This window comes from Eriocheir sinensis, chromosome 25 (genome assembly GCF_024679095.1).
Source record: "Eriocheir sinensis breed Jianghai 21 chromosome 25, ASM2467909v1, whole genome shotgun sequence".
Taxonomy (NCBI): Eukaryota; Metazoa; Arthropoda; class Malacostraca; order Decapoda; family Varunidae; genus Eriocheir; species Eriocheir sinensis.
Window position 1 is genome coordinate 13,938,435 of NC_066533.1, and position 70,000 is coordinate 14,008,434.

Sequence of the window (70,000 nt, forward strand, 5' to 3'; positions counted from 1 at the left end):
CCTTTAACCATTTCCTCCTCCTCTAACTATTTCCTCCTCCTCCTCCTCCTTTGTGCTCCTTTGTGTTCCTTTAACTAAACAAGCCTCTCTACCGTCCAACTAATTACCCCCGCGGGACTCGACCCGACCCCTACCTAACTCCTTCCAGGTGTTCAGTTGAGCTCCTTCCTGGTATTCAGCAAGCCACCCACGCGGTTTTTAAATATATCATAACTAAAGTTTCTTGCTACAGAAAAAAGAAAAGAAAAAAGGAATTGTAACCATGCCCAAATATTTCACTTGCGGTAATTGTTCGCAGAAATTTGCCACGATCCACTTTCAACTCAGCGAGTCTAAATGTAAATATTGTGTCTTGGACTCGCGTATCCAAGCACTTAGCTCGATTAACGATGAGTTGAAACGCTCAAACGTTCTGATATGGGAAGTTGTGACGTCATTCCCCGCCCTTCCAACTCCAGCTTCCTCCACCTCAAACTCATATTCTGACGTTCTGACCCAATCACATACCTCCTCCTCCTCCTCTGCCTCGCCTGAACCCGCCTCCATCCTTACTATTCCTTCCGCCCCATCCACCTCCCTTGCTACCTCATCCACTCCCACTCCCTCTTCTCCCTCCACTACCCTTGACTCCTCCCCTATCCTCATCACCACTCCATCTTCCCCTTCCACCTCCAACACGATCTCCTCTGCCTCGCCTCAACCACCCCACTCCTCTGCAACGCTGGAACCCGCCGCCACCCCTACCATTCCTTCTATCCCATCCACCTCCCTTGCTACCTCATCAACTCCCACTCCCTCTTCTCCCTCCAACACCCTTGACTCCTCCCCTATCCTCATCACCACTCCATCTTCCCCTTCCACCTTCAACACGATCTCCTCTGCCACGCCTGAGCCCGCCGCCACCCTTACCATTCATTCTACTCCATCCACCTCCCTTCCTACCCCATCCACCTCCATCCACAGTACCACTCCCCTTTCTCCCGCTCTCCCTTCCTCTCCCTCCAACACCCTTGACTCCTCCCCTATCCTCATCACCACTCCATCCTCCACTTCCATCTCCAACACGAACTCAACCTCCGCCTCCTCCTCCACTTCTGATACCACATCTCCCTCCACCCACACCTCACCCTCCACCCTTCCCCAATCACCCACTACTATCACCACCACCACTTCCAAACCCACCTTAGCCCGCGCTCCCTCTTGTACCTCGCACCTTCCAGAAGAAATCACAAGACCATTCTACCAGCTGTCACTTGTACGAACCAGACGCTGTTTCCTGGTATGGGCAAACTAACTACTAGAGTCAATTTAGTTGGAGACAGTGTGGTGAGAGGCCAACTTACGGAGTTTTGCGGACGGAATACGTTGACACGGCAGCGTTTCTGTATCCCCGGAGCCAAACTGGACGATATTGAATCAGCTGTCGATGCAGTTTCAGTAAATGCGAAGGACGACACAGTGTATCTGATCCATGCGGGAACCAACGACCTTCAGTCAACTCAAATTCAGGACCTGTTAGCAAAATACCGTCAAGTCATTCGGAAATACAAGACCAAGTCCCCTCACATCATCGTCTCTGGAATTCTACCGAGAGTCAATACGTTCGCCGGATACAACAACAGTAAAGCGTACGGCGTCAACACTAGTCTAAAGCAGTTATGTAACGATGAAGGCGTAGGGTTCATGAACGCATGGCATCACTTCAACCAGCGCCCAGATTTGTTTTGGGAGGACGGACTCCACTTGAACGAGGTTGGTTCGGCGCGGCTAGGAAGGCTCCTGAACGATGCAGTTGAAAGCTTCTCGAAAAGCTATTCAAAAAACTGGAGGCGAGGGCAAGGCAAAGGCAACCCTTGATCAACCGAACCGTAGCGTCGATGCGGCTTGCAAGAAACTGTGTAACCAACGACGCCTCCGACAAGCGAACTCATTCAACACGACGCGGCCAAACCAGTAGTCACATTTCCATTTTGTACACAAATGCACGCAGTCTATTACCCAAAAAGGACGAAATTAGGGCGTATATTGCAACTGAGAAACCAGATGTGGTAGCCATCACAGAGACTTGGGCCAACTCTGCACATCTAGTATCTGAACTGTCATTTCCCGGGTACGAAAGCTTCCAAAAAAATCGAATGCACAAGAAAGGAGGAGTAATTTGCTACGTAAAAAGTACGCTCCCTGCCATAAAAATAGACAAACAGGACGCAGAGAATTACGACTCCGTCTATGTGGAAATAACTGCGAATAATAAGAAACTAACACTTGCGACCGTATACAGGCCTCCAAAACAACAGGCAGCCGATGACACTGCCCTGTACGAAGAGCTTCACTCTTTAACACAAAGTAAAGAAGCAATAATAATTGGGGACTTTAATTGCCCTAACATTGACTGGGGACAATTGACTGGAGATCAAGAGGGTAACAGGCTTATAGAAATGGTGGAGGATTCGTTCCTCACTCAAGTTGTAACTCAACCAACAAGAGAAAACAATCTGCTGGATCTGGTATTAGTAGACCTCATTCGCGACTGTGAAGTTGGTGAAAAAATTAACGGTTGCGATCACCACTTAATCCGTTTCAATGTCAACATAAGTCACAAACTCGTAGACAATCCGTCAGTGATACCCGACTACAAAAAAGCAAATTTCAACCTAGCCCGTGAGCTGCTTCCCTCTGCGACCTGGGACCAACTTCACCTAACCGACAATACAATCGACAACGTGTGGAACAACTTCAAAGATAAGCTTTTGGGAGTAGAAAAGGCTACAGTGCCGACGAAACCCAGGCGAGTAAATGGTGCCGTAGATCCACCGTGGATGACCAGAGAAATAAAAGGGCGGTAAACTTAAAAAAAAGGAATTATAACCTAATGAAAGAGAATGACACGGCCGAAGCCCGTTCTCAGTACCACAACAGCCTCAGAGCTTGTCGCACCCTTATTCGGAGTAGTAAACGCAACTACGAAAAACAAATAGCGCGTGACATCAAGACAAACTCAAAAAAATTCTTCACATACATCAGATCGAAAAAGAAAGTAAAATCCAATATTGGTCCCCTGACAGACGAGACTGGAGCTGCAACTCAGGACAGTAAACAGATGGCCAGAATCCTCAACAGTAACTTCGCATCCGTATTCACAGTCGAAAACATCGAAACCATGCCCGAGAACCCTGACCCGCCGAGGGGAATCACGCCCCTGAAAATTGACTCAATATGCGACCAAGAAGTGAAAGAGTATTTGGATAAACTCGACACAAACAAGTCAACAGGACCTGACGGTTTGTCCCCGCGGTTATTAAAAGAGCTTAAACAACAAATACTTCAGCCACTCACTAACATATTCAACCAGTCTGTTCAATTGAAAAAGGTCCCGGAAGACTGGAAGATGGCGAACGTAACACCAATTTTCAAAAAGGGAGACAAAAGCGTTGCATTAAACTACAGGCCCATAAGTTTGACATCAGTGGCAGGAAAAATACTCGAAAAGATTATTAGAGACAAACTTGTTAAGTTTCTAGAAGACAATAATGTAATCTCCGACACCCAGCATGGCTTCAGAAACAAGCGCTCCTGCCTAACGAATTTATTAGACTTCTTCCAAGGTATATATAAGAACTGGGATGCCCACATCCCCAGTGATGTTATATACCTGGACTTTCAGAAAGCCTTCGACAAAGTACCGCACGAGCGACTCCTTAAGAAACTGCACTCGGCGGGCATTGGAGCCAATCTGATCGCGTGGATAAGAGATTGGCTCACCGACAGAAAACAACGAGTACTACTCAACGGACAGCCTTCCGATTGGCTTCCAGTCACTAGTGGAGTGCCTCAAGGGTCAGTGCTGGGACCCATTCTCTTCATCATATATATCAACGACCTCGAATCAGGACTGAAATCCACAATATCGAAATTTGCTGATGACACTAAGGTGGGGGGAAAGGCCCTCACAAAGACCGACTGCGAAATCATTCAGAAAGACCTCAATCACATTATCGAATGGTCGGAAAATTGGCAAATGTCTTTTAATGTTGACAAATGCAAAGTCATGCACATTGGGTCCAGAAATAGTAACCACACATACATCATGAATGGGAGACCTCTGCAAGCGATGCAGGAGGAAAAGGATCTTGGAGTCACTATCAGCAGTGACCTGAAACACGCGAATCACTGTAAAAAAGCATACAACAAAGCCAACACTATGCTCGGGTTCATAGCGAGGAACTTCGAGTGTAAAACGCCAGACGTGATGCTATCCTTGTATAATTCCATGGTAAGACCGCACCTCGAGTATGCAGTACAGTTCTGGTCTCCTAATTACAGAAAGGACATTGATTTACTGGAAAGGATTCAGCGACGCGCCACGAAAATGATACCAACCTTAAGGGCTCAACCGTACGAGGAACGACTCAAGCGACTCAATCTCTTTACATTAGAGAAAAGACGCCTACGAGGAGATATGATTCAAGTCTTCAAGTATCTGAAAAATTCAATAACGTCGATTACTCCAATTTCTTTGAATTGCAAACCAACCTAAGAACTAGAAATAACGGTTTACCCATTCAGTCTAAGCGATGTAACACAGACATCGGAAGGAGTTTCTTTTCAAACCGAGTCATCCGTCACTGGAACAATCTTCCTTCAGAAGTAGTAAATGCGAATACTATCAACTCCTTCAAATATAGAATCGACCGTCACTTCGCTGCGTCGGGAGTAAACTGAATATTGAGTTGCTTTCATCTGCTCCTCAATATCGAGGTGCTTTCATCTACTCCTCAATGTCGAGGTGCTTTCATCTGCTCCCCAGGCCCCAGGCTGTCGAGCAGATTAAATCACCAAAGCGGGCAACCTCGTAATGAGCCAATAGGCTTTCTGTTGCCTGCGTTTCCATGTTTCCATGTTTCCTCGACCCACTCGCTGGAGGCTCAGCTTGAGAGAGAAAAAAAAATCAATGGGATTCCAACCTCGCGTTTACAGTATAAATTTTCTGACACGCGGAATCAAGCTTCGTGGCATTAGGAGGGGGGCGTGGGGGGGTGGCGGGGGAAGGGGGGACGGGGGAAAGGTGGACGGGGGGCAGGTAAGGGGGGTGGGGTTAGCTAGACATAGGTAAGGTAAGTTAAAGAGGAAGATAGAAAAGAACGAGGAAGGTGAAACAGAGATAAAAAGTAACAAGAGGAAAAGGAAAAAGAGGTAAGAAGCAGGAAGTGAAGGGGAAAAAATAAGAAAAGGAGTAGGGAGGGGAAAGTGGGGAGAGGGATACAGGAGATAAAGAAGAGGGAAAGATGAAAGGGAGGTAGAGAGAGGAGGAAGAAGGATTCGTGATACAGGAAATGGCAGAGCAAGGTAAGATTAGGCAAAGGGGAAGAAAGGGATATGGAAAGAAAGGGGGAGAAGGAAAGGGGGAGGAGGGTAAGGAGTCGTGAGAGGAAGGAGGTTAGGCAAGATTAGATAAAGATGGAGAAAGGGAGAAGAAAAGAAATGGGAGACAACAGAGGTAAGGGAAAGGGAGGAAAATGGAGGAGAAAGCAAGAAGGAAAGGAAGGGGAGACAACAGAGGTAAGGAAAAGGGAGGAAAAGGAAGGGTAAAGGATTAGACAAGGTAAGAGAAACGGGGAGAAGGAAAGAAAAGGGAAGAGGGAGAGGGGGGAGAGCCAGGAAGGGGATGGGAAAGAAGGGGAAGGAAGGAAAAAGAAAGAGGGAATGAGGGGGGGGATAAGAATGGGAGATGGAGAGAGGAGAAGGAGAAGGAAGATGCGTGACAGTGAGGGAGGGAAGAAATGGAAGAGGCAGAAGAGAAGGGAGGAAGAAGGGGTAAGATGAAAGGGGGGAGAGGATGCGTGACAAGGAAGGGGAAGGAAAGGAAGAGGAAGAAGAAGGGGAAAAGGAAGGGGGAGGGGAAGAGCGAGCGGGAGGTAAGAATGCTTGACAAGGACGGAAAGGGAAGGGGAAGGAATGGTAGATGAAGAAGAGGAATGAGGGGAAGGGGAAAGGGGCGGGGGATTGGTGGCAAACGTTCCCTGTGCATCACGTGGCCGTTCTACCTAGCGCTCACGTTCCCGAGGGTCACGCGACGGCAGCATCACCACCACCACCACCACCATCAACACCATCTTGACCTAACGTAAATATCTCCACCATAGCTTTTGTTTTTGTTTTTGTTTTTGTTTAAGCACAGCCAGCATCATCACCATCATCTCAACACCATCATCACCACTACCACCATCACCACCATCACCACCACCTTGACCTAACATGAATATCCCCACCAAAGCTTGTTTTCCCTTCGTTTTAATAATCAACACTGAATCACCACCACTGTCATCACCACCACCACCACCACCACCACCATCTCCACAGCCTTGACCTTCCACAAACATCACCTCCACCTTTTTGAGTTTGTTTCTGGTTCCAATGATCAACAAAACACCACCACCACCACCATCACCATCATCACCACCACCACCACCATCATCACCACCACCACCACCCAACACAAACAACACCTCCACCGCTTGTTTCTCCTTCTGGTTTTATTCACTAACCAACTATCCACCACCACTATCATCACCATCACCACCACCACCATCACCACCACCACAACCATCACCACCACCCAACACAACATCACCTCCACCGCTTTTTTTTGTTGTGTTTTTTTTTGTTATTTTCCTTCTGGTCCCAATATCACCAAAAAAAAGAGGCACCATCATCACCACCACCACCACCACCACCACCACCACACCACCACCATCACAACCACCACCACCATCACACCTCCTCCCTGCTCCTGCTAATACACCACACCGGAACAGCAGGGGAGAGCCACGATCAGGAAGGGGTCACATCGAGGTCACATCGGGGTCACGTCGGGGTCGTATCTGTACGGTCGAATCACATGGCCGTTTGTTTACATGTGTACGTGTGTGTGTATGTATTCCAGGGCCCTTACCTCTTATGGTGCTGGGCATGGTCGCGGTGCGGTGGGCATGTTCCGGGGGGGGGCTTTGAGTGGGCAGGGGCGTCCGGGTAGCTGGCAGGGGGGGGCGAGTGTGGCGTTGGGGGGCGGGGTGGTCCTGCGGGGTGACTGTCACACTAGGGGCCGATGGAACAGTGTAGGGGGTCACGTGACTGCCCGGGAACGCGACGCAACACACACCTGCCTACGAGCTCGGCGCCAAACCCACTGCCTTCCCTGAGCTCGCCGCCGCCGCCGCCGCCGCCACCGCCTCCACCTCCACCACACAACCACCCCTGCGCTCTCAGTTGCCACTCGGTACAGGCGCAGAGAGGGTGTCCGTATCGCCCTCCTCCTCCTCCTCGTGTCTGTCTGCCTATCTGTTTGTCTCCTCCCTCCATGCACACACACACACACACACACACACACACACACACACACACACACACACACACACACACACACACACACACACTTGTCCGCATCCGCTCCTACGCTCTCCATGACGCAAAACAACAGAGGGGAAGTGAGGGGAAAACGTGCCTGCCTTCCTCCTCCTCTTTTCCCCTCCTCCTCCTCCTCCTCCTCCTCCTCCTCTCTTCTCTTTTCTCTTGCTCTGCCTCGTGATCTATTAACTTAAGGTGTGGAAGATGGAGGGGAGGTAAAGGATGGAGGGGTGGATGTGGATGAGGGGAAATGAAGGGGAAGATAGGAGGGGAAGAGAAGGGGAGGTTAGTGGAGGAAAGGGAAAGAGGGGAATATAAGTAAAGGGGAAGCGTAAAGGGGTGATGGAGGGAAAAAAAGAGGGGAAAGATAGGGAAGAAGGGGAAGGGTTGGGGAAGGGAATAGGAAAGGGGAATGGTAAAAGGAAGGGGGAAGGGAAAAAGGGAAGAATGTATGGAAATTTGAGGGAGAAGAGTAGGAGAGGGAGGGAAAGATAATGGGAAGGGGAAATAAAGGGGAGGGGGAGAAGGGAGGGAAGAGGATGGTAGAGGAGGAAGGGAAGGGAGGGGAAGAGGGGAAAGGTAGGAAAATGTTTAAGCGTAGGGAAGAAAGGGAAGGAGAGGAGAAGAGAAATTAGGAAGAGGAGGAGAAGGAAAGGGAAGGGGAGGGACGGGAAAGGGAAGGGAGGGGGAGAGGAAAGGGCAGAAAAATGCTTACGGGTAGTGAATGAAGAGAAGGGGGAGAGGAATGGGAAGAGGAAGAAGGGAAAGGGGAAAGGAAGGGAAGGGGGAGGTGGGGAAGAAGGGAAAGGGTAGAAAATTATTGAAGGGAAGGTAAGAGAGGGGGAGGAAAGGAGGAAGGGGAAGGGGAGGAGGAGGAGGAGGAGGGGAGGAAGAGGAAGGGGAAGAGGGGGAGGGGGAAGGATGGGGTCACACGGCAGGATGCAATTCCCATAACGGCGCAGGTCACGTCGGGGTCAGAGAGAGGGGGGGAGGGGAGGGGAGGGGAGGAGGAGGGGGAGGGAGAAGGGGAAGAAGAGAAAGGGGAGGAAGGGGTCACACACAACAAAAAGCCATTCACCGGTGTGTGTGTGTGTGTGTGTGTGTGTGTGTGTGTGTGTGTGTGTGTGTGTGTGTGTGTGTGTGTGTGTGTGTGTGTGTGTGTGTGTGTGTGTGTGCACCATCGTCGTCATCAACATCAATACGAATCGTTATCAATAAAAAAAGGGGATTATGACGGACGGAGAGGAGGAGGAGGAGGAGGAGGAGGAAGAAGAAGAGGAGGAGGAGGAGGAGGTTATAGCAGAGTAACGGAAGGAAGAGATTGAGGAGGAGGAGGAGGAGGAGAACAGGTAAAGAGGGAAGGGAGGAGGAGGGGGGAGGGGGAGGCAGGAGGGGGGGAGGGGGGGGCGCTCAGGTATCGACAACACTAATCAATTACAGGTGTACATAAGTTTCCTTTCAGAGAGGCATAATTGGGGGGCGAATGCACCTGTCCCTCCCCTCCCTTCCCCTCCTCTCCTCTTCTTTCCCTTCCCTTTTTTTACCCCTCCTCCTTCATTATTACATTTTCTCCTCCCTCCTCTTTCCCCTCTTCCTACCCCCTTCTTTCCCTTCCCCTTACTCCTTCCTCCTCGTTCCCCTCTCTTCCTGTCTTCCTCCCTTCCCTTCCCTTCCCCTCCTCCCTACCCTTTCATTTTCCTTACTCCTCCTCTTTATTCCTTCTCCCCTCCTCTCTTTCCCTTCCCTTTCCCTTTTTCCTTTATCTTTCCCTCCCCTCCCTTCTTCCTCCTCTCTCTCTCTCGGCGTTAAACTCAAAAGCGTTCAATGCGTCAAAGACTTGGGGGTCAAAATCGCGTCAAACCTCAAATTCTCACAGCAATGCATCGATGCAGCAAATAAAGCGAACAGAATGTTGGGCTTCATTAAAAGAAACTTTGTATTCAAGAATAAAGATGTATTACTCCCGCTCTACAACAGTTTAGTCAGACCCCACTTGGAATATGCGGTACAGTTTTGGTCTCCCCACCATGCAAAGGATATTGCTAAATTAGAAGGTGTTCAGCGTCGGGCAACGAAAATGATCCCTTCCTTGCGCAACAAATCCTACGAAGAAAGGCTTTCTACCCTTAACATGTTCTCTCTTGAGAAACGTCGCCTCCGAGGAAAACTGATCGAATGTTTTAAAATACTTGATGGTTTCACGAATGTAGACAGATCAACATTGTTTATGATCGATGACACTTTGCGCACGAGGAACAATGGCGTAAAACTCAGATGTAGACAAGTAAATTCAGACTGCACCAAATTTTCTTCACCAACGTTGTAGTGCGAGAATGGAATAAGCTTCCACCGTCAGTGGTCCAGTGTAACACGATTGACTCCTTCAAAATAAGCTCGACCGTCACTTCCTTCAACTTAATATCAACTAGAGTAGAAATGCAACGTTTTGAGTCTTCTGATTAATGTAAAATCACTTAGGTTTAAGGACAGACCACCAAGTCTGGACCATGGGGTCTGTGGTCTGATTTTCTATGTAAATCTATGTAAATCTCTCTCTCTCTCTCTCTCTCTCTCTCCTCCCTTCCTTTCCTTTTTTCCCTTCTTCCTCCTCCTCTCTCCTCCCTTTTCCCCTCTCTCCATTCCCTTCTCTCTACTTTCCCTATCTCCTCCCTTTCCTTTTTCTTCCTCCTCCCCTCTCTCCCCTCTCCCTACCCTTCCTTTCCCCTCCCTTTTTCCCCTTCCTCCTCCCTTCTCTCCCCCTTTTCCCTTTCCCTTCTCGTGGATAATATGCAATCGTACCCTCTCATTTTGCATCCTCTCTCTCTTATCTATCTACCTATTGTTTTGTTGTGGCTCTTCTTGTTGTTATTGTTTTTGTGGTTATTGATGTTTGAAGTATTGTAATTATTTTTATTCCTATTCATGTTTTCTCTTCTAATTATTCTTATTGTGGTTGTTGTTTTTGTTGATGTTGTTGTTGTTGTTGTTGTTGTTGTTGTTGTTGTTGTTGTTGTTAGTTTCACGCACACAAACACACACGTCAAACATCGATAAAAAAAAACTACAAAACAGAATAAATAAATAAACAAAGAATAAAGAAAGAGAAAAGAAAAGAAGAAAGAAGGAAAGTAGGAAAGAAAAAAGAAAAAGAAAAGAAAGAAAAGAGGAAGAAAAGACAAAAAATTCAAGAAAAGGAAAGAAAAAGAAAGAAAAAAAGAAAGAAAAAAGAAAAAAAAAGAAAAAATCACACCTGTCATCAACCTTACCTTAAAACATGACGAAGACACAGACGAAGAAGAGGAAGACGAAGGTGACGGAGCTGAGCCTGAGGACCACTGAGGCAGGGCGCCGCGTGGAGGGCCAAGTGGGGGTTCAGGCCATCCCCCCTCCCCCCCCTTGGAGTCTCACCCTGGGGTAGACCGGGGGGATGGGGGGGGACGCCATACTTCCGCAAGACCCCACGTGACGCCCCCCGTGTCCCCCGAGGCTCAGCGGCGGTGGCGGGGGGGCGGATTGCTGGGGGACTCATGACGCCAGTTCGAGTCCCCTTCAGTCCAACCTTCCTGCAGGGGGAGATCACGTGACTTCAGTATAGGCAAGAATAATTGGATCCTCTATACACAGATTCCAACTCCAAAAGCATGGAATCTGATCCTCTTTACGCCCCCTCCCAACAGCAGTGAAGAGAAAATATAATAAATCCAAGAATCTAATCCGCAAGACTTTCCAATCCTCTATCCACGCAGTCCAAAGCAGACACAGATTCCAACTCCACAAGCATGGAATCTGATCCTCTTTACTCCTCAATCAACCGAGAAAGAAGGAAAACAAAAATTAAAATCTCCAAGAATCTAATACGCATGAGTGTTTATAATCCTCAATACATGCAATCCTAACCCAGACACAGATTCCAACTCCACAAGTATGCGATCTGATCCTCTTTACTCCTCAACCAACCGAGAAAGAGAGAAAACAAGAATTAATATCTCCAAGAATCCAATACGCATATGTTTCTGATCCTCTATACATGCAATCCTAACCCAGACACAGATTCCAACTCCACAAGCGTGCGACCTGATCCTCTTTACCCCTCAGCCAACCGAGAAAGAGAGAAAATAAAAATTAAAATCAAGAATCTAATATGCATGAGTGTTTTTAATCCTCTATCCACTCAATCCAAACCAGACACAGATTCCAACTCCACAAGCATACGATCTGACTGTCTACCTATCCAAACTCACCTGCTTACCTATCTACCTGGCTACAATCTACCTACTCGTCTACTTACCTTCCTATACCAACGTGCTTACCTTTCATTTTCTGCTTCCTATTTATCTGCATGCCTTCCCTCCTCCTCTTTACCTCCTTACTTTCCTTCCTCCCTAATCTCATCACCTCCCTATATCCTTCCCTTCCTATTCCCTCTCTGTCTTCCTTCCTAATCCCCTTTCTACGTATTCCCTTCCTACCTACCTACCTACCTCACTCCCTTCCTGCCTACCCACCTAACTCCCTTTCTCCCTTCCTGCCTACCCACCTAACTCCCTTCCTCCCTTCCTGCCTACCTGCTTGGAAAATCAATAGATGCACGCGTGGTAGGCCTATTGCAAAGTCAACTACAACAACAACAACAACTATAATAATAATAATAATAATAATAATAATAATAATATGCGCGCACGTCACGTATTATCAAACGGAGCAAATTCTGGATCGTCTATAACATTGATTCATAAACTTATCAATGCCACGCCCTCTCTTTTAATGGGTCTCACGATCTTAATATTAAACAAATACTCCAACAGAATCTCCAACATTTCCCCCTAAGGCTCGACCCCCCCCTCCCCCCCTTGGAAATTACTAACGCCCCCCCCCCCCCCTCTTACCCCCCGAGTTAAAGAACCACTGGTCTATACCGCAGGACTGTTTGTAGCCCAGGGACCGTCTCTATCGCAGGACCGTCACCAGAGCAGGACCGTCAGTATTCCAACGCCACACCCGACGGTCCATCTCGCCTCGGGGGCACACACAAACACCCGTTACCTCACCCCGACACCCTCCTTCAGTGCTCACCCCCGCGCGCCCTCCCCCAGCACCCCGGCACCCACACCTCCCCAGCCACGCCTCACCTCCCTCTCCCCATCTCATCCCCTCCCTTCGCCCCATAGCCACGAGTATAGAATTTGTATGAAAGGAAATAAAGAGAAAAAGGAAAATGAGGAGGAAGCGTAGGAGGATTGGATACGCCACGGGTTAGTCTGCGTCCCCTCTCTCTCTCTCTCTCTCCCTCCCGACCGCTCCAAACAGCTGACTGGAGATCAATAACCTTGCACACTTGCCTCGGATGTCATGTGTAGAGTTTTACCTCCGTCCGCGGGGTCTCCACACACACACACACACACACACACAGAGTTCACTTAGCTTCATCTTGTTTTCATAGAACTTCGTGTTTTTTGAAGGATTATATGAATGTTTTTATTTTTTTTGGTAATTTTGTTGATGGTTTATTTTGAGTGTGTGTTATTTATTAAAGAGGAGGAGGAGAAGGAGGAAGATGCCAAGGAAATGTATGGAGTGTGTTTTCTCTCTCTCTCTCTCTCTCTCTCTCTCTCTCTCTCTCTCTCTCTCTCTCTCTCTCTCTCTCTCCGGTCAGGTATACGCAACCCTTCCCGCGTCACCATTACGTCATCACCTTCTCCACCAATCACGAGCCTCGAAGCCCGCCAGTTTGGGACTTCATAGCGGTTGGGAATGTTGACCGCACACACACACACACACACACACACACACACACACACACACACAAGAAGATCTGAAGTGTGGTGGTTAGCATACTCGCCTCACAACCAAGAGTTCCCAGGTTCGATTCCCGTTGACTTCTTTCGTACCCAAAGATCCGTCACCCAAGATCAACGTTGCCAGATTGTGTTACTCAGCCTCTTATATTTACCGACTTCCGACCCAAAAACTGTCTCGTGGACCCCAATAAGGAGATTCACTTATAATTATCGTTAAAATAGTTAATTCCTGATGTTTCTTGGATATAGTTAGGCGTCAGAAACCGGTAAATACTATGCTCTGAGTACGACAATCTGGCAACGGTGCCCGAGATACACACTCATTCGGAGGGGAGGGGTGGGGGATGGGGGAGATGGCAAGTCCAGCGCGTGATCAGTCCATGGTGAATGAAAGTCGGTTCCCGTTTTCTTTAAAGTCACCAGCAGGCACCCCGCAACGTTACGTATTCACCGCTAAAAGAAAAATAGTGCCTTGTCATGCGCGCGCCCACACACACACACACACACACACACACGGAGTACAATAATAAATGACTTTGCAACTAAATAACCAAATAGCTCAATAACTAACTAACTAATGAGCGATACTAACTAACTAGCTACAGATAAGTAAATAATGAATGAATGAATATATGAATAGCAATAATTATCGTTAACCGTGCAGAGAAATATTTAAAGGTAGACTGAAAAAGATATAAAACTTGCTGAAAACTTGAGGGAGAGAAAAGTTTGAGAATTATTGTGAAACGAAATGTGGCAGCGAAGGATTGACGCCACGAAACTTGACTAAAGGACAGAAAGTTTGACGATAAAGGTTTGTAGTAATTCCCGGCCCACTCGATGACGAACCGCCCCTCCCCCCCGCCCCATCTCTCTCTCTCTCTCTCTCTCTCTCTCTCATTTGATTTAATTTGATTTCACTTAGGGGACCACCTAGTCTGGACCATAGGGTCTGGATATCTATGTAAATCTATGTAAATCTCTCTCTCTCTCTCTCTCTCTCTCTCTCTCTCTCTCTCTCTCTCTCTCTCTCTCTCATTTGATTTAATTAATTTCACTTAGGTTTGAGGATCACCTAGTCTGGACCTTATATTGGGTTATGTAAATTTCTCTCTCTCTCTCTCTCTCTCTCTCTCTCTCTCTCTCTCTCTCTCTCTCTCTCTCTCTCTCTCTCTCTCTCTCTCTCTCTCTCTCTCTCTCTCTCTGTCATTTGATTTAATTAATTTCACTTAGGTTTGAGGATCACCTAGTCTGGACCATATGTTGGGTCTGAATATCTATGTAAATCTATGTAAATCTCTCTCTCTCTCTCTCTCTCTCTCTCTCTCTCTCTCTCTCTCTCTCTCTCTCTCCCCAAAAAAAATCTTGTCAAAATCCCTAAAACTATAAATCAGAGGAAAATGACCGAGGCATAGTTGTAATATCCATTGTGTGTATGACCCACGAGACTCATCTAGATAAGGGTGTTTCCCTCAGGACACTTTTATCATGTTTGGCCTGTAGCGCTGGGAGGCTTTCTTGATGGGGCCGGAGGTCTGCCCCAGCTTGGTAGTGGGGCAGGCGAGTGCTTTTTATAATGGTGCCTTTTTGCTTGCCTCATGCTGGCCCCCAGAGCTTCATTAATTTTGATCCTCTTTGGAGTTTTGATAGATTCTGGGTTGATAAGTGGTCATCAGGACAGCATATGTATACGTAGTCTTAGGACACTCAAGTGATGACTGAAAATTGCCTTGTAGTGGTGGGTGGGACTTGAACCCGGGTCTTCCAGGCACTGTGTCTGAACAATGACTACTTGGTAAATATCTTGAAGGAAATGCAGGCTCACGGTAAACAAGTTATTTGTCAGGGTTAGGAGAAAGGTCAATAAGTCAAGTAAGTTGATTGAGCTAAATGTCTAGGCCGCAGCTTCACCGCCTCCTGCAGCAGAGAACAGACCTGCTTACCGGCACCACCTGGCTGCTGCTCTGTGGTGCTGACGCCACCAACATCCTCCAGGACACAGGCTGCTGCTGGAAGATGCCTGACCACTGGTCCAGACCACGCTGGTGGGGATCCAGCGTGGCTTGGAGTGGGAGGACTCAGTGATCACACAAATGGACTCCAGAGCCACCCTTTAGGCTCTTCAGCAGCCTCAGTCGAGGACGACATGCATCTCATCACCAGCATCCTCCCCCATGTCCAGAGTCTTGCCACACTGGTCACATATAGGCCACTCAACTGGGTGCCCAGCCATGTGGGTCTAGAAAGGGAATAAGGCTGCTGGTGGGCACAAGAATGCTTGCTGTGACCAGCGACATGCTGCCAAGTCTGCAACACACTAAGGCAATGGCCAGGTGTGCCGCTGCCCAAAAGACTGAACACCACCGGGCAGTGAAGACAATCTCGTGCCAGGCAGCGGGTGCACCACAGCCTGCATCCACCTGCTGCTGCAAACCTCCCACCAGCTCCCTACAGCTGACCAGGTCCTGCTGCACCATCTGCTTTTAGGCTACAGGACACTGAATGAGCTGCAGAAAAGATTATGACTGGCAAAACGACCATTGTGTCTCCCAAGCTCATCAACCTCTCGTCCACCACCTGCTGGAATGCCGCAGCAGGGAGTGTTTGAGGCAGCATGCAGCCAGTGACCCACGGCGGGAGGGAACCAGGGCCACTGTGCTGCTCAACAGGTGCAAGACAACCTGCAGCAGCCCCTGGAGGTGATGTGAACCACCCACGCCACAACGACCATTACTGCTACACACCTACGATGGGCGGCACCAAGTGACATGCCTCGCCAGTCAGGTTGGGGAGCCGCTCATCTTTATTTGTTTAGTACTATGCAAGTATTGATGTAAATGAAATATTACTGTTATTATCATTCTCCATCTCTTTGCCTTCTATATGAAATGAAGCCCATTAGTATTCTATAATGAAAATCTGGGTAACACCAATCACCTGTCTGCCCTTCACTGTTCTCTTCCTCCACACTTGCGTACACAGAGCTGCCCCCAGGTACTCAAACTCAATTACTTCCTCCATCCTCTCTTCTCCAAACCAGATCCCACACTCTGTCATGCTCTCTGCACTAACTATGTATCTTTGCAAACTTGATAGTCTGCTCTGATGCCCTCTCAGATACCATAACCTTACTCTTGCCAATATTTACTTTCAGGTTCACTATTACACATCCTGCCAAATTAATCCACACCCCTCTGCAGCATTTCCTCACTTTCTGCCGTCACCACTGTATCATCGCCAAACAGACCTGCCACCAAAGACAGCTCCGTACCCCTTATTTGCAGCCTTGGATCCAACTCCCCTACTCTGGCTTTAATTTCCCTCCTACAGCCATCCATATAAACATCAAACAGTCATGGGAGCATCACACACACACACATACACACACACGCACACCAACACCTCCCCGTTACAAGTACACAAAAACACTCACATCCTTGTAGAAAGACCTGATTCCTTTAAGTAAACGCCCTCCCACACTATATATCTTCAGGACCTCCCGTAAGCCCTTCCCATCTACCTGGTCATAAGGTTCTCCAGGTCCATGAAATCCTTAAAAAGCTTCCTAACCTTCTCAGTGTACTTTTTAACAAACACTGTAAGAGGAAAAATATGATCAACACATCCCCTCCCTTTCCTGAAACCCCTTTGTTTGTTGCCTACACTTTTATCAGTCTTTATCATCCTCCTCTTACTTAACAAGGTAGCAGCGGGGATCATGTTTCTTAATGGTCCCTCTAAGCCAGAAAAATGAGAAAAAATCATCACTCACACAAACCATTTCATAATATATATCAAAGCGTTTGTGATCAGTTTATGTATCATCTATTTGGGGGGGTTTATACCATGGCACAAATTTGGCCCATCGCTGCTACATGGTAAAGCCACAAATTTGGCCTGTCGCTGTTATATGGTAAGGCCACAAATTTGGCCCATCGCTGCTACATGGTAAAGCCACAAATTTGGCCCATCGCTGCTACATGGTAAAGCCACAAATTTGGCCCGTCACTGCTACACGGTGAAGCCACACGGTGAAACCAAAAATTTGGCCCGTCACTGCTACATGGTGAAGCCACAAATTTGGCCCATCACTGCTACACGGTGAAGCCACAAATTTGGCCCGTCACTGCTACATGGTAAAGCCACAAATTTGGCCTGTCGCTGCTACATGGTAAAGCCACAAATTTGGCCCATCGTTGCTACACAGTAAAGCCACAAATTTGGCCCGTTGCTGCTACATGGTAAAGCCACAAATTTGGCCCGTCGCTGCTACCGGGTTAAAACAATTCTGTATACCTTTCCTGGCAGAGTGTAAGCTTATTCCCCTAAAACTGTTCCTGTCATTCCTACTCTCTTTCCCTTTGTATAGGAGCACAGTAATGGCCTTCCAGTCTTCAAGCCCCTTTATATCTATCCCTATCATTTTTTGTTTGCTCTTTATCTACGTTTATTTCCATCTCTTCCATTCATAGGGGTCTTGCTACAGTCACTGGCTCCACACACATTATCTCCATCATATAGCTGACTGGAGGTTATTCATCAGCTCAAACAAAACATTTACCTCCTTATATAGTTTTCCTAACATGTTTAGTCTCAGTATATACTAACTTTGTATTCTATATTTGACTGTTCAGCTCTGTTCTATTCACAATGTTCACCTCATACTTCATTTTCTCCTTGTTCCATAACTTCTTGTAGTGTTTTTCTCATCCTCTTATGTAATACCTTTATCTTACTTTCTACCTTGCATTTTTCCTCTTCTGGCAAACTCTTTCTCATCTAGCATTAAGCCACACCATCGTCTTCACTAATCCCTAAGGCAGCAACACTATAAGAAAATAAGTAAAAACTATCAAGACACAGAACCATCACACGCACTCTTTCTCCTGTGTTTTGTCTCCTTTTGCCTGTCCACCCTCAAGTCTCTATTTCAATTATTTTATGATCGTTTGCTCCCCAGGCAGCTATTCATCGCATGTCTCTCAAGCTGTCAGGATCATTTATAAAGACTCCAAAGCCTCTTGTGGCACCTGATGAGTCTGTGGGCTGGTAATGCAACCTTCCTTACCATGAGTTCAACACCAGTGATGGGCCAACAATAAGCCTGCCTTCTATCATGCAGTAATTCATTAAAGGTAGAAAATCATATCATCAGAGAAAAGATATTAAGTCTAATGATACTCCATCTTCCAGTGATTTCCAGGGAGTAAATAGCTTTAATAATGTGCCCCTAGTAACTTTTAGTCAGTGACAAGGCTCATTTTTTAACATACCAACAATCTGATTTAATATCCGGGCAGCATGTGGGTAATATTCCACCACTCAACAATGGCTGAAAATTGTCAGTGTCCTTCAGTAGGCCTTTAACCTAGGTCCACAGGCTCACCATGCCCACATGCCGACCGCTTGGCCTCTGTTCATAACATCACTATCCTCAAGGTGCCAGACCAACTGCAGCTATTGGCACGAAGGAAAATATTCAATGACATTTCTTTTTTGTGTGTGCATAGCCATAGTACCAGTCCTTGAAGGCTTGGCAGCTGGCCCCAGCCCATTAGTGTCATGGGCAAATTATATTTAAATTGGCTGCTGTGATATATGACTTGCTTGACATATGCTGCCTGTTAGTGCTCCAGACTTAAGTTGCTGAAGGTAGTGTTGATTGATGAGCAGGACAGCTGGTGTGTACTCTTCTGGCACTCAGTGATGGTTGGAAATTGCATGATAGTTGACGCAGGACTCCAAGACGAATGATCAGGATCACCACATCTGCACACAGGGCACTCACCCACAGCCTGCCCAGTAACAACTTCAGCTGTACTTCCCCCCACCCACACCCACACACATGCACTCACACACACACAAAACTATATTGGATTAAAGCAAACATGGAGACTGATCAACCTTTATATCAGTTTAAATCCTGCTTCTGAACTCTAGGTAAAAATAACTATTCAAACAGATGAAGAGTCCCGGTTTGAATCCAAGACTGGGTAAATACAATCAATCAATCAATTGGGGCATACACTGGGAGGTGCATCGCCTCACCCACCCTATGACGCCAAACCCAGGGGTACCTCCGGGTAAGTCTCCATGCATGCGCCCTTCCCATCCCAAGAACCTCCTGGCAGGATCTATGAACTTGCTCAAGCCATGAACACTGGGCATCCCCTTAGCCTCCTCCCCTCAGAAGTAACCCGATGAGCAGGGTCGGCATCTGGGTAGTGTGCCACATGCCCGTATAGCCTGGGTTAGCATCGATGGACTATGAAGGTGATATTTGTTGAAATGCTAATCACTGAAGCATAGTTATTTTTTTTAACCCGGTAGCAGCGATGGGCCAAATTTGTGGCTTTACCGTGTAGCAGCGATGGGCCAAATTTGTGGCTTTACCGTGCAGCAGCGATGGGCCAAATTTGTGGCTTTACCGTGTAGCAGCGATGGGCCAAATTTGTGGCTTTACCGTGTAGCAGCAACGCCAAATTTCAGCGATGGGCCAAATTTGTGGCTTTACCGTGTAGCAGCGATGGGCCAAATTTGTGGCTTTACCGTGTAGCAGCGATGGGCCAAATTTGTGGCTTTACCGTGCAGCAGCGATGGGCCAAATTTGTGGCTTTACCGTGTAGCAGCGACGGGCCAAATTTGTGCCATGATATAAACCCCCCAAAATAGATGACACATAAACTGATCGCAAATGCTTTGATATATATTATGAAATGGATTGTGTGAGTGACGATTTTTTCTCATTTTTCTTGCTTAGAGGGACCATTAAGAGACATGATCCCCGCTGCTACCGGGTTAAGATGCTGTCCATAACGCTGGTTCTCTTGAAGGGCCTCTTTGACAGCCCTAGCCCACCAGTGGCACAGGCGAATTTTATTTACAGTGGGTACCGTGATGTACGCCTCTTGCTTGGCCCATGCTGCCCCCCGCTGCTCCACCTGAATGAAGTCGCTGAAGTTACGGCAGCATGTGGGTAACCTTCCGCCACTCAGCGATCGGGGGTTGAAAATTGTCAGCATCCTTTGGCGGGACTCAAACTTTGGACCTCAGGCTCACCACTCAGCCACCGTCTCCCCAGCGATAAATTATTAACAACCAGGTTTTAATGCAGTTCTGTTATTGGAAGAAAAATTGAAGTGGCAGCACCCGGGTTCATGAATTGGGTGTAGTACTGAAGTTTTACCCTGAGGAATGAGGTGGCTGGGAGACATGTAGAGGGAGGGGAAAACACAAGCCATACCAGTAAAATTAACCCGGTACCAGCAACGGGCCAAATTTGTGGCTTTACCGTGTACCAGCGACGGGCCAAATTTGTGGCTTTACCGTGTACCAGCGACGGGCCAAATTTGTGGCTTTATCATGTACCAGTGACGGGTTGAAGTGACGCTATCGGCTTCAATGCAAGGAGGATAATGATGTGGGTGTTCATTGATCATCCTTTTATATAGACCGGTCAGGAGCACTAGGGTAACATGAAGCCAGGTCACGTCATCAATCTGGTCAAGCTAAGGTCTCCGAAGATAGGTCATGTCATTCAGGTGTCAGGTGAGGAGCCCTCGGGTAACAATACAACATCAGATGAGGTCTCGGGATACAGGTCAGGTCAATCAGGTAACAATACAACATCAGATGAGGTCTCGGGATACAGGTCAGGTCAATCAGGTAACAATACAACATCAGATGAGGTCTCGGGATACAGGTCAGGTCAATCAGGTAACAATACAACATCAGATAAGGTCTCAGGATACAGGTCAGGTCATTCAGGTAACAATACAACATCAGATGAGGTCCCAGGATACAGGTCAGGTCATTCAGGTAACAATACAACATCAGATGAGGTCTCGGGATACAGGTCAGGTCAATCAGGTAACAATACAACATCAGATGAGGTCCCGGGAAACAGGTCAGGTCATTCCAGTAACAATAAAACATCAGATGAGGTCTCGGGATACAGGTCAGGTCAATCAGGTAACAATACAACATCAGATGAGGTCTCGGGAAACAGGTCAGGTCATTCCAGTAACAATAAAACATCAGATGAGGTCCTAGGAAACAGGTCAGGTCATTCAGGTAACAATACAACATCAGATGAGGTCCCGGGAAACAGGTCAGGTCATTCCAGTAACAATAAAACATCAGATGAGGTCCCGGGAGAAAGGTCAGGTCATCCAGGTGTCAGGTCAGGAGCACGCAGGTAACAATACAACATCAGATGAGGTCTTGGGATACAGGTCAGACCGGTAGACCACACTCTGAAGCAACACCACACTTGAGGCACACCGGGGCAGACCACAAATACTGCCGTAGACACCATACTTAAGTCCTTCTCTTCTCGTTCATGACTTGAGGAAATTGCGGTTAATCTACCTAACTAACGCTTCTAATACACCGAAAAAATAGCATGCATAGGATACTTCATTTGCTTCACATTTAAGGTTTTAGTTAACGATTCATACCTATTTACCGCGTCAACGGCTTAAATATGTGGGGATGCCTTGAAAATCTCTAAGTCCCCCCCAAAAACCCCGGTTCCCCACAGGTCCCCAGGCTTGTGTTGGGGGGGAGGGGGGGGCTGGGGTGGTGGGGGGGGGGGGGAAATAGGTGGTTCTGTGGTTTAATTGCAAATGTTAGTGAATGTCTTCCCTCCCTCCCTCCCTCCTTCTCTATTCTTCCTTTCTTCCCTCTCAAGACGCCTCTCCCTCCTTCAACCACGGGAGGAAGGGGCGTGAAAGGAGGAAAGGGTAGACGATCCTTTTAACAGTGACTATGACGACGATAACATCCACACACATGCGGTTTCTTCTTGACAGCATTAAAATAAGTATACATTCGGCTATATGGGTAAGTGGAACATGACCCAGCCTATATAATACCTCAGCAACCCCAACTTCCATTTCTTCCTTTCTCTAAGTAAATACCACATACCTCCCCACGACAATTCCCTACATGAAGCCTTGAGGTCACAGGTATGAGGTGCCGTGATGGGGCCGCGTGTCTCCCCCAGGAAAAGGCGTTACGAGTGTGAAATAACTTGACACTTTCAATGATATTTTTATTTGGGTCCGCCATTGAGCTTGACCTTGATCGTGATGTCACAGGTGGCTTGAGATTTCTCCCGTTCTTTTATTGACCCGGGAGCCGTTGCAAAGGCATATCCCGGGACTACACCGGATCTCTGTAAATCAAGTTCTATACTACATGGTTGAGATGCGTTAGTGAAGAAACAGAAAAGACACATTAGTGAAGAAATATAAAGAAACATTAGTGAAGAAACATTATTTATAGTAAAGAAACATTAGTGAAGGAACATTATTTATAGTAAAGAAACATTAGTGAAGAAATATTAGCAAAAAAACAATTAAGCACTAGTCAAGAAACATAGTGAAGAAGCATGGTGAAGAAATATTAGTAAAGATACATTAGTAAAAAAAAAAAAAAAAAAAGCATGACAAGAAGCATAGTGAAGAAGTATTATCCTACCGCAATTAACAATAAACTATCAATCAATCAACCAAGCTTTTTAATTAAGGCTTTTAGAGAGGCTTATCCCACCCCTTGAGAAGCACCGATAGAAAGACGGAAATTGAAATGTAAACAATGCAGTGGCGGGCGCGGTGACGGCCACAACCCAATGACCTCCTTTTTCTGTTCCCGGGCGAGGTGAAAAAGGGTGAACAGTCTCCCGAACATAAAACAAACTACTATGAACATCCCTTTTATAGAGTTCGGTGATGGCAAGAAAGATAACACATTTGAGGACAGTCAGGACACCACCACACGGGAAATCTTTGGGGGAAATCTTTGGTGTCGAGTAAAAAAAAATGGCCGTTAATTAGGTAAGGAAAATGTGGCTTGTTACAGGAGGTTACAGTGGTAGTGTGTTGGAGTGTGGAAAGATAGGTAATACATTTGAGGACACCACCACACGGGAAATCTCTTATAGGTGTCGAGCAGAAAAAAATTGCCGTTAATTAAGGAAAATGTGGCTTGTTACAGGAGGTTACAGTGGCGTGTGTTGGAGTGTGGAACCGGCCCAGAGTGACGGTTATTCTTTAGTGACCATGGACACGACAGCCGAGGGTGGAAGGGACCGAAGAGTGAAGACGAGGGCGAACCATCGACTGTCAGCGGGGCAGCTTGTGGGAAGGCCCTGCAGGTTAGTTTTTTTTTTTTTTCTTTTTTCTTTTTTTTTGGGGGGGGGGGGGGAGTATATGCTAGCTGGTCAGTTATTTGAAGACCATATTATTATTTCTTTCCCGGTGACTTTTAGAGTGGTGGCTTGCTACGAGTTGGCGGTAATGTTTTTATTAAGTATTCCCAGCAAGAGGAAGGACAAGCGTCCGAGTATCCATATCGTGAGGTCAGCTTGTTACACAGGCTTTCCTGACCAGAATATGAACAGGAGACAAAAGTCGGGCATTATTTTATGATAGCATCGCATTTCCGTTGCAGGTGTTTCTGTAGTGATGGTTGTGGGTGAATTGAATAATTACGATGTATAATTTGTATTCAATCAACTATTATATTGTTGCACATGTTTCGTAATCACCCGGAAAAGTCAACCTTATTCATAAATCTAAATATTAACGAAACTGTCTCTGGTTTCCCCCAATTTAATAAGGTTTTTAACCATGAGTGGCGGAGGCTTTAGTATGTATCATGAGTATCCCAGCACGCCCTGCATCTCCAGCTAGGAAAGGAGGGCTAATAAACTTTGATCTGTTATCCAGTCGTAAGCGAAGGGCACTGAGGCGTACACGCCAGGAATGTCGGGATCGCCGCAGCCGACGCCCCATGCCACCATGCCCACCAGTATATAGCTCTCCCCCTGGCCAATGTCCGCGTACGGGCTCTGGCACACCAAAGCGGAGCCGCCGTCGCCAGTGCAGGTGTCCTTACCCGCCTCCCCGCCAGCACATATGAAGGACTGGTCGAGGCTGAAGTAACGGCCCAGCGAGGTGGTGCGGAGGGTGTTTTGGCAAGTATCATTATCCCAGACCGAAAGTTCCAGCTTCTTCGGCAACTGATGATACTTTCCCTGCTCGCCAAACTTGTCCTTGCCCCAGCCCGCGACGAAGCACGAGTCTTTGATGTAACTAGTGCCCAGGCAGACGGTGTCCACGTTGACAGTCAGGTTTGCGGGGGTTTTGAGGTGGAGAATGGCGTAGTCGTTGTACAGATCGCCTAACTTGTTGTAGTCAGGGTGGATGGTGACGGATGACACTCTTCTATCTTGGTGGGGATATTTCTCGTTGCTACTCTGAATGTCCCACGCCCCGAGACGCACAGTGATGTTGTCGGGATGCATGTCACTGACGCAGTGGGCCACCGTCAGGACTAGAGAGGCGTCGATGAGGGAGCCGCCGCAGATATACTGGTGCCCTGCGTTCGAAAATGTGACGGTCTTTAGGACTGCTGCCATCCACGGGAACTCCGCGAACTGTGCCTGGCCATCCTGCGAGGGGAAGAGTGACGAAGGGGAGCGTGCCAAGAAACTTAGCGTCATGCACATGAATGGTTTGAGATGAGCTCAAACTGATACAGTGAAAGGTGCAGAAGGATAAAAACAACACACACATACACACACAGAAGCATTGAGCTATGGAATAGACTGGAGGAGGAGGTGGTTTGTGCAAGAAACATTCATGATTTTAAGGAAAAGTTGGATAAGAGAGGATACGGAGACGGGACAGCGCGAGCGTAGCTCTTTTCCCGTATGTCACAAGTAGGCAAACACAACTAGGTAAATAAATACACACAGACACGCTCACACACATACACATGTACACACACCTTAAAACCACTTGGTTTGGTATCGATGCGTTGATGGTTCCTGGTGCCGCAGGAGGGGACGTAGGGGGTGACGGGGTCCAGGGACGGGGGCCTCCTGCAGCAGACATGTAATAAATTCTTGCACTCTGAACTGGGGAGTGGCTCGGACGGTGGACCAGTTTTAACCCTGCAAAGGACCAACACGGGCTTAGACATGCACATTCAGGCTCACCATGCAACAGAGTGAAGGTTTCGGCATTCTTGAACTCTTCCCTCTGATGATGTTGTCTCAGTAATGTCCCCATTGGATTTACTGGTTGCCCCTCCCTGTGTGTCTTCCTCGTTGACTTTTTAATACTATAGCAGGTCAATAAAGATCACCGGCACCGGCGTCTTATGTATAAGACTCAGGACGCTCGCAAACTTACTGGATGATCCCTTCGCCGTCGGTAGCGACCGTGCCATTTATACAAAGGATGTAGTGGACGCAGACCCCTTGGCCGTTGCTGCAACTCTGTTCCTGCTGGTCACTGCTGGCCACTGCGGGCTGCTCCTGAGGGGGTACAGAAGGATTAGAAGGAATCTGCTAGGCGTCCTACCCCCCCCCCCCCCACCTCCCCTCAACACACAGGGTGCACGAGGAAGATAGACGATTACAATAGGTCAGTCGTCCTTCATGCCCACAGGAGCTCACCCCTACATCCCTGAACTCGCTGTCTTTCACCGAGCCCCGTACCTGCCGCCGCACCCTGCTGCCGGCGCTGCCCTGCGTCGCCAGGGCCGCCGCCACCAACAGCAGCAGCATCGTGTTCATCCTCCTTTACTCTGAAAAGAACAACATGTATACTTCACTGCCTTTTAGCGACAACATTTTAATCCTCCGTTACACTGAAAAGACACATATGCTTATAACGTATGGAATGTAAGGTAAACATGGATATAAATGCTCTCTCTCTCACTTGCGATGTACACGAGATATGAATACATGCACACGTATGACTTGAATTAATGGCAGATAAATATAAATTGTATGAAGTCTGCATCAGCATCAACAGTGATGACGAGGATGACCTGTTTGTTGATGGTGATGACTTTTGAAGTAACATATGTGGTCAGTTATTTACATTATTAATCCACCCATCATATACTCGCTGTCTATTTTTGTGTGCTATGACTTTTTAACATAGCCGTCTACATGAACACATATCATATAGCAGTCTTTTCCTAATATCAGAAGAAAATTTTCATATATTTCTCCAATTTCGTTTCACGTTTTTACTCTGCAATGAATTCCCGCTTCAATTCCATCCTTATTTCTTTCCGTCTCTTTCGCGATTTCCTATAAATGATCAAGCGTCAGCTACGTGCTTCATCCCATCATACGCTCAACGTAACCTGTGGGAAGGAGGGCCATATACTCGTACAACTTTCAATTGCCGAACAAACCTCATACAGCACTTAGGGCCAGTCTTATAGTCCAGTACAGCACGTTTGTAAGCTCCCCAACCAAACACAAAACACGACGAAAATTCCTTGTATAGTGTTTTTTTCACATTTGTTAACTTTTTATGCCCTTGAACTGACTCCACTGCTGTAAAAAAAAAGAAAAAAAACACTATACAAGGATTTTTCGTCGTGTTTTGTGTTTGGTTGGGGAGCTTACAAACGTGCTGTACTGGACTGTAAGACTGGCCCTTAAGCAACATCCATGGCAGTTACGCTGGAATAGGAATCAGGGTCGTGTGCATAAAACACCCTACCATACTTGGGATATACTTTCGAGTTATCCGCCATTATAGACAAGTCATATGTGTGCAAAGCTTCACATCGCATGTACACTGAGAGACAGAGAGAGAGAGAGAGAGGGGGGGGGGGGGGGGGGGCAGGTATAATAAGAAAGCGGGGGGGGGTAGAGAGTGCGGGGAAGAAGGAGGAGGGTAGGAGGGAGGAAAAGGGAGGGATGGGAGTAGGGGAAGCCAGGGGTGGAGGTAGGTGGTGGATACACGTCACAAATACGTCACGCCTCACCTGTTCGAATGTGTAAGTGGCTCACGCAGGTTTTGCCATCACAGTCAAGAGTAAACGCCATAATTAACCGCATCTGGCATTGCACAATAGCGTCAAAAATTAGCGGAGTGTGTGAAGCAATCTGTGCCAAAGTCCCATGCTGATCCGAGTCTTCGTTTGAAAGATATTTGCGAAAAACGGTATGTCATCGGGTCTGATATGGATAGCAGTTGGGAATAGACTCACCGCAGTGCACCCGTGTTTCCTTTCTCCTCCTCCTCCTCCTCCAATGGTGTAACAGTAATGAGGACAGTTTTCGTTTGTCACTCATGCTTGACGGAGCCTTCTCGCACACCCAAGCCTCTACGTATGTCTGGATCTGTGTTTCTGGGTATCTCTATATATTGAATTTACGAGGCACAACCATCTTCATCGGAAAACAGACAGACAGACAGACAAAGGGAACACAAGGCAAACAAGAGAAAAGAAAGCACCCATGGTTTCCTAATGATGTGTCTTGGTGCCATAAGTAAACACAGAAAGCTATTGGGTGACACTAAAGGCTCTATTACACTGGGCAAATTTTCCGTGGATCTTCAGTCAAACCACGATTTCCGCTTTTCTGACGTGTCCACGATCTTCCAAAGCTACGGTTGATTTCCCCGAAGGACGACGGTATTACTCACCATCATCAGCAGCAGCAATAACAAGAAACAAATGAGAACCACGCTAGCGGAAATGTGGTTTGACTGAAGATCCACGGAAAATTTGCCCAATGTAATAGCCCCTTAACACGTCGGGTACAACTTAACATCCATTCCCGAAATTGACCTCTCTTTCGGCCACCTCCTTAGATTCTTTTTGTGAGCAGCGAGTAGCGGGCTTTTTTTTTTTTTTTTTTTTTGTTTTGTTTTGTTTTGTTTACTTATTTGTGTGCCCTTGAGCTGTCTCCTTTGTTGTAAAAAAAAAAAAAATCCAGGCCCACCACTCACCCGTCCCCGTCTGTAGGTTCCTGCTGACCCAGACGCACCCCAAGACCCTCTCCTCGACACCAATCCTCCAACGCCAGTACTATAACCTTTCAACCACTCCACAACCACTTCACCCTCACTGTTATTGGCAAGGGTGAGTGGGTGATTCTGTCTCCATATGAACAGCCACCAGCACCTCTTTCACCACCATCATCGTCACCATCATCGTCACCATCACCTTCACCATTTTTCTCTCTCAAGGGAAGAGCTAAGAACTGATCACTTTCACTCCTTCAGAACAAGCGTCACCATCACCACCACCACTACAATCATCACCATCCCCACCACCACTACAGTCATCACCACAACAACCATCACCACCACCACCACCATTACCTCGCAAAGATCTGCTGGAGGATGCACTGCCTTGGCTCACTCCCGCCTTTGCTTATAAAACCTTTCCTCCTTCCCCCTTCAGCCAGCATCCTTCCAGCATCTCCTGACCTTCAAATGTCTCTCCGCTCCTCCCCCTTTCACACTCTGCCCACACAGGATTGGCGCACACCAAATTCTTCCCAGAGTCTACTTTTTGTATCCCAACCTCGTATAGGATCCTTCTCCGTCTTCAGTATTGCAGGATCACCGACCTTATGATCCTCCTCAAGCTATCGCGTCACTGGGTTCTGTCTGCGTCTTTCCTCAGTGTCGTATTTTAAAACATTTCGTCGCCCAAGTTCACATATTTGACATGGCTTTCGTAGGAGCTGTAGGCCTTTCCAGGGGTAGTTTCATGACCCTGGTGGTAGTTTGACCCTTCTTCTGTGCCATGAACCTTAAAAAACACTCATGAAAACCCGATTGATCCCCTCTTTGACCTTTAGAAATAGTTGATGTGAGAAGGGATGGTGTCTTAAAATACAACCCTCAGTGTATTGCTCTCTCTCGCTGCACCGTTGTTGTTGTTGGTGGTGGTGGTGATGGTGGTGGTGGTGGTGGTGGTGATGGTGGTGGTGGTGGTGGTATTTCCTGAAGGGTATCCAATTTATTTTATCTCAAGGGAAGGAAAGTGACAGGTAGTTTTATCATCTTGTTTTGAGGGTTATTTATTTTCGTTTTCTCTCGTATGTTATTGGTGGGGAAGGGGGGATGTCATGAGGTCCTGTATGTTGTTTTATGTAGGCCCATGTGGCGTCGCTCGGCCTCATGTGCATGCCGGGCGAAGCGACAACCGTGAAAAGAAGAGGCTGACGGGAATTTCAATGAGACGTAACAAATAATCTTTCTTTTCCTCAGTATCTTCCTCCTTCTCCTTCTTTGGCTGTGAATGCTTCGATTAGGGTGATGGCGTTAGCGGGAGACGGGATATGATAGAAGAAATGAATGTGAGGCCGAATATTTGTGTAGTACCCTTTTATGTGGTAAATACAATATGCAAAACAAAACTACAGTGCAATTATATCAGTACAATAACATCTACGATTACTACTGCTCGACGGAGACTTCTATAATAATGGTACTTTTTTTTTTCTTCATTTTTTCAACTTTGCTCGCTGTGCTGGAGGAGACTCGATGATCCAGTGACGGTATTTATTTATTTGTTTACAGTAAAGGAAGCAGCTCAAGGGCACAAATATAAGAAAACGAAAAAGCCCGCCATGAAAACAAAGAAGCCCGTAAGTAAATTGAGTGGAGTTGGTCAGAGGGTCGCAAAGAAAGACATTTACTGAAATTTTGGCCATATTGCGGTTTTTGTCTTAGGCTTTGGGAGTCATTGTGTTTACTTTCTTAGCTTATACTGTCACTGAACCCTCGAGGACCTCCTGCAGCGAGAGTGGCGAGGGCGGGCGAGTCGCTGGGGCAGGGGCGTGGGGCAGTGCGGCATCACGCCCTAACCCTCCCAGTAGCCGGGGTGGTACCCGTCGGTATTCTTCAGCAGCTTATCGGACTCTGACACAATCCAGTCGTAGCCAAAGGACACGTCGGCGTACACCCCAGGGACGCCGCCGGTGCCGCAGCCGATGCCCCACGCCACGATGCCGGCCTGCACGTAGCTGCTAGTTTCTGGGCTCTTACACATGAGTGGGGAGCCGCCGTCGCCGCTGCATGAGTCCTTCCCCGTCTCGCCGCCGGCACAGAGGAAGGACGGGTGCAGCATGAAGTACTTACTCAGCCTTGTGGTGCGAAGCTTGTTCTGGCATGCCGGGTGGGCAACAAAAGGCAGGTTCACCGTTTTGAGCACGTTCTGAAACACGCCCTCGGCCCCAAACTTGTCCTTGCCCCAGCCGGTGACGACGCAGGTGGTGTTGGAGTTCAGGTAGTTAATCTTCTCGAGGCAGATGAGGCCCACGTTCTTGCCGAGGACAGCAGGCTGGGCGAGGTACAGGAGGGCGAAGTCGTTGGCTAGGTTGCCGGGGTGGAAGCCCGGGTGAATAACCACGGCGGCCACGTCCCGATCCTGGTGTGGGTAAGGCTCATAGGTCCTCTGCGTGTCCCATTCCCCGAGTCGGACGCGGACATGCGACGCGAGACTCTTGAACTTGTTGACGCAGTGGGCCGCCGTCAGCACGATGGACGGGTGGATGAGGGAGCCGCCGCACACGTACAGGTTCACGAGCACGTCTTCCTCGTAGGTCTTATGCAGCACGGCAGCCATCCACGGGAACTCCGCGTACTGGGCCTGGTTGTCCTGTGGGAAGAGCGTCTGTGTTAGCGGCCTGGGCTCTGCGGGTGACCTTGGAACACTTCTGCCGGCACTGTGCCTCAGAAATCATCGCCCTGAGACACAACTGACTTTGCAACACAACTGAGTAAACAAGACATTGAGAATAATAAGAACTGTATGAAATCTGGAATAAAGATAAATCAAAATACAGAAGCAGAACCCACAGTGAAAAATACTGCTGACAGAAGTACCGTTACAAAGGCTATAGTACTTCGCCCCATCAACTGAACTGAACTGAACAGGCGAAATACTACCCAACACCCTATCGTTCCAGAAGAGCCGACTAATAGGTTTGCCCTGGTGAACTCCGTGGCGAAGTGGTTATCATGCTTAGTTACGAATTCACGGACCTGGGTTAGAGCACCGGCGCCAGATTACCGTACTCAGAGCCTCGTATTTACCGGTTTCTGAGCCATAACTTGCCAAAAAAACATCAATAATTAACCATTTTAACGATAACTATAAATGAAGGCAGTTATCGGGGTCGAGGAGGCAGTTTGGGGGTCGGAAATCGGCAAACATGATGCTGAGTGCGACAATCTGGCAACGTTGGGTAGAGGTTGGTATTTTTAGACGACCCTGCCTCTCACATCAACAATTTCCAAAGGCCAAAATGGAGATCAGTCGGGTTATAATGAGTGTTTTTCTAGGTTCAAGGTACAGAAGAAGGGTCAAACTACCACCAGGGTCATTAAACTACCCCTGGAAAGGCCCACAACTCCTGTGAAACCCTCGTCAAATATGTGGGCTTGGGCGAGGAAGTGTTTAACAATCCGGCCAAGAGTCCCAGCCCGGGTAGCCGGCATGCAGTCCACCCAGCTGTTCATCCTCCGCTTGCAGACTGGTCGAGAAATGGGTACCTAGATAAACCTGGGAAAGTAAACTGTGGTCACCCGGATGGCTCACTGTGTCCCGGGGTGATGTGTTCTTCGCACCACAGATTCATGGGTCAATGCGTCGGAGATGAGCACCGAGGCCACGCGCAGCTTCATTCTGTGCCCCCAAATCTACCCGTCCCTCTCGTATGTTAGACGGTGTATGTCCTTAAAAATCGTTCTCTGTGAAAGCGACGGTTGCTGTAGAAAACGATCGTTGCAATGTTTTATGGGAGACTAAATATTTCACAAACGCGCTCGCTCTGCCTTGAATCCTGGATCATGACATACGCTACTAACACACAAACACACACAAACACAAACACAAACACAAACACACACATACCTTAAACCCCTGAATCTTGACATCGATGCCGTTGACGTTCCTCTTGCCGCAGAAGGCCTGGTAGGGGGCGGTGGTGGTGGTGGCGGAGGCCTGGGTGGTGGTGGTGGTGGTCGTGGTGGTGGTGGTGGAGGCCAGCACGGCACCTGGCCCGCAGCACACGTCCAGGTAACTCAAGCACTCCTGGGAGTTTGTCTTCCCGCCAACTCTGGGTAAAGGACAAAGTTAGAGGCCGGTCCTGTCGTGTGTGTGTGTGTGTTTGTGTGTGTGTGTGTGTGTTTTCTTGTTTGTTTGTGTTTTAAGTGCTGCCTATAGTCCTCTTAGATGGCCCCAGTCCGTTAGTGGCGCAGACGAATTTTATTTATAGTGGGTGCTGTGGTGTATGTATGACTCGTGTGTGTGTGTGTGTGTGTGTGTGTGTGTGTGTGTGTGTGTGTGTGTGTGTGTGTGTAGCGACGGGGGATGTTTCCTTCTCATTAAATAAAAGTTAGGCACTGTGAGGGTTAACATAAGAAACAATGGTAATGTCTTTAGTGTTTTAAAGTATCTGTAGTCTTCCCCCTCCTTTCATTAATGCTCTGTTTAAAAACGGTAAGAATATATAAAGCTAGGCCATTTCTATTCCGTCTTGTGTTGTCGTCGGTGCGTCGGGGTTACCAGTTTTGTCTCTCATAGTGTCTTTACTTCTCTAAAACTCCGACTCCACCAATTCCTGTGTCTGACGATGGTAAAATATTTAAGTCTACGCCATTAACTTTGCGTCTTTTGTTCTTGCTTTTTTTATATAGTAAGGAGCGGAGAGTAGCGGGCTTCTTTTCTCTCTCTCTCTCTCAGCACTCTTTTTGTTGCCCTTGAGCCGTCTCCTTTGCTCTAAAAAAAAAAAAAAAGAAACTTACAGAGCAACCTTGTCATGCGTGCCGATCCTGAAACAACAAAAAAGAAAGTTGCCGAAAATATCAAACACATCTTTCCAGAGACGCCTTGAAGCTCCTTCCTTGCACGTATTATATCTTACGAAGGAGGGAATGTGTGAAGTAGAAGGACTTAAGGTTGTCGCCATAGAGGTTACCAGTGGAAGGGAAACAGTAGGAACGTTCTGCACGATATCCGTTTCCTTCCTCATGAGTGAAGTAAAAATGACCATGAGACGAGGAGAGGAAGTGTGTGCTTGAGGTGAAAGTTTTGTCTCTGTTTTTTTTTACAACGAAGGAGACAACTCAAGGGCACACACAAAAAAGGAAACAATAATAGATAAATTAAAAAAAAAAAGCCCGCTACTCGCTGCTCCCCCCAAAAAAAGAATCAAAAGAGGTGGCCGAAAGAGAGGTCAGCATGGCAGTCGGTGGGTGTGGGTGTGGGTGTGTCTGTGTGTCCCCTAATAGAGTAAGGTGACACTTCAAAGGCAAGAAAAAAACAGTGAGAGAAAAGAAGAAAAAAAAGGCTCGCATATTACATCTTCCATCCAGAGAACAAACAGAAAAGGATAAATAACTTGAGACTCACCTGATGTCTATGATTCCATCCCCGTCCTTTATCACCTGGCCGTCCTTGCACAGGTAGTAGGGCACACACACACCTGTATTGTTCTTGCACGCCCCGTAATCCTGGGTCGCGCCGGCCGCCTGTCGACGCTCCCTTGGGCTGGCGGCTGCTGCGAGAGCCACCAACACCCCAAGAGCCAGAGCCACCAGGAGGGCCACACGCCTCATCCTGCAAGCACACATTATACTCTTCCATCTCCTCCTCTTGCTTCGTGTTTTGATAATAGTAATGATATATAAAGTTACTCCATTTCTGCTTCCTCTTGTGGTGTCTGAGGTGTGTTCGGGTTACAGGCTTTGTGTTTCATATTATTTGTACTACTTCGAAATTCTACATCGCTCCTGGAAACCCACATGACACTTGAGATCGGCGCCGCTGAAGTAACCTCGCCGATTCTCATACATATAGGTCGGTACTCTTAGGCCCTGTTCACACTGTGCTGACTCTGGGCCACGACAACCCAACGACTCAGAGTACACGAGGTTATGGGTGTGAAATGCTGATGTGAAAGGGTCGCACATGGTCGGAAAGAGGTCAAGAAACGATGGCTATATGCTGAGTCGGCAGTGTGAAGGGGACCTAAAAGCCGCTGGGTTGTCGTGGCCCAGAGTCGGCAGAGTGTGAACGGGGCCTTAGACGCTTTCAACTCTCACATCAGTTATTTCTACAGGCCAAAAAACGAGGTGAAACGCGTTCTCATGACTTTTTTCACGTTCATAATACAGAATCTTTGTCAAACTACCACCACAGTCATAAAACTAGCCATGGAAAGGCCCACACCTCCTACGAAAGCCTTGGCAGATATGTGGACTTGGGCTCCGAGAGGTTTGAGGATGAAGGTGGAAATGTTGTCGGGGCCTGTGGATTTAGAAGTGTCAAGTCCTTCCAGTAATTTCTGTACTCCGTTAGTCGTAATGTTAAGGGGGGCTATCGGGGGGAAGGGGCTGTGTGGCATGTTTGGCGTCAGGTTGTGTTGTTGTGTGTTGAGTATTTGTGCTTTGTGTTGTGGGCTGGTTACTAATGTGTTATTGTTGTCTTTCAGTGATGCGATAGTGTTAGTGTCATGTTTGCTCGTTTTAAGATGATGGCCCATAGTGTTTTAAAGTTTTTAGCGAAGATTCGACTAAGAACATGTTGCGAGAGTGTATGTTTTTGCGCCGAGAAAGCCAACGAAACTACCAAATTCGACGGGCGAGTTTAACATCAAAAGTCCAACATCGGTCAGAGAGAGAGAAAAAAAAAATGGAGCACAGCAAAAGTACTACCCCTTAAAAAATGTTCAGTCAGCACGCATAAGCAAATATCTATCCATGGAGACGTATGCTTTAATTAAGGAGTATTGTCCAAATTATGTGAAGGAAAAAAAACGTGAAACAAAACAGCGTCACCAGAAAAAAAAAAAAAAATTGAAGGACACCACGATTAGAAGACACCAGTAACGCTGCCACTTATTACGCACACAAAAAAAGGCGTAAGAAGAAAAAAAGTGACACAAAACCGCGTTGCACCAGGAAAAAAAATGAAGAACACCACCACTAGGAGACACCAGTAACTCCACTCTACGCAAAAAAAAAACACTCTACGCAAAAAAAAAAAGCGTAGGAAAAGAAAAAAAAGTGACACAAAACCGCGTTGCACCAGGAAAATAATTGAAGAATACCACCACTAGGAGACACCAGTAACTCCACTTTACGCAAAAAAAAAGCGTAGGAAGAAAAAACCGTGAAAGAAAACCGCGTTGCACCAGAAAAACTTTGAGGAACAGAACACTACCACCACTACACACATAAAAAAAAAAAAAAAAACATATCTACTCTGAGGGATCGTGGTTTCTCTTGACTTATAAGCTGTCCAACTCAATAATGCAAGAGTTAATCAGTTATTTTGCTCCCTCATTCCTTTCAATACTAAACCTTTATACGGAACAGTCTTATAAGTATTTTTATTGTGAGGTTATTATTATTATTACTCTGAGGGATCGTGATTTCCCCGAGCTCTCCCCGCAGAAGCAGTGTACAGTCGGCAAAAAAAGTATCGAACACCCAATAGTCAACTGAACAGACTTTGCGCGAAATCTATAGACATGGTGCTGTGTTGGTTAGGTGGGTGCCAATGAGTAGACACGAGCCACTGGTACCTACCGAACCGACACAAAACCATGTCAATAGGATTCGCTCAATTTCTGTTCAGTCGACGCAAAGGTGTTCGATACTTCTTCTACCGACTGTACGTAGAGTTACCTGAACATCAACAGGTGGAGAGACAGGCACAGACGAACAGGTGCGAAGGGAAACTCCTGGGTCCTCGGCTCTCACTGCACGAATGGCGACAAACGAGCTGACTTTGACACCTTCGAGACCTTTATATATACACACCCTCCGCCAGTGCCTAGGGGGGGGGGTGAAGGGGGGAGGGGGGCCAGCCAGGGACACTCATAGGACACGGTGACATGGCTATTGTTGTTTGTGCTGTTTGTTATGTATAGATTCGCCTTTACTGCCTGACGATGCTGTTGTTTTCTTTGTTTCAGTACACTAAGACGAAGGAACTAGAAGAGGGAAGGGACAAAAAAACGGCAGTGATACGGTTAACAGAAGGAAGATTTTAATGTCTGTGGTCGAATCTCCTGCGACTGACGGTATCTTTTCCGGTGTGACTTTTCCGATTTTTTTTATTTCTTCCATTTTTTTCCCTTTTTCGCATGGATGGAGCCGGGACGGGGGGGGCGTGGCGGTGTGGGAAGCCGACCGCTCTGGAGGGAGGCGACTCGTGACCTGCGGGAATGACATGTGTATTTCCCCTTGACGAAGCTAAGGACGCGATGAAGCTTCGATGGGTGCTGTGATGGTGTGTTTGTATAGTGTGTGTGTGTGTATGTGGGGGGGGGGGAGGGAGTGTGTGTGTGTGTGTGTATATGTGTGTTTTGACGAGATATCTATAAAAAAAATATAAAAAAAAAGCAGCAATAAGGCGCTCTGAAGCTTCGATGGGTGGTGTGATAGTGTGTTTGTATAGTGTGTGTGTGTGGGGGGGGGAGTATGTGTGTGTGTGTGTGTGTGTGTGTGTGTGTGTGTGTGTTTTGACGAGATAATTATAAAAAAGCAATAGCAAGACACTCAATGACATGAAATATATTTGTATGTAGCGACAATAAATAAAAAGAGAGAGAGAGAGAGAGAGAGAGAGAGAGAGAGAGCTACATAAGGAAAAATAATAAAACGTCTGATAACATTTTAGGCTGTTAATAAAGCTTGTATATACTGTGAAGGGGGAGTGATTAGAGATAACAATAAAAAAATCAACTAAACACATTAACTAATAACTGATTTAGATTACTATATTATTTCCTTTCTTTATTCCCTTATTCAATTATCTTCTCCCTTTTATTTATTCATTTATCTATTTACTTATTTATCGATCTGTGTCACGTTCAACTTTAACGTAGGAATGTTTTGAGTCATTGGGCGAGCCGGGAAAATGCGGTGAAGGGGGGAGAAGGGGGTTTTAGGGGGGGGGGAGAAAGGAGGGGGTGGTAGGGGAGGTGAGGAGGTGATGGTGGAGGAAGGTGAAGGGGGAGGATGGATATGGATATGTAAGAAGGGGAGAAGAAGGGGATGGGGAGGGTAAGGAAAGGGGAGAAGGGACTAGAAAGGGTAAGGGAAGGGGAGAAAGAGAGATGACAGGAGATAAAGATAGGAAGGGAAGGGAAAGGAAGAGAAGGGAACTGAAGGTAAGGGAAGGGAAAGAAAGGAAAGAAGAGAAGGGAAGGGAACTGAGGGGAAGGGAAAGGAAAGGAAGGAAAGGGAAGAGATGAGAAAGAGAAGGGAAGGGAAGAGAACTGCAGGTAAGGGAAAGGAAGGGAACTGAAGGGAAAGGAAAGGAAGGGAAGGGAAGAGAAGAAAAGGGAAGAGAACTCCAGGTAAGGGAAAGGAAGGGAACTGAGGGGAAGGGAAAGGAAAGGAAGGGAAGGGAAGAGAAGAGAAAGGAAGGGAAGGGAAGAGAACTGCAGGTAAGGGAAAGGAAAGGAAGGGTGACCAAATGGATTGAAGGGATGAGTGGCTGGGCTGCGATTCGGAAGAGGGGAGATATAGATAGTAAAAGGGGGAAGCCGTGACGAGGGGAGTAAAGAAGATAAAGGGAAAGGAGGAAGATGATGAAGAGAGGATTTGAGATAAAGCCACTGGAAGGGAAGAAGAGAGGGAGGAGAGGAAAAGGGAATAAAGAAGATGGAAAGAAGATAGGGAAGCAAAGAAGAAAGAGTAAAGATGAGAACGATGAAATGGATAACAAAGGGGAAGATAGGAAAAGGAAGCAAAAATGAAGAAGGTGAGGAAGAAAGGGAAAGAAGGGAAGGAGTAAAAAAGAAGAAAACAAGAAAAGAAGAAGGAATAAAGATGAGAACGATGAAATGGATAACAAAGGGGAAGATAGGAAAATGAAGCAAAAATGAAAGAGTGAGTTGGAAGAAGAAGAAGGAGGTGAGGAAGAAAGAGGAAGAGGAGGAGGAGGAGTAAAAAAAGAAGAAAGGAGGCAGTAAAAAAAAAAAAGATAAAAAAAACGACAAAATAAGAGATTGAGAGCGTGAAAAGGAGGGGGGGGGGCCGATATACCACGAAGTCCCCCCCCCCCCCAAAAAAAAAAAAAATTGTTAGGGGAAAATATAAGGGTGAGGAGCGGGGGGGGCGGATGTGGTTGACAGCTGGGTGACGGAGAGGAAAATCAACCGCATCGAGCTTTTTCATAGACATTTTTTTCTTTTTTTCGTTCCCTCTCCTCTAATATGTACGTCAGCGGTGAGGCCCTCGTCATCACCATCATCATCATCACCCTCTTCACTATCACCGCCACCATCATTGTCATTGTATCTCTCACCTCACTATTCTCCTCATCTTCTTTTCTCTCTCTCTCTCTCTCTCTCTCTCTCTCTCTCTCTCTCTCTCTCTCTCTCTCTCTCTCTCTCTTTTCCACCAGTTCTCCCTTCCACTCCTTCTCTCCCTTTTTCCAATCCTCCTTTTCCTTTCTCTCCCTTTCATCAGTTATTCTCCTCGTCATCTCCTTCCTTCCTTCAAATCTCCCTTCCATTAATCCTCCTTCTCATTTTTCTTGCATAATTTATCTTCTCCCTCAACGCATCCCCTCCCTCCTTCCCTCCCTCCCCTAATAATTATCTCAGATGTATTGACAGGTAGGATGTATCGATCACTTTTACTTCCGGTGGGCGTGGACAGGTACGTGACGGATGGACAGGTTAAAAGGGGTTGAAAAAAAAATAAGTGAAAAATAAAAAAAAACAATTCAACACGATACTAAAAATCTAGAGTCGGGAAAATGTATGCGGTATCGAACCCTGCACCGTCTATTTTTCTTTCGTTCCTCTGAGCCATGATGAAGAAAAGACCAAAAACCGGGAAAATATTTGGAGTGGAAAACGTTTTGAGTGAAGCGTGACAGGTCCAATATTTTTTCCCCCTTTATTTTTTTTTTTTTTCCTAGAATCAGTATCGTGCTTCGTTGTGTGGGTTTCCTGTGTTGTCTAGTGATGTGGAAAGGTTAGGTAGGAGAGCCAGATCCTGTGGTGGTAGGGGGGGGGGGGGGATGTAAGGGAGGATGTGTAAGGAGGAGGATGTGTGAGGGTAAGGATTTATTTTATTTCATTTTTTTATTTATTTATTTATTTATCTATTTTACAGCAGAGGCATAAAAAAAGGATGTAAGGGAGCATGTGTAATGAGGAGGATGTATGGGGGTAAGGATTTATTTTATTTCATTTTTTTTATTTTTTTATTTATTTATTTATTTTACAGCAGAGGCATAAAAAAAGGCAACAAATGTGAAAAAAAGCCCGCTACTCACTGCTCCTATAAAGAGTTAGAGGATGCCCACTCGTATATACAGCTATCCTCTCTCCTCCTCGCATCATCCCTCAAGAACTCAACCTTTCCTTGGCCTTAAGACGAGAGCAGATAAAGGATCCGAGTTATAGATGATCGAAGTCTATTTTTATACTTTTTTACAGCAAAGGAGACAGTTCAAGGGCGTCAAAAAAAAATAATGAAAAAAAAAAGCCCGCTACTTACTGCTCCTGAATAGAGTAGAGAAGTGGAGTGGGCGTGTTGGGTGATGGGTGATGGGTGAGGATGAGTCTGTGTGTGCTGGGACTTGCGTGTCTTTCTAAACTCACTGTTCTCATCTTTCTTTCTGTCTATCTCTCTCTCCTCCACATCTTCTTCCTTCCTATCTCCCTTCATCCCATTCTCCTTCTCCTTATCTTCCTTTTCTCTCCTCCTCCTTTTCCTTTCTCTCTCCCTTCCATCAGTTATTCTCCTCCTCATCTTCTTCCTATCTCCCTTCATCCCATTCTCCTTATCCTTATTTTCCTTTTCTCTCTAATTTTTTTCCTCATCTTCTTCCTTCCTATCTCCCTTCATCCCATTCTCCTCGTTATTTTCCTTTTCTCTCCTCCTCCTTTTCCTTTCTCTCTCTCTTCCATCAGTTTCTTCTCCTCCTCATCTTCTTCCTTCCTATCTCCCTTCATCCCATTCTCCTTCTCCTTATCTTCCTTTTCTCCCTTCCACCATCTCTCCTCCTCCTTTTCCTTTCTCTCTCTCCCTTCCATCAGTTATTCTCCTCTTCATCTTCTTCCTTTCTATCTCTCTCTCTCCTCCACATCTTCTCCTTCCTATCTCCCTTCATCCCATTCTCCTTATCTTCCTTTTCTCCCTTCCACCATTTCTCCTCCTCCTTTTCCTTTCTCTCTCTCCCTTTCAATAGTTTCTTCTCCTCATCTCCTTCCTTCTTATCTCCCTTCCACCCATTTTCTCCTCATCTTCATTTCCATCTCCCTCTCAACGCATTTCTCCCTCCCTCCCTCCTCTTCCTGTCGTAATATGTCAAAAGTTACATAATGTTTCGTCTGTACTTGGTGGTAGTGGTGGCGATGAATGCAAGGAACCTATGACATAAGCAATCTCGTAAGCACTAGTGACCTTCCTCAGACACTTAAATCTCCAAAGTGATATAACGTTATTGTTCGCTCGCATTATAAGGTTTGAGACAACGTATCTGAATGAGTTTCCGTACACTGGTGCCACATCCCCTCCGCTCCTCCGTTGCCGCCTCTCCGCCCAAACTCAATTAAATTACCTCGTCGAAATATTTTTAGTTACCCCGCGAAGCATTCATAAGGGAGGGGAAAACCGCAACTTATAATATGATTTTCTCCCACCCTCTCGTCAGCTAACCTTGTTCTCCCGTGTGGAAATTTAATTAGCAACCAGGGAAATACATATCATCTTGTTGGCTTGTTTTAGCGATGATAGCAGAATGATCGCGGGGAAAGGGCAGACCGGGATACTTTTGTGTTGAAATTATGTCAGTGTGTCAGCCTGTGTGTGTGTGTGTGTGTGTGTGTGTTATTTACAAGAAAGGTAGATCAAAGTGGCAAAAAAAAAAAAAAAAAAAAAGTCGCAATGGCGCTGCTCCTGCTAATAGGGTTCCGTTGAAGAGTACAAAACGAAGGCCGAAGTCATTTAGAGAGGCGTCTTGACTCTCTCGTCTTGATAGTGTTTAAGTCGTAGGCAGGAGGAAATACAGTCACTTAATAGCCCAGACAGATGTTTTCTTATATTTAGGTACCAAAGTCATTTAGAGAGGCGCCTTGACTCTGGTTACTCTCGTCTTGATAGTGTTTAAGTCGTAGGCAGGAGGAAATAGTCACTTAATAGCCCAGACAGATGTTTTCTTATATTTAGGTACCAAAGTCATTTAGAGAGGCGCCTTGACTCTGGTTACTCTCGTCTTGATAGTGTTTAAGTAGTAGGCAGGACAGATGTTTACTTATATTTAGGTACCAAAGTTATTTAGAGAGGCGCCTTGACTCTGGTTACTCTTGTCTTGATAGTGTTTAAGTCGTAGGCAGGAGGAAATAGTCACTTAATAGCCCAGACAGATGTTTTCTTATATTTAGGTACCAAAGTCATTTAGAGAGGCGCCTTGACTCTGGTTACTCTCGTCTTGATAGTGTTTAAGTCGTAGGCAGGAGGGAATACAGTCACTTAATAGCCCAGACAGATGTTTTCTTATATTTAGGTACCAAAGTTTATATATAGGCATCAAAGATTGTTTTTATACATCGAAGTCTTCAAGAAATGTTTAACCTGAATGATGCCTCTGTCTCATAATTTGTAGCATTGCCCACGAACATGAACAGTAGACAGGGCGTTCAGGTCACCCCGCGAAGGTCTGGGTGTCTCTTCGATAGCGTTTATTTATTTATTTATTTTTTTACAGCTAAGGAGACAGTTCAAGGGCGTAAAGAAAAATATAAAAACAAAAGCCCGCTACTTACTGCTCCTGAATAGAGGTCAAAGGAGTGTCCAAAAAGAGAGGTCAATTTCGGGAGGAGAGGTAGGGTAGGGGAGGGTAAGGGTAGGGGAGGGTAAGGGCAGTTGTCCAAGCCTTGAGAAAGCGTGGGCTGGGGGAGACCTTCAAGCCACAGGGTGAAGCGAAGGTGTAGTCGTGTATGGTGCTTGGCGGGGGGGGGGGGGGGGGGTTGTGTTGTGTAGAGAAGAGTATACGTGAAGTAGGGGTGAAGTGTAAGTGCATCAAGGTGTAGTGTGGCTCTAGAGAAGTGTTATGGGCCGTATTACCAAACATTTCGTCGCCCGAGTTCACAGCTTTGACAAGGCTTTCGTAGGTGTTTGGGGCATTTCCATTGGGACATTTCTGTATTTGATCTTCCTTTCGGCCACCTCTTTTGTTTTACTTTAGGAGCAGCGAGTAGCGGGCTTTTTTTTTATTATTGTTTTCTTTTTTTGTGTGCCCTTGAGCTGCCTCCTTTGTTGTAAAAAAAAAAAAAAAAAAATTCCAGGAGTATTTTTTTGGCCCTGGTGGTAGTTTGACCCTTCCTATGTACCATGAACCGAAAAGAACACTCATTAGAACTCATTTGATCCCTTCTTTGACCTTTAGAAATAGCTGATGTGAGAAGCAAAAGTGACTTGTAATGCCGGCCTTTGAAGCTGGGCGGAAAGCGTAGAGAAGTGTAGTGAAGTGTATAGGTGAAGTGCAAGGCTGAGTCATTCGGGCTGTTATCTGATAGACGGTCAGGTGGATGTGGACGTGACCTTCTTTTGTATTGAATAAGCCGGGTGGCAAGCGTAGAGAAGTGTAGTGAAGTGTATAGGTGAAGTGCAAGGCGGAGTCATTCGGGCTGTTATCTGATAGACGGTCAGGTGGATGTGTTCTCTCTCTCTTCAGGTCAAAACGTGATGGATGGAAACGGTTGATAGTGATGTCACCTTCTTTTGTATTGAATAAGAGAACATGAAACACTACGATTGTCAGAATTTACAAGACAAACATTGATAAAGAAAACGGTCATTCTATGTGTTTGTTCTTGCCACTGACCCGCTAGGCGTCCCGCTACCCTCAACCATCCCAGCAAACCGCGTGCTGTGGGTAGAGGGTTGAGAGTAGAGGGTAGCGGGACGCCTAGCGGGTCAGAGGCAAGAACAAATTATCTAATTGAAGTGGCCATACAGGACGCGGATAGCGGGTAAGCTTGGAGGTAACCCGCTTCCCCCGTCCTATATGGCCACTCGTATTCGATAACATGTGTATGTTCTTGCCTCTGACCCGCTAGGCGTCCCGCTACCCTCTACCCTCCCAGCAAACTGCGTGTAGTGTGGCCGCACCCTTAGCTTTTACGCCACGATCCAGGGTAAAGGTGTATGTGGGGGGGGAGGACACGAGAACACTCACACCTGTCTTCTCGCCCTCCCTGTCAGGTGGACTAATACAACACAGTACTGTAAATTTACTTCATTGTCGCAGCATATAAATTACATTCCGTCACTTGAGGCGCGTGTGCGGGGAGGGGCGGCGTTAAGCGTACTTCCAGTAGTCGGTTACGGGCCGATCCACGTCCGACAGCAGCTTGGGGGCCTCATTCAGGATCCAGTCGTAGCCGTAGAGCACGTCGGCGTACACCCCCGGGATGCCGCCCGTGCCGCAGCCGATGCCCCACGCCACCATGCCGATCTGCACGTACTGGCTCTTGCTCGAGTCCAGGCACACGAGCGGGGAGCCTCCGTCGCCGCTGCAGGAGTCCTTGCCCTCCTGGCCGCCGGCACACAGGAAGGACGGGTCCAGCTTGAAGAAAGGTCCCAGCCTGGTGGTGCGGAGCGCGTTCTGGCAGGCGTCGAAATAGTAGAAGGGGAGATCAATCTTCTTGAGCACATTCTGGAAGACACCCGCCTTGCCGAACCTGTCCTTGCCCCAGCCGGTGACCACACAGTCATGTTTAGGGTCTTTGATGGACGGGCTGTTGTCCAGGCAGATTGGGTTCACGTTAAGGGACAGCTCAACGGGGTATTCAAGCTTGAGGAGGGCGTAGTCGTTGTGGAGGTTGCTGGGGTTGAACTTCGGGTGGGTGATAACCTGTACCACGTTACGCTCCTGGTGCTTGTAGGGCTCGTACTCGTTCTGCGTGTCCCACTCCCCGAGGCGCACGCGGTAGGGGGAGGGGCTGCCGGCGTGCTTGTAAACGCAGTGGGCGGCGGTCATGACGATGGACGGGTGGATGAGGGAGCCGCCGCACACGTAGAGGTTGATCTCCTCGCCCGACACGACCTCCTTCTTGAGCACGGCGGCCATCCACGGGAACTCGCCCACCTGGGTCTCGTTGGACTGGAAGGAAGGAAGGGAAAGAACGGTCAGGTGGATGTGTTCTCTCTCTCTTCAGGTCAAAACATGATGGATGGATACGGTTGACAGGGACGTGACCTTCTTTTGTATTGAATAAGAGAACATGAAAGAGAACGATTGTCAGAATTTACAAGACAAACATTGATAAAGAAAACGGTCATTCTATCAGCATTTTCTTGTCTTCTTTTTATGGGAAGTCTTTTGTGCATAGCCGACCTCCACACACACAAACACGCACACAAACACCAAAACAAACAAACCCACTAACACAAACCCACATACAACCCCCCCCACCCCCACCCACCCACACACACACACACACACACACACACACACAAACACTCACCTTGAAGCCCGTGATCCTGACATCGATGCCCTGAGTGTTCCTAATGCCGCAAACGGGCTCGTAGATTTGAGGAGGCTTCGGAGTGGCGGTGATGACGGGATTCTTACAGCAGGTGTGGATAAAGTTGGGGCACTCCTGGACCGGCCCGAGCCTGGTGGGGGGAAGGGGAGGTGAGTCGAGACATGGGAGTGTGTTCTGAGGGAGGGTGGCGGGAAGGGGGAGATGATTGGATGCTGAGGAAACGAAGAGATGGGATGTGAAGAGAAGTGGGGTGATGTGTAAGTGTATCAGGGTGAAGCGTGGGTCTAGAGAGGTGTATGGTACTGTGCGGAGAGTGTAGAGAAGTGTAGAAGCGTGTATTGAAGTGTAAGGATGTTTGGGTGAAGTGTATAATGCTGGGTTAGAAGCGTAGAAAAGTGCACAGGTGAAGTGAAGGTGAAGTGTGTCAGGGTGAAGTGGGGGTCAGAAAGCATGTGATCGTGTGTGGGGTGTAGCGTAGTGTGGAGGAAGTGTAGGGGAGTGTATGGGAGGGGTGTAGGTAGGGGAAGAATGTCCACTCGTAGTCATGGGAGTATGGGAATGGGAGTATAGTCTGAAGGGTGAGAATGTGTATAGATTTTTTTGTTTTTTTTTACAACAAAGGATAAAGCTCAAGGGCACAAAAAAAGGAAACAGTGGTTGGACTTTATGTAGCCTTGTAACGAATCTTCCTATCTTCTTCTCTTAACGTCTTCAATTATAGGGTTGGATGAGTTAATGATGTGTATAGGAATGGGCGTATTGTGTGAAGGGTGGAGAATATGTATGGGTGTTGGACCTTATGTAGTCTTGTAACGAATATTCCTATCCTCTTTTTCCTTCTCCTAACGTCTTCAATTATGGGGTTAGATGAGTCAATGAAATGTATAGGAATGGGCGTATTGTGTGAAGGGGGAGAATATGTATGGGTGTTGGACCTTATGTAGTCTTGTAACGAATTTTCCTATCCTCTTTTTCCTTCTTCTGTTAACGTCCTTATTTTCACTTATGGGGTTGGGTGAGTCAATGAAAATTCTAGCTATCAAATGTTAAAGACTGTATCCATTATCATCACTTATGGGATTGGGTGAGTCAATGAAAATTCTAGCTATCAAATGTTTAAGACTGTATCCCTAATGTTTCCTCTGCACCAGTTGCGTCCAGTCACTAAAATGCAGTAAGATTGATTTACTCTACAGTGACATTATTTCCGGTGTGTCGAGACTGAGCAGGGACAGAATGCCAAGTGAACAGGGAGGTGAAAGTGACGACCAAGGAGTATTGAGGTGTTGGTGGGTCACTGAAGGACATGGAACAGACGTAGATGCAGGAGGAAGCAAGCGAGTGAGGACCGCCGTGTGTGTGTGTGTGTGTGTGTGTGTGTGTGTGTGTGTGTGTGTGTGTGTAAGGCTGAGTCACGGGGGAAGTTATTAAGCGGCTAGACATGGCGGTGCACTGCTGGGAAGGGGAGGGAGGGGGAGGGAAGTGTAGGGATGAGGGGGAAAGCGTGGGGATGTCTAGGGAAGAGAGGTATAGGAAAAACCCTCAAAGACAATAGCTGGGGATGAGAGGAAGGGGAAGAGAGCACAAAGGAGCACAAAGGAAGAACAAACAACAGCAGACCTGCTGTTTTTTACGAGGCTGTTTGTGACAAGCTACACTAACTATCTAATCAAAGGTGGAAGATGAAGGATAGCAAAGGCGAAGGCTCTTCCCCACCCCCCCATCCCTCCAGCCAAAGCTGGCAGGAAAGGAAAAAGAACCATGCAGCATGGAAAAACTGCATGGAATTTATGTAGGAAAGAGGAAAGAACTACCAACGGAAGGGAAGATAAGGAGGAGAAGCAGGAAGACGAGGAGGAGGAATGGTCTCGTCAGGCAATAACTCTTCTCAAAGGTAACAACTGGGGAGGAGAGGAAGGGATGATGATGATGATAAGGAGGAGGATTAGGAGGAAGAGAAGAAGCAAGACGAGGAGGAATGATTTCGTCAGGCATGTAAAACTCTTCTCAAAGGTAACAACTGGAGTAGAAAAGGGGAGGAGAGGAAGGGATGATGATGAAGATGATGATAAGGAGGAGGAGGCAGACTCTTCAGTTAGTCCTCACGGCACTCACCTGATGTCGATGATTCCCGCCCCGTCGGTGACCACGGTATCGTTCTGGCACAGGTAGTAGGGCACGCACACGCCGGCGCCGCCCCTACACTTTTCATACTCCTGGAGAATCTCGCTGCGCCGCTCCCGGGGGCTCGCAGCGGCCAGGGCCACCAGGACAGCAAGGACCACCAGCTGTCGCATCCTGGAAACACACAACTCATGAACCAACGCCCAAGTCCCGCCCTCAGCGCCCCACCCCGCCCCGCTTGAAGCACCGGCCGGTCGTCAAGGATACCACACGCACTCACTTTCACTGTGGACGCCGCGCCTCACCTGACGGTCCAGCAGGTGAACACAATATGCCTCAGTGTGTGTTCTGCGCCGCGGCCTTGACTGTCCCTTTGAGACAACTGGGCCAGTGCTTCAGCGGGCGTGTGAGCCGAAACTAAACTCGTGAAGACTCCCACAGGGCAAGTGCACCGCGCCCTTGTGACGAGGCTCCGGTGCGTCGAAACAAAGTCCTAATTACCTTAACAGAGGGAGGATACAGCGGATCAGACGAATAAGAAGTTGTTTACTGCTCCTCTGCCGACTAGCCAACTACTGGACGGCGACACCACGAGCGCTGGCTATATATACATGCGCTCCCCACTCCCTCCCCCTTCCTCCCCCCTTCTCCCCGGACTTGCCAGCCATCTCCATGCAATTAGCCATGAATTTGCTCCTCCTGGCCGAGCCCTTAGCCTTGCAACCTGTTCTGGCGGTGCTGCGAGGGGTGGGTTTTCCTCGGCGACTCCTGGAAGCTTTTTTTTCTCTTTCTCGATCACTGGCGATAAACCGATGGCCAGGCTGTGTGTTGGGAAATTCACCCTCCCACCCCCACCCACCCACACACACACACACACACACACACACACACACACACACACGTAACAAATATATGCATAGAGGAGGAGGAGGAGGAAAGAAGGAAAGTGGAGGAGAGGGAAGGTGGGAAGGTGGGAAGGAGGAAGGGGAAGCGAGGGAGGGCAGTGATGGAAGTTGCATAAGAGATGAAGGAGGAGGAGGAGGAGGAGGAGGAGATGATGATGTAAACGTATGGCGCAGAATTTTCCTAGAATGGCGAGTTACCTGTTTTTCTGCTCGTTGTGTCACCCTGCAGGTATTACGAGGAACGAGGGGCGGGTGACCAGGGGATTTTGGGAAGCAGGTCGTGGTGTCCAGATGGCGCTGTGTGTTATTGGTTTCGTTGTGAGGCGGATAGAGACGCGAGGTGGAGAGTGGATGGAAGAGGATGGGGGACATGATTGTGATGATGATGATGATGATGTTTGTTTGTCTGTTTGTTTGTTTTGTCTCCGTTACACGTGGCTGGTAGACAGGTGAGGGAGAAGAAGGAAGTGCGTGCGTGTGTGCGTGTGTGCGTGCGTGCTGTCCATTCCCTTACGTGAGGCTCATCCACTCATCTTCAACTCATCTCACATTCATCTCCCACTCATCTCACATTCCACTCAAGCCAGCCTCTCTCTCTCTCTCTCTCTCTCTCTCTCTCTCTCTCTCTCTCTCTCTCTCTCACACACACACACACACACACACACACACACTCCCTTCCCTCCAAGCGTTTCTATATCACCATTTCCATTCCTTGCCTTCATCTGTCCATCATTTTTTTTTTCCTTTTTCCATCGTCGTTTATTCCCACTACGAAAAAAAGAATAATGGGCGAGTGGGGGAAGTTTTACACCAGCGTTAACAAATTATCGTACTCAGCCACTCAGCACGTCGTATTTCCCGGTTTCTGGCTCACAGCTATCGCAAACAGACGCCAATAAGTAGTGGTTTTAGCGATAACTTTAACTGGAATCTCGTTATCTGTGTGGGTAGAAAAGTTTCGGTCCCTAGAACTGATAATTGCGATGTTCTGAGTACGATAACTTGGCAACGTTGATTTACACACACTCACACGGCATTCTCGTCCTCTCCGGTCTCGTCCTCGCTACTCACGGTTTTTCCCGCGTGTTGTCACTGGTTGTAGGACGTCAGTTAGTTAGCCGTGTTACCCAAGCTCAGGTGTGCTCATAGGTGTAGATTGCGTAGGGATCATTCTATTTTCATTTACCTTTCTTTTTATGATATTTTTTTCTTTATCTCCTCTCGCTGACTGCTATAATACTTTTGTTGTGGTGTTTTGTCACTGGTTGTAGGACGTCAGTTAGTTAGCCGTGTTACCCAAGCTCAGGTGTGCTCACAGGTGTAGGTTGCGCAGGTAAGATACACGTGGGACCATTCTATTTTCATTTACTTTTCTTTGTTATGATATTTTTTTCTTTATCTCCTCTCGCTTTCTGCTATAATACCTTTGTTGTGGTGTAAGTAAGAGCAAGTGAGAAGGCCGTGAAGATACCCAGGTGTGAAAGTTGGTGTTAGTTAAGTTAGATATACCTGTAAAGACACTAACGCCAAGCTTATTACACCTTTACCTGGAATTTGCCCCCCCCCCCCCCCTCCGACGTGAAGATACCCAGGTGTGCAAGTAGGTGTCAGTTAGTCAGATATACCTGAACAAACACTTATAACGCCCCTGAAGAGACACTTATAACGCCAAGCTCACTACGCCTTTACCTGTAATTCCCTACCCCCCCCCCCCACACCTCCCCTTATATGGAGCTTTTTTTTACAGCGAGGGAGGAAGCTCAAGGACAAAAATAAAAAAAAAGCACGCAAGACACTGTTCTGACAAAATAGAAAAGAAAAAAAGAGAAGCCAGAGGAGAAGTCAACTTAGGGTGCAACTTATAACGCCAAGCTTTACCTAGAATTCCACCCCGGGCGACGTGAAGATACCCAGGTGTGCAAGCAGGTGTTAGTTAGTTAGATACACCTGTAAAGACACAAACGCCAAGCTCACTACACCTTTACCTGGAATTTGCCTCCCACCCCCTTATATATGGATTTTTTTTTCTTTTTTTTTACAGCACAGGAGGAAACTCAAGGATAAAAAAAAAAAAGCCCGCAAGACACTGTTCTGACAAAATGGAAAAGAAAAAAAGAGAAGCCAGAGGAGAGGTCAACTTAGGGTGCATGGAGAATGGTCTTAACCCGGTAGCAGCAACGGGCCAAATTTGTGGCTTTACCGTGTACCAGCGACGGGCCAAATTTGTGGCTTTACCGTGTACCAGCGACGGGCCAAATTTGTGGCTTTACCGTGTACCAGCGACGGGCCAAATTTGTGGCTTTACCCTGTACCAGCGACGGGCCAAATTTGTGGCTTTACCGTGTACCAGCGACGGGCCAAATTTGTGGCTTTACCGTGTACCAGCGACGGGCCAAATTTCTGCCATGATAAAGACCCCCAAAAATAGATGATGCATAAACTGATCCCAAATGCGTTGATATATATTATGAAATGGTTTGCGTGAATGATGTTTTTTCTCATTAATTCGCTTAGAAGGGCCTTTAAGAAACATGATCCCCGCAGCTACTGGGTTAATAGTCTCCTCCCCCAAAGAGTTCAAGTCGTAGGCAGGAGGACGGGAGATCGGCAAAAATGGCATCCTGTTACCCCTTCACCTCTTCCCACAGCAACAGCAGAAGCTAGCACTAAGAGGAGGAAGAGGAAGAGGAGGAGGAGGAGGAACCAGTCTTCTTCGCCTTAGGTCAGTTATTACGCTTATCTCCTCGTAAGATCTCCTTGGTGAGCATCGCGGCTTTGTGTTCCGAAGACTCCTCACTACACCAACGCGCCGCCCGGAGAAGCTCGTGTCCTTATTTAGTCGACGGTATGCACTGAGCTGAATTGAATGAAGTCGACGGTCGAAGGGTGATCATTGGACGCGAAAAAACACTCTAGCGAACCCGACTAATCCCTTTTGTGGCCTTCGAAAATAGTTTTGAGGCCTGAACGTGTATGGAAGTATGGATCCTGAGCTTATCCGCGGCGTCATGTGGTGTAAACATAAGCCTTGGTCTCCCTTGGTCTCCTCGCCTCGCTAACGTAAGCTCCATTCTGCGACTCGCCGGTTCTTCGAAAAGGGGAGTCTTGCAAAAAGTGGGCAGCCCGCGGTGAGGAGGACCTGCTTAGGGGGGAAGAGGGAGGAAAGGGGGGTGGGGGGGGGGTCCATGCGCCGCTGTGGCTCATGCAGGAGAGAACTCGTGAGGCAAGAAACACCGAAAGAGAGCAAGAAACAAGTCGAAGTCGTCCGGTCAGACCTGTTATTGGCGGGTGGTTCATGCGAGTTTGGGGAGGCGGGTCGGTCTACTGTGCGTCACGGCGGGGGAGGACTGAAGGGCAAGGGATGAGGGGGAGAGGGGCCTGGGAGAGAGTTCTTCCAGGTAAACAGGGACTTCCAGGGTTTGGCAGGTTCGCGAGGGTCTTAATGAGTTCCTTCCTGGGAATCTCAGGTGTTGTTTTCTTCTACTTCCTCATGGGTTTCGTCACTTCACATCCTCGTCCTCCTCCTCCTCCTCCTCCTCTATCTCCTCATGAGTTAATCTGTGATACTCAATGGATAAGCTTTCGAGTATGTCCTTATCGGAGTACCGCAGGGTCAGTGCTGGGACCCATTCTTCTTATTATATACATTTGCGCCATTGAAATAACACGAATTCGCCTCTCCATCGAAGCTTGCAGACGACAGAATTGAAATATTTCAGTGGACAGGCTTCTGAGTTGGTCCCCGTGACTAGTGGAGTGCCGCTGGGGTCAGTGCTGGGGCCTATTCTCTCCATCACATACATAAGCTACTTTGAAATAACCCTTAAATCCGTCTCTGTCGAAGTTTCCTTACGACACAATGGAAATAACACTCAAAGAACAGGCTTTATAGAGTTGGTCCCCGTCACTAGTGGAGTGCCGCTGGGGCCAGTGCTGGGGCCCATTCTCTCCATCACATACAATAACTAATTTGAAATAACCCTAAAATCCGTCTCCGTCGAAGTTTCCTTACGACACAACAGAAATAACACTCAAAGAACAGGCTTTATAGAGTTGGTCCCCGTCACTAGTGGAGTACCCCAGGGGTCAGTGCTGGGGCCCATTCTCTCCATCACATACAATAACTAATTTGAAATAACCCTAAAATCCGTCTCTCTATCGAATCTTACTAATGACACAACATAAATAACTCAATGGACAGGCTTCCGAGTTGGTCCCCGTCACTAGTAGAGTACCGCAGGGGTCAGTGCTGGGGCCCATTCTCTCCATCACATACAATAACTAATTTGAAATAACCCTAAAATCCGTCTCTCTATCGAATCTTACTAATGACACAACATAAATAACTCAATGGACAGGTTTTCGAGTTGGTCCCCGTCACTAGTGGAGTGCCGCAGGGGTCAGTGCTGGGGCGCATTCTCTTTGTCACAAACATTAGCGCCTTTGAAATAACCCTCACATCCGCCTCTCTATTAAATCTTGCTGACGACACAATGGAAACAGCTGCTCTCCACCCTGTCGATGTTTGCTGGCGACACAGTGACACAATAGGGGTGGAGTGGCTGTGATGTACGTGGGCTACAGGAAGCTATTTGAATTGATGCACGGGTCACTGAAGACGAACAGATTGAGTTAGATACCAGAGCAGGCAGTCACGTTATAAGCCATTAGACTCCCTGATGGCTGTTCTTTCTTGCTTTTTAGTTTCCACCTCCTCCAATTTCCCTTCCTCCTCCTCCTCCTCCTCCTCCTCCTCCTCGTCGTCGTCATCATCCTCTTCCGGTGTGGTTTCTCGTCCTTGTCGTCATGTGAGTAGATTAAAAAATGTTTAAGTGTAATTTTATTTTTAGTTACGAAGGTTGTTCTGATCCTATTATCCTTATTGTTATTATTGTCGTTATTGTTATTGTTATCATAATTATTAGTGGTGGTGGTAGTAGTAGTAGTAGTAGGAGGAGGAGGAGGAGGAGGAGTTATTGTTGTTGTTGTTGTTGTTGTTGTTGTTGTTGTTGTTGTTGTTGTTGTTGTTGTTACTCTTATCTGTACTTCCTTTGTTGTGACCGTGACCTTATTCTCGTTTGTTTTTCTTATTGTTGTTGTTGTTTGTGTTCGCGTGTGTTCGTTTGTACATGTATTATTTTCCTCACACACACTCACCGCGATTAACAAAGATCAGCTGCTTCAATATTACCTTTGAGAGCTTATAAGAGAAGAATCGAATCCGCCTTTCTTACATCTCACGAGTCGTCACTAAGTAGTCTGTTGTTGTTTGTGAGAGAGAGGATGCTGGGTGGGTGGGGGGGGGGAGAGGTGATGATGAGTCAGTGTGTGTGTGTGTGTGTGTGTGTGTGTGTGTGTGTGTGTGTGTATATATATGAACCTTTTACGGGGGAATTCCCGGAGTGGTTTTCTTTCCGTCTTTTTTGTTTCACCTAGTTTATTATCTCTCTCTCTCTCTCTCTCTCTCTCTCTCTCTCTCTCTGTTTCTCCTTCTCTCTCTTTCTCCCTCTCTCTTTCCCTCCTGCCTGCCTGTTCTTCACGCTTTCCTTCCCTTCTTTATTTCCTCTCCCTCGTTCATGCATTCATTTTCAAGCAATAAAAAAGGAGGAAAGTGAAAGTAATAGGATATACTTGATTGACCTTCATATCCATTCTTTTCCTTCTTTCAGGTAAAAAAAAAAATCATCGTGTACAGTATCCTTGACCAACCTAGTGTGTGTGTGTGTGTGTGTGTGTGTGTGTGTGTGTGTGTGCGCGCCGTTCCTGGAATCAACTGTCCTTTTTTTTGCGTGTGTATCTTATATGAAAAGAGTGTAAGAGGCCCTGGAATGGAAGGGGGAGACGTGGGGAGAGGAGTGGAAAAGGGGGACAAGGATGGGAGAAGAGGAAGAGAAGAGGAGTGATAAGAGAAGAAGGGAAGAGGAAGGGGAGTGGAATGGGAAGAGGGGAAGGGAAGAGGCAAAGGGAGGGAGGAAGGGGAGTGGAATGGGAAGAGGGGAAGGGAAGAGGCAAAGGGAGGGAGGAAGGGGAGTGGAATGGGAAGAGGGGAAGGGAAAAGACATTGGAAGATAGGAAGGGAAGAGGAATGGAGAGAGGAAGGGGGTCAGGCATGGCTAGGAAAGGTCTTAGTAGTAAAGTAAGGGATTAGGTAGGAAGATTTGGAGGAGGAGGAGGGGGAGGAGGAGGAGGAAGGGGATACAGGGAGAAGCAATCACCATCACAACCACCCACCACCACCCACCACCACCACCACCACTTTCTACCTGTACTACCTTACCTTAAATTAATGAACTCACCTGCTAATTGCATATTCTTTCATACCTGGGTTTTTTCTTCGTTTTTATTGTGTGTGTGGAGATTTTTCGCATCCCTCCCTCTCCCTCTCTCTCCCTGCCTCCCCAGCAACGCCAGGGAGACTTCTGCTCACCTTGAAGTTGTCTACCTTACCTGTGCTACCCTCCCTCTACCTCTGTTCCACCTGTCCTCCCCTCTCCACCCCTCCCTTCACCCACTCCTGTATACCTCTCATGAAATACCTCCCTGGGCTATACAAGACTGGTTTTGAGAGAGAGAGAGAGAGAGAGAGAGAGAGAGAGAGAGAGAGAGAGAGAGAGAGAGAGAGAGAGAGAGAGAGAGAGAGAGAGAGAGAGAGAGAGAGAGAGAGAGAGAGAGAGAGAGAGAAAGACGAAAACGATACAGCCTGATGCAGAAATATTTAGGAGGTCACTACGTCTACTCCTATAAAAAAAAAAAAAACGAGCTTATATAAAAGAATCTCTACTTCGTTAGCCTTGAATATATAAAGGAAAATAACTCCCTTTGTTCCTTAATAGTGATCGAGATTGTGAAAGGAGAGAGAGAGAGAGAGAGAGAGAGAGAGAGAGAGAGAGAGAGAGAGAGAGAGAGAGAGAGAGAGAGAGAGAGAGAGAGAGAGAGAGAGAGAGAGAGAGAGAGAGAGAGAGAGATGGAAAAAAATACTCATTGTCCGAGCATATAAGGATGGCGTGTGTGTGTGTGTGTGTGTGTGTGTGTGTGTGTGTGTGTGTGTGTTTAGCCGCCAGCCGAACTCACACACATGAATATAGAAAGGTGATGAGGACAAGGACGGAGAAAACAGACACATGTATGCTTTCTAAACGGCCATGTGCGTGTGTGTGTGTGTGTGAGAGAGAGAGAGAGAGAGAGAGAGAGAGAGAGAGAGAGAGAGAGAGAGAGAGAGAGAGAGAGAGAGAGAGAGAGAGAGAGAGAGAGAGAGTTTGTTCCCCTGTCCCTATGCCCAGTACCCAGACCCAGACCCTCTCTCTCGGCCTACTACAACATAAGCGGGACATGTGAAGGGAGGAGAAAGTAGCAACGGGACCCACAGCATCGCCTTAGAGAACCAGAGGGTGCAACTACCACCAACATGCGCCGACTAAACGAGACTTTCCAACAACCACCAACATGCGCCGACTAAACGAAACTTTCCACCAACCACCAACATGCGCCGACTAAACGAAACTTTCCACCAACCACCAACATGCGCCGACTAAACGAAACTTTCCACCAACCACCAACATGCGCCGACTAAACGAAACTTTCCACCAACCACCAACATGCGCCGACTAAACGAAACTTTCCACCAACCACCAACATGCGCCGACTAAACGAAACTTTCCACCAACCACCAACATGCGCCGACTAAACGAAACTTTCCACCAACCACCAACATGCGCCGACTAAACGAAACTTTCCACCAACCACCAACATGGGCCGACTAAACGAAACTTTCCAACTACCACCAACATGCGCCGACTAAACGAAACTTTCCACCAACCACCAACATGCGCCGACTAAACGAAACTTTCCAAACTCTCCAACGACCACCAACAAGGGAATGGAAAACGGCCGAGAAAACGAGAAAGCGAAATGAAAACACAACCCCACCACCTCGTTCTTTATTGTGAGGAGAATTGACCTTAACTAGAGACCAATGAAGTACAAAGAAAACCGGAACCCATTACCCTGTTCTTTATGCTGAGAAGGAAAATGAACAGTGAATTACCAGCGATAAATGAGAGACACAGATTAGGAGAAGAAGACCACGAGTAAAAAAGAAAACAATATAATCAAAAGAAGAACAGAAATAAAAAAAACTAAAAAAAAAAATAACAACAAAAACAAACACCACAAACACCAAACAAACAAACAAAAGAAAACAACACCAACACAGACGCACCACAAGTCAAAACTGAGGAAATAAATATGAGAAAAAAAAGATGATTATAGTATTACGATGATGCTGCCAGTTATCTCTCTCTGAGGAAATAAAATATAGAAAAAAAGATGATTCTCTCTCTCTCTCTCTCTCTCTCTCTCTCTCTATCTCTATCTATCTCTATCTATCTATCTATCTAATTCTCGTCTCTAATATCACACTCTGTCTATCTATCTATCTATCTATCTATCTATCTCCTCCTTTGTTCAGTCAAGGTGCGTGGTCACAAGGCTTCGTGAGGTGCATGTTAAGCCTTCATCCAGTGCTTGAACCCTCGCGTCGTGGCGCCTTCAGAACAACAAAGAGAAATAGAGAGCAAGTTACACCTGCGTCAATGGTTACATAACAGGTGTGTGCGTTGTGGGTTCATGTCTTGCCCAGGTGAAGGAGGAGTCAATGGGTAGGAGAGTAAGGTAGGTAGGCAGGTAGGTAGGTAAGGTGGTGGTGTTCCTCTACCTGCGTGCCTGCTTGTTTGTTTGTTTGTTTGTTTGTTTGTGTTCTTACCTGCTGTGTTTTCTGGTAGTCCTGTTTGTTTGTGTTGTAATTTTCTGTTGTTGTTGTTGTTGTTGTTTAGACGGAGAGAATGAATAATGGAATGTAATCTCTCCCTAATAATACCTGTTTTTTCTCTCTCTATCTCTCTCTATCTATCCATCATTTTCTCTTGCTTCCGAGAATATCCCGTACGTAAACTGAATATATGTGTGTGTGTGTGTGTGTGTGTGTGTGTGTGTGTGTGTGTGTTCAGGTGACCGGCTACTCACCTGTCACCTGGCACCTAATGAACGGGCTGGGCAGGTGAGGGGGTCGGGCTCAGGTAGAGAAAGCTCAGGTGAGGGCAGATAAGGGACGGGGGGGGGGGTAAGTAATGGGGTGAAGGGGTAAAGGTGACGAAGGGGGGAGGGGGGGGAAGGGGGAAGGGTAATGGTCACTGTTGTTGGGTGTGTGTTGTGTTGGTGATGATGATGATGATGAAGATGAGGAGGAGGAGGAGGAGGAGGAGGAGGAGGATGGAAGGAAGGAAGAATGTAATGAAAAGGAAGGAAGGTGGTTGGAGAAGGTGAATGAAAATGACGATAATGATTCTTCAACACTGCGGCGCAAAAGCACATATATCTGACGCTGTTTTCGTAGGAGTTTTGGGCATCTCCAGGGGTAGTTCAATGACCCTGGTGGTAGACTGACCCTTCTTTTGTACCGTGAACCTAAAAGAACACTCTTGGGAACCCGATTGACCTCCTTTTTGGACTTTGGAAGTACTTGCTGTGAGAGGTGGAAGCGTTTGAAAATACCTCCAACCTGAATCTCCTCTTACGGGCCTGAGGTTAGGGGGTAAAGTCTTCATTTGAATCAAGGACCGAGTTTTTGTGTGTCGGTAAGGTACAAAGAATGGTCGGAGGAGCCTTGCACAGCGGACCATGAGGAGGCATGCGTAAAAAATAAGCTGTCAGGTGCATTGTAAAAGGTGAACACAGGTAATATGAGCTCAGGTGTGTGTGTGTGTGTGTGTGTGTGTGCGCTTTCGGTTCTGTTTTGTTTGTTTTTTTCGTTCAGGCTTTGGCGCTGCTGAAGGCCGGTGTGTGTGTGTGTGTGTGTGTGTGTGTGTGTGTGTGTGTGTGTGTGTGTGTACGTAACCTTTTGCCCGTCATTTCCCGTCACCGAAGTTAGCAAGTTGTCACCTTCTATCTTCCTTCTTTATCACTTCCCTCCTCCTCCTCCTCCTTCTCCTCCTCTTCTCTTCCCCTCAACTTTCGGCTTCCCTTCTGCTTCCTCTCTTGTCTTTGTGTTTGTTTCTGTCTGTCTGTCTGTCTGTATTTCGACCTTGCATTCTTATCCATTACTCATAAGAGACATTTAACACATCCCAGTACCTCCTCCTCCTCCTCCTCCTCCTCCTCCTCCTTCTCCTCCTTATCAGCTTCCTCTTCCTAAAGGTCAGGTCAGTATCGCGGAAAAGGTCACGTGATCATTGACGAGAGAGAGAGAGAGAGAGAGAGAGAGAGAGAGAGAGAGAGAGAGAGAGAGAGAGAGAGAGAGAGAGAGAGAGAGAATACAAAGAATAAGTGATGGAATTAGTTTGAACATTAAGAAGGAAAATGAAGATAATAAAAACGAGAAAAAAACGATAGAAAAGGAGACAAAAAAAATGTAAAGAAGACAAACCAATAATGAATAAACAGGAGAAAAAAAAGGAACGAGAGACATAGGAAAGACGAAGAGAGATGAAGAGAAGGGAAACTAAGAATAAATGAACATGGAAAAAGAAAAAGGAAGAGAGAAAGAGGGACAAGGAAGATACATAGAGAGAAATAAAGGAAAATGATAATAGTTGAACAAAGAAAAATAAAGAAAGAGAAGAGAGAGAAACAAGGAAGATACGTAGAGAGAAATAAAGGAAAATGATAATAGTTGAATAAATAAAAACAAAGAAAAAGAAGAGAGAGAAACAAGGAAGATACATAGAGAGAAATAAAGGAAAATGATAATAGTTGAACAAAGAAAAATAAAGAAAGAGAAGAGAGAGAAACAAGGAAGATACATAGAGAGAAAGAAAAGAAAAGTATAATAGTTGAACAAAGAAAAATAAAGAAAGAGAAGAGAGAGAAACAAGGAAGATACATAGAGAGAAAGAAAAGAAAAGTATAATAGTTGAACAAAGAAAAATAAAGAAAGAGAAGAGAGAGAAACAAGGAAGATACATAGAGAGAAAGAAAAGAAAATTATAATAGTTAAACAAAGAAAAGTAAAGAAAGAAAAGAGAGAAACAAGGAAAATACATAGAGAGAAAAATAAAGGAAAATAATAATAGTTGAACAAAGAAAAATAGAGAAAGAGAAGAAGCAGAGGAGAGATAAAGAGAAAGAAATAGAAACAACTTATAAATTGAGAACGGAAACAGGAATTATATATACAAGGAAGAGAATAAATGAACGAAAGGTCGAGGAAGTTAGATTTAAAGTAAGACAAGGAGAAGAGAAGATGTTTAAAGGTAAACTTGATCTTAAATAAACACAATAAACATCCGATGATAGTGGAGGAGGAGGAGGAGGAGGGGAAGGAGGAGGAGGAGGAGGAGGATTTTTTTCTTCCAAGCAAGGTGGAGAAATAGCATCCCATACCTCCTCCTCCTCCTCCTCTTCCTCCTCTTCCTGATCCTCTTCCAAACCGTCCTCCTCTACTTCTTTCTCTATTGGTTACTCACTGACAACACACACACACACACACACACACACACACACACACACACACACACACACACACACACACACACACACACACACACACACACACACACACACACACACACACACACACACACACACACACACCTGGATCAGTAATTCTTGTGGGAAGTCCTGGACGAGAGAAAAAAAAAGCCAGGGGTAATTACGAGAGAGAGAGAGAGAGAGAGAGAGAGAGAGAGAGAGAGAGAGAGAGAGAGAGAGAGAGAGAGAGAGAGAGAGAGAGAGAGAGAGAGAGAGAGAGAGAGATCTGTCACCCCCCCTCCCCCCTCTATCCCCCCTTCACTCTTAGAAATAGAAACAAGTGTACTGGTCATCAATATTATATAACTGTGTGTGTGTGTGTGTGTGTGTGTGTGTGTGTGTGTGTGTGTGTGTGTGTGTGTGTGTGTGGCCGCTGTGAACTAGTTGAGATTACCCTGAAAACAACAGCGTTAATCAAAAGCGAAAGGAAGTTTGTAGTACATTAAAGATAAGAGGAGAAGGAGGAGGAGAAGAAGAGAAAGGAGAAGAAGAAAAAGAAGAAAAAGAAGAAGAAGAAGAAGAAAAAGTAAAGAAGACAAAAACCAGAGAAAATAATAGCGGATAAATAGAAGAAAAATAACAAGAAAAAACAAAGAGAAGACAATAGGAGGAGGAGGGAGAGAAGAAGAAGAAGAAAAAGAAGAAAAGTAAAGAAGACAAAAACCAGAGAAAATGACACCAGATAAAGACAAGCAAAATAAACCAGAAAAATTTACAGAGAGAAGACAAGAGGAGGAGGAGAAGGAGGAGGAGGAGGAGGAGGAGGAGACATTGAAAGAGAAGAGAAAGAGAAAGAGAGAAAGACAAGAATGGACAATGTTACCAGATAAAAAAAAAATAATAATAAAACAAATAAAAATAAAATATAAAAATTCTCACTCGTGTTGTTCACCTTTACCTTTTTTTTTATTTTTGTTCCTCTCTTACCTGTTGACTACCTGGGGAGAGAGGGGGAGGGGGGAAGGGGGGAGGGGGGGAAAGGGAAAGAGCCATAAATATCAAGTGGTCTAACACACACACACACACACACACACACACACACGTACACATGCATACAATTATTAATACATCCTTGGGAAATACAAGGAGTTGAAGGAGGAGGAGGAGGAGGAGGAAGAAGTAGAAGAAGAAGAAGAAGAAGAACATGAAGAAGAAACAGAGCAAGAACAAAAATAAAAGCAAGAAGAAGAAAAAAGAAGAACAAGAACAAGAACAAGAAGGAAAAGAAAAGGAGGAGGAGGATGAAGAAAAGGAAGAGGAGAAGAAGGAGGAGGAGGAGGAGGATATTCTCTCTCTCTCTCTCTCTCTCTCTCTCTCCTCATAATTACGTTTGTTACCAAGGAGAGTTTGACAGCAGGACTTCCCTCCCCGGGCTAGGAAAGTCCTTCAGCGTCCTTTGCCTGTGTTTGTGTTGTTTTTCTTATCCTGTTTGTCCCTTGTGTATGGCGTGTTTGGACGGTTGTTTGTGCGTCTGTTTGTTTGTATCTATGTTTGTTTTTGTGTATTTTTGGGGGGAGGAGGTTTACTTGGTTGTTTTGTTTTGTATTATATTGTTTTTGCTATGTTCGTGTTTGTGTGTGTGTGTGTGTGTGTGTGTGTGTGTGTGTGTGTGTGTGTGTGTGTGTGTGTGTCTCTCTCTCTCTCTCTCTCTCTCTCTCATATCATCACCCCCTACTTTGTGACTTCCGATTCCCCCCTCCTTCCCTCCCTCCCCCTCTCTTTCTCCCCCACTCCTCCTCCCTTCTCCCCCTTTCCTTCTCTCCCCGTACCCCCTTCCTTTCTCCCTTCCTTCCCCTCTCCCCTTCCCACCCTCCTCCTCCCCCTGATACTCTTCCCTAATGTGGTCTGTCTTGGGAATCCCATCACTTACCTGTCCGACTCCCATGACACCTGGAAATCCCTACTCCCGCGTTACATAGGTGAAGCTGCTATAATACCTGTGTTTGGGGGGGGGAGGGGAGGGGGGAAGGGGGCTACATTACCTAATACTCGATATGGGTGATTGAGGATGTTATTTTTTTGTTTGCTTATATATTAATCTTTTTATATCAAGTGGTGTTTTCGTGGTTTATGTTCTTCGTAAAATCACTATTAAGTATTGAACGGTGTGTCTCCTTCAGTTTTAAAGGTATCATCTAGGTCACGTGTGTCGGGAAGTTGTTGATTCGGGTTTCGACATCTGTGTGGTAATACAAGAAAGCTCGAGAAGGGAGAGAAGGAGGAGGAGTGGGGAGGGAAGGTTGGGAAGGGGAGACATATCCAACCTTTACTTCCAGCTTTCTTACCTTATATATTCTCTATGGTTCATCTAAAACCCTTACTAATACTCTAATCACATTTTACTTTTCTATCTCTCCTTCAAGTATTACCTTAGACTTATCCAACCTTTACTTTCGGGTTTCTTCCCACTGTATCTCACCTACAAGCCTTAATAATCATCTAATAACTTTTCTTTCTCTCCTTCACGTATTGCCTTAAACTCACCCTACCTTAACTCTCGGGTATCCTTCCTCTATATCTCATCTACAATCCTTACTAATACTCTAATAACTTTTTCTCTCCTTCAAGTATCACCTTAAACTCACCTTACCTTTACTTTCGTGTTTCTTCCCACTTTCTTTCACCCACAATCCTCAGCAAGGCGTGTCGTCAAGGTCATCGAGAAGGTGTATTACGTATGCGGAGGTGTTAAATTAATATAGCTCGTAAGACTGTGATAACACTTCCGATGTCATGCGTTGGGGACTCACCGACAACAGGCGCGTGAAGACAAGAAAAAGGTTTAGATCCATATTATTAAACGCATCGAGCTTCCATTACGATTATTTCCCAGAGCTACAGAAAAGATTAACCGGGTCTACAAGGGTGTTTTTTTTTTTCGCTTAAGACGCAGAGGCCGTGTAAAATTATCCCAAAACTACAGATAAGATTAACCGGGTCTACAAGGGTGTTTTTTTTTCGCTTAAGACGCAGAGGCCGTGTAAAATTATCCCAAAACTACAGATAAGATTAACCGGGTCTACAATTGTGATTTTCCCGTTCAATGATCCGATTTCACAGTCCAACACTACTACTACTACTACTACTACTGCTACTACTTCCGATACTACTAATACTAATACTACTTGTCAAGGCTGTACTCCCTCTTGCTCCTCCTCCTCCTCCTCCTCCTCCTCTTCCTTCTCCTCCTCCTCTCCATTGTTCTCCTCCCTCCTCAATTAATGTTATGTTCTCTGTAATTACTGTTCGATAACTTCATATTTTTCTTTTGTCTTTTCTTTTTCTTGTTTATTTGGGTTTATCGTGTTTTCTTCTTTGTGTTTGGCCTTGTTTTTTTTATTTTCTTTTTTCGTATATTCTTTCTTCTTTCTTGTTTTCTTTTTTCTTTCTTTTGTTCTTCCGTTTTTCTCTCTTTTTATCTTTCTCAATTCTGTATCATCTATTTTCTTTCTTCTCCTCTTTCGTCTTTCTACTTGTTGTCTTCTTTCTTTTCTGCTTATGTCCTTCTCTTTTGCCTCTTCCTCTCCTCTACATTTTCTTCTTTCTCTCATTTTTCGTCTTTCTTTTTTATTTTTTTCGTTTTTCTTCTTTCGTCTTTTCTCTTTTTATCTTCCTTTATCTTGCTTTATTCTTTGTTTTCTATATTCTCCTGTCTTTTCTATTCCTTCCTTTTTCTTTCTTCTTTTCTTCCTTTTCTTTCATCTTTTATCTCTTGTCTTCCTCACCTCTAGGTTATGTTTTTTATTTCCTTCTCTTCTTTTCTCTTTTTTCTCTTCCTCTCTCCTTGATTATCTCTTCATGGTCCGTGTTCTGTAATTCTCCTTCCTGATTCCGGTTCAGACAATAACACATTCAATTGTTATTTTCCTCCTCCTCCTCCTCCTCCTCTCCTCCTCCCACCCCCCGCTTCCTTCGTTTCCTCCTCCTCGTCAAAAGAAATTCTCTGAAGCGGCGTCCTCTTCTTCCTCTTCCTCTTCCTCTTCCTTTTGTCTCCTTCATCTCCTCGCTGCCTATAAAGAGACGTGAACCAGTCCTTTTCCTCTTTCTCTTCTCTTTTCATTCTGCCTCTTCCTCGAAAAAAAAAAAGAGAGAGGATCGAAGTCTATAAAAGAGAATCGTATCGTATGTGAAGAAAATCGAAGTCTGTATTAAGTTTATATTATTTTTTCTTGCGGTTCTTCCCCCTCTCTTCCTCTTCCTCTTCCTCGAAAAAAAAAAGAGAATCGAAATCTATAGAGAATTGTAAAGTGTGCGTGTGTGTGTGTGTGTGTGTGTGTGTGTGTGTGTGTGTGTAGGTCAGGATAACACAACACCCATCAATACACGCACTCAGGAAATACCAAAAAATAAAAGAAATAAATGAAAAAAAAACTAGACCGTGACGTGACAGATGGGAAGGGACAGTGACAGGGAGGGGGGGCGGGGGTTGAAGGGGGGCATGAAAGGGGGGTGAAAGGGGTCAGGTAGAAGGGACAGGGCGGGGCGTGACAGAGTGATCCTATTCATGTAGTAGTAGTTGTAGCAGTAGTAGTAGTAGTAATAGTAATAGTAGTAGTAGTAGTAGTAGTAATAGTAGTAGTAGTAGTAGTAGTAGTAGTAGTAGTAGTCTGTTTCTACTCTATTTCTTTTACTAATTATTATTTTCTCTTTTCACGCTTTCTTTTTTCACTAAGTCATTTATTTTATCTATTTCCACTCTTTCTCTTTTACTTTATTCCGTATTTTCCTTATTTCCTTTTTCCTTTTTTTCATCTCATTTTCCATTTCTAATTTTATTTCTATATTTATTTTCTCCCTTTTTACTGTTTTACTATATTCAGCATTTTCATCTTTTTTTTATCTCTTTGTCGTTTTGTATTCCGTCCGGGCCACAGCGTTCCACAGGGCTGCTCAGGTGTTCCCAGGGACGCTGAGACTACCCACCTGTGACCTGAACACACACACACACACACACACACACACAGAATATAGATTTTGGGGGGCGCAATAGAGAGGGAAAGAGAGAGATTAGAGGAGGAGGAGGAGAAGGAGAAAGTAGAGGAAATAGCAAGTGAGTCAGGTTTCGGAGCTTCATGCGTGTCGGTTCTCGAGGTTCGATGCTTCGTTTTGGGTTTTCCGAGTTTTCCAAGATTACTGAGACGGGAAGGAGGAGGAGGAGGAGGAGGAGGAGGAGCGGAGGAAACTGGTATTGTAAGACGAGTTATTGTAGTTCTTTCGTTTACAATCTATCATGCTTTTGTTTCTTCCGTGTTTATTTTTCCTCTCCCACCTCCTTTTTCTGTTTTGTTTTTCTTTTTTGCTTTGGTTTGTCTCCGATTCGTTATTTTTTTTCATAGTCTTCCCTGTGTTCAAATTTTAGGTTTCGTACATAATTTGGCAAGCATTAACTTTGTCCTTGTTTTCATTTAATATTTGTTAAAACGGTTAGTCAGTTAGCTAGTTATTTAGTTATAAAGATAGATAGTTTTTAGTGTTAGTTAGGTAGTTAAGTTAGTTAGATAATAAGATTCTTCGTTTCATTTTTTTACATATAACAATTATCATCTCTTTTTCAGATATTGCAGTGAGGAGACGCCCACACCCTGAATGCAGTCCACAGAGGGGGTAAGTGTTCCTATTCCAACCTTTTATATTTACCTTATTTTGTATGTTCTTTTCCATTTTTTTTTTCCTTTTCTGTCGTGTATTTTATTTTTTCCCCCTTTTCGTTTGCTGTATTTTGTATTATTCTCTTTCTTTTTTTCTTTTTCTGTCGTGTATTTTATTTTTTCCCCCTTTTCTTTTGCTCTATTCAGTGTTATTCTTTTTCTTTTTCTGTCATGTATTTTATTTTTTCCCCCTTTTCGTTTGCTGTATTCTGTATTATTCTCTTTCTTTTTTTTTTTCGTCTTCTTATGTCATGTATTTTTTTTCTGCTCCTCTTCCTTTTGCTGTATTCTGTATTTTCTCTTTCTTTTTTTCTTCCTCTTTTTCTGTCATGTATTTTATTTTATTTCCTCCTTTTCGTTTGCTGTATTCTGTATTTTCTTTCTTGCTTTTCTTTTTTTCCTATATTCCGCTCGTGTATTCTTTCTTTTAATGTTCTAGAAACCATCACAACACAAACGTTCTTCCGTCCCTCACTGATAGATCTGAAACCGGATGGCGTTCGTCGTGAGGCCGGTGGAGGATGAAGACCGAGGTGGAGAATAAAGTGGAAGAACGTGTTATTTTCCGTGCGTTATCCTGTGCCTGAGTTCCAATGACAGCTGCTCGAACTGACAGCCGGACAGGTGGGGGTCGTCCGTGGGGAGTGACGAAAGGAGGGAGGGAGAGAGGAAAGAGAGGAAGGAAGGGGAAGGAAATGAAAACGGAGGAAAATAATGTGTTTTACTGGTAAGAAGGGACGAATTGTGTGTGATGGAGGAAAGGAAGGAAGGAAGGAAGAAGAGATAAAGGAAAGAATGAGAGAGGGAAGGAAGACTGGAAGAAAAGGTAAACAGGAAGAAGTAAGAAAAGAAAGAGAGAATGAAGGAACGAGAACAGCATGATAGAAAAAGAAGAATGAGATGATAGAGGAAACGAAGAAGAGAGGATGAGAGAAAGACAAGACTAAGGAAGAAAAAGAAGAATGGAAGAAAAAGTAAACAGGAAGAAGTAAGGAAGGAATGAGAGAATAGAAAATGTTAGGAGGAAACGAAGAAGAGAGGACGAGAAGAAAACAAGAATAAAGAAGGGAGGGAAGAGAGGAAAGAAGAGTACACAGAAAGAAATAAGGAAGGAAGAAAATGGAAAGAAAGAACGAAAGATTAACTTGTTAGGAGGGAAATAATGAAAATGTGGAGGGAAGGGACGAGATACTGATGGACGAATGAAAAGAAGGAAGGAAAGAATGAGAGGGAAAAAGATAGGAAGGAAGAGAATAAAGAAACGACAAACGGTAGGAGAGTAAAGAGAATGGGAAGACAGAATAAAATGGTGGAGGGAGAGAAACTGATACAGCAAATATAGAAATGCAGTAACCGTGAGAGAGAAAAATAAAGAGAGAGAGAAGGGAGGAAAAGAAGTAGGGAAAAAAAGATTGCGACATTATATATTTATCAAGGAGAGAGAAATTGGGGGATTCTAAAACTGAAAAAAAAAAGAGAGGAAGGGATGGTGGAAAAAAAATAGGAAAATTGCTGGGAATGGGAGAGAAAACGATGGAGGAAGGGAAGATAAAGGAAGGGAAGGGAGGAAACAGGACGGAACGGGAGGAAGGAAGGACAGGAAGCAGAAGGTGTATGAAAGGCAGGTCAAGGAAGGGAGGAAGGGAGGGAAATAGGTAAGGGAGGGAGGGAGGGAATCATGGGGGAAAGGGAAACAGGACAGGTAAGGGAGGGAGGTAGGGAGGGATGGGGAGGCAGATTAGGAAAAGAAGGCTATTTGTTTTGTCTTCCATTTTTTCTTTTGTCTTCTTTTTGTTGTTGTTTTGTCTTCCCTTTTGTCTTCACTTTTTTGTTGCTTTATCTTCACTGTTTTATTTTATTTTATTTTTTTACTTTTTCTTGTTTTTTTGTTGTCTTCTTTGTCTTGTCTTCACCTTTTTGCTTTGATTTCTTTGTTTTGTCTTCATTTTTCTGTTTTGTCTTGACTTTTCTGTCTCGTCTTTACTTTCTCGTTTTATTTTTACTTGTTTTTATTTGTCTTCATTTCTTCGTTGTCTCTTTTTGTCTTCCTTTTTTTTTCTCTTGTATTGTTTTCTTTGTCTTGTCTTAACCGTTATTCTTTTGTTTTCACCTTTGTCTTTGTTTTGCCTACACTCGGCGCACCCTGTCCTCTTGTCCCGTCCCTCGTCCGCTACCCTTCGCCGACCTCCTGACGACCTGCTGACGGGGGCTCTTCACGGCTCAAGGACACGGACAAAAGAAAACGGTAAACACAAACAAAGAAAACCTCGCGAACCGTTTTCTGTAGCTTTTCGGGGAAGTGATTTTACGGAGGGGAGAAGGGGGGAAGGTCATCGTTGTTTATTTGTTTGTTAGTCTGTGTCCTTGTTCACTACTGATTGCTTACTTTAATGTGTAAATAAAATAAAAGGTGGCAAAATACAGTTAAACGATTTAGTTTTCTGAGTTACGGGGGAGTGATTTTGCAAGGAGGAGAGGGGGGGAAGGTCCTCGTTGTTTGTTTGTTGGTTAGTTTGTTTCCCTGTTTACTACTGATTGTTTACTATAGTGTATAAATAAAATGGTGGTGTAGTGGTAAATAAAATAAAAAGTGCTTAAATACAGTTATACGATTTAGTTTTCTGTAGGTACTTTATCCTTATATTAGTGTTCTCTTGAGAGTATATGAAAATAAGGTAAAAACTGAATAAAACGTAACAAGAAAATCGTGAAATACTGTTTAACGAAGAATAGAAAAGCAGAAAAAAAGGGAAGGGAAAGGGGAAATAAGGGTTGGGTTCGTTTTTTTGTTTGTTTGTTTATTTGTTTGTGAATCACGTTACGGAAGAGGTAGTGAGGTTAATTACATTACAACAACAACAACAACAACAACAATTACTGACTGGAAATGTGGTATGTGGCGTGACGGTTCTGGATAGCGGTTGTGGTTGCAGTGGGGGTGATGGTGGTGATAGTGGTGGTGGTGATGGTGGTGGTGGTGACGGTGATAGTGGTGGTGGTGGTGATGGTGGTGGGTAGGGGTGATGGTTGCAGTGGGGGTGGTGATGGTGGTGATAATGGTGGTGGTGGTGATGGTGGTGGGTAGGGGTGATGGTTGCAGTGGGGTGATGGCGATGGTGTGGTGGTGGTTGTGGAGCGGTTGGCCATTTATCATAGTCACCGCTATTGTGCAGAAGGTGATTGCCGTTTTCTATATTAAGGATGTTGTTCGGGGAGACTGTGTTGTATCTATGCGTTGCTTCTTATTAGCGAAAAAAAATATACAGTTAAAGACAAGATTTTTTTCTGCTCGTTGGTGTTTGCTGTATATAATTTCTTCATCATTTTTGTTAAGATATTTAGTTTTTTTCGTTTTTCTCCAGTACGTATTTATTCCTTTGTCTTTTCATTTTTATTTTTTATTTATTTTGTTTATTTATTATTTATTCTTGCCCTTATTCATTTGTTTTACCTATTTATTTATTCTTTCTTTCTCCCTTTCTGTATTCCTTCTTTCATTTTTTTTTCATTTTTATTTTCTATTCACATCATTTCTGCCTCAAACTTCTATCCTCAATTTTCCTTATTCCCTTTATTCTTTTCTTTCTCTCCATCATTCATTTCTCCGTTCCACTTACTTGTTCATCTTTTATTCACGGCTCAAAATAACTAGTCCTCTTTTTTCTTTATTTCCTTCATCATGTATTCACTTAGTCCACTTATTCATCATTTATTCACGCCACAATGTTACTCGTTTCTCTCTTCCTTCATTCTTGCTTTCTCTTCTTCATCATATATTTTTCTTTAATTCACTTCTTTATTTTCTCATTCACGTCGTCTGTTACTCTCTTCTTTCTTCCTTTTGTTTCATCCTTCCTTTACCCTCCTTTATCTTCCTTTATGTTCCTTCTTTTATATTCCTTCAGTTACTCTCTTCTTTCTTCCTTTCGTTCCGCCCTTCCTTTATCGCTCCTTCATCTTCCTTCATGTTACTTGTTCTTCATTTACCGTTCCATCCTTCCTTTATGTTCCTTTATGTTCACGATCGCTCATTTCTCTCCTTCGCTCCTTCGTCTTCCTTTGTTCCCTGTTCTTCACCTGCCATTTCGTCCTTCCTTCATGTTTCTTTATGTTCTTTTATGTTCTCTTTATGTTCTCTATCTCTCATTTATCCCCTTAACCACGTACGTTTGATAACAACCTTCACGACAGCAATCCGACCGACCTTCACGGACTTACGATTCTGCGCAACACATACTTCTTCTTATTCTTATTTTCTTTCTGTATTATCATTTATGTTTTCCTATGTTTTTATTCATTTTCTTTTTGCATCTCCCTCCCTCCAGCGGGCTTCCCATGTGGTGTAACTAAGCCTGAAAACTTGTCTCTCTGTCCTCCCATGTCCGCCCCCGCCCCCCCCCCCTTCGCCCCCCCTCAGCACGGATTATTAGCCAAAAAGAAAATGTAAAGAAGAAAGAAAAAAATGTTGCAGTCATGGTTTTGATGTTTTTACGATGCAGAAGGATAGGAATTACGGGTGAGTGTTGCCTGCCTGCTTGCCTTCCTTCCTGTTTACGTGTTTGTGTGTTTGTTTGTTTGTTTGTTTGTTTGTTTACGTGTCTGTCTCTTTGTCTGTCTTCCATTCTCTCTGTCTCTTTCTTTCGTTTTTTTTTCTGTCTCTCTGTTTTACTTGTTGTCTCTCTCCTCTCTCTTTCTGTCTGTCTGTCTATCTATCCTTCTCTATTAATGTCTGTCTATCGTCTGTCTTCAACGGTTTTTCTTTCTTTTCCTCTATCTGTCTGTCTGTCTACTTGTCTTTCCCTATGTCTGTCTGCCTGTGTGTTTGCCTATGGTATTCTAAACACTGAAGGCGAAAAAGACGGTAATCACACATCTGTCCAAAATCTGTCTATCGTCTGTCTGCATCTGTTTTCCTTTCCTAATAATGTCTACTTATCTTTCCTTAAGTCTGTCTGCCTGTGTGTTTGTCTATGGTATTCTAAACACTGAAGGCGAAATAGACGGTAATCACACATCTGCCCAAAATCTGTCTGTCGTCTGTCTCACCACCTACATGTCTTTCCTTCTGTCTGTTGCTTTGTTTATCCAAGGCATTTTGATGGAGGTGAAGACGAGGGTAATAACTCATGTACCCTCAGTCGTGTCCTTGAGAGTGTATGCCCCCCCCCCCCAACACCCCTCTCGCGTCCCTCTACCTCCCTCATCTTGTTATACCTCAAACTTCCTGGAGGTCAACACGATCCCTCGCCTGCTTGTTGTGCTTGTTGCTGGCACGGTCGGGTTGTTGGG

The 70,000-nt window shown here is 45.8% G+C and overlaps 3 protein-coding genes and 1 long non-coding RNA gene across 5 annotated transcripts; 1 reads left to right on the plus strand and 3 right to left on the minus strand.

Annotated features, from left to right (window-relative positions):
- Positions 1–19,697: 19,697 nt before the first annotated feature.
- LOC127003434 (uncharacterized) lies at positions 19,698–23,352 on the plus strand. Its single transcript, XR_007757068.1, has 5 exons — positions 19,698–20,904; positions 20,956–21,108; positions 21,160–21,196; positions 21,248–23,069; positions 23,205–23,352. It is a non-coding gene; the product is annotated as an uncharacterized LOC127003434 (long non-coding RNA).
- Positions 23,353–23,702: 350 nt separating this feature from the next.
- On the minus strand, positions 23,703–28,486 carry LOC127003433 (phenoloxidase-activating factor 2-like). The gene is made up of 5 exons (XM_050870131.1): positions 28,352–28,486; positions 25,714–25,802; positions 25,406–25,530; positions 24,999–25,164; positions 23,703–24,660 (listed from the first exon to the last, which is right to left on the minus strand). The coding sequence occupies exons 2-5, from the start codon at positions 25,789–25,791 to the stop codon at positions 23,896–23,898; spliced, it is 1,134 nt and encodes a 377-aa protein (XP_050726088.1). The 5' UTR covers positions 25,792–25,802; positions 28,352–28,486; the 3' UTR covers positions 23,703–23,895.
- An 862-nt stretch (positions 28,487–29,348) lies between these two features.
- LOC127003432 (phenoloxidase-activating factor 2-like) lies at positions 29,349–35,767 on the minus strand. Its single transcript, XM_050870130.1, has 4 exons — positions 35,678–35,767; positions 33,399–33,605; positions 31,899–32,103; positions 29,349–30,641 (listed from the first exon to the last, which is right to left on the minus strand). The coding sequence occupies exons 1-4, from the start codon at positions 35,683–35,685 to the stop codon at positions 29,844–29,846; spliced, it is 1,218 nt and encodes a 405-aa protein (XP_050726087.1). The 5' UTR covers positions 35,686–35,767; the 3' UTR covers positions 29,349–29,843.
- A 7,477-nt stretch (positions 35,768–43,244) lies between these two features.
- On the minus strand, positions 43,245–47,286 carry LOC127003435 (phenoloxidase-activating factor 2-like). 2 transcript variants are annotated; one of them, XM_050870132.1, is made up of 4 exons: positions 47,137–47,286; positions 46,627–46,809; positions 44,491–44,641; positions 43,245–44,126 (listed from the first exon to the last, which is right to left on the minus strand). In XM_050870132.1, exons 2-4 carry the CDS (start codon positions 46,806–46,808, stop codon positions 43,323–43,325), a joined length of 1,137 nt encoding a protein of 378 aa, XP_050726089.1. In that variant the 5' UTR covers position 46,809; positions 47,137–47,286; the 3' UTR covers positions 43,245–43,322. The 2 variants fall into 2 exon arrangements, with proteins under 2 accessions (XP_050726089.1, XP_050726090.1); XM_050870133.1 differs by lacking the exon at positions 47,137–47,286 and adding an exon at positions 46,916–47,039.
- Positions 47,287–70,000: the final 22,714 nt, after the last annotated feature.

What these genes read in the sequence shown, in the direction of transcription:
- LOC127003435 (XM_050870132.1), bottom strand. Translation starts at nt 46,808, where the DNA reads ATGCGACAGCTGGTGGTCCTTGCTGTCCTGGTGGCCCTGGCCGCTGCG. An exon ending in GCGGGAATCATCGACATCAG is followed by an intron (nt 44,642 to 46,626) that starts GTGAGTGCCGTG and finishes TCCCCCCACCAG; the next exon opens with GCTCGGGCCGGTCCAGGAGT. An exon ending in TCAGGATCACGGGCTTCAAG is followed by an intron (nt 44,127 to 44,490) that starts GTGAGTGTTTGT and finishes CCTTCCTTCCAG; the next exon opens with TCCAACGAGACCCAGGTGGG.
- LOC127003433 (XM_050870131.1), bottom strand. Translation starts at nt 25,791, where the DNA reads ATGAACACGATGCTGCTGCTGTTGGTGGCGGCGGCCCTGGCGACGCAG. An exon ending in GCAGCAGGGTGCGGCGGCAG is followed by an intron (nt 25,531 to 25,713) that starts GTACGGGGCTCG and finishes GTACCCCCTCAG; the next exon opens with GAGCAGCCCGCAGTGGCCAG. An exon ending in GACGGCGAAGGGATCATCCA is followed by an intron (nt 25,165 to 25,405) that starts GTAAGTTTGCGA and finishes GGTCCTTTGCAG; the next exon opens with GGTTAAAACTGGTCCACCGT.
- LOC127003432 (XM_050870130.1), bottom strand. An exon ending in GATGGAATCATAGACATCAG is followed by an intron (nt 32,104 to 33,398) that starts GTGAGTCTCAAG and finishes TCCTTTACCCAG; the next exon opens with AGTTGGCGGGAAGACAAACT. An exon ending in TCAAGATTCAGGGGTTTAAG is followed by an intron (nt 30,642 to 31,898) that starts GTATGTGTGTGT and finishes CTCTTCCCACAG; the next exon opens with GACAACCAGGCCCAGTACGC.